This window comes from Vipera berus (assembly GCF_964194415.1).
Source record: "Vipera berus genome assembly, chromosome: 1".
NCBI lineage: Eukaryota > Metazoa > Chordata > Lepidosauria > Squamata > Viperidae > Vipera > Vipera berus.
In genome coordinates, this window is record NC_138202.1 from 297,680,459 (window position 1) to 297,741,406 (window position 60,948).

The following is a 60,948-nucleotide window of genomic DNA, read 5'->3' on the forward strand; positions in this document are numbered from 1 at the left end:
ATTCTTCCACTGAATGATCTATTTTATTGCTTTAAAAACAGCTATGGCTATGTTCTCATTTGCACTTGTCTTAGAAGTACAGATGTACAGATAGCAGAATACTTTTTTCCATTTATCTTTGTAGCTGAAATGTGAATGAATGAACGAACCTTTATTGTCCAAGTACAACCATGTATACATTGAGATTGCCTTTCAAACTAATTTTTTAAACTGTGTTTTACATACCGTAGGTTTTTCCTCTTAGACTGCAGTATAACCGACTTACAGGAAGGCTGCAGGAGCTAGATGGCGTCCTCTTGGAATCCCCCAGGCATTTGGCAGACAAACCAAGTTCTTCATGCTATGGAGCAACCGATGCAGAGAGAGAAAGGGCCCTAAGCTGGTTAGCTCAGGAGCGCTTTCTCCCATTTCAAAGGTTAAGTACTAGATCTTTATGCATGTCTTAGCCTGTTGGGTCAGAGTCTCTGTTACTGACTTTCCATTGAGTTCTTAAGTCCCAGAGTATTTGTGGATGAGCTGAAGTATCCTTTGTGTAAGTCTTTGCATACAACAAAAATGGAGTGAATAAGAAACCTTAAATACTACCTGATAGGTAGGTAATCTACTTATTTTACTGATCAGTTGCTTCCCAGGGAAACAACAATAGCATCTATTTATTCAGCCATGGCTTATTCAGAGCTTGAACAATAAAAATGACTGTAGTGTTGAAACTGAACTCTCACTTAGTGGGCAGCATTATTGGCTTCAGAAAAGTATTGGACATCGCAACTCAAATCTTCGTTATAATAATTGTTTATGCTATCTGAACATAAGTAATCACAACTTCCTCTGAAGCATCTGGGATGGAAAGGCAGGGACTGCAGCTGAAAATGAATAGATTTTCTCAGGACTACCTAAAATGCAGTTTGAATTTTGTAAAAGAAGACTTAGAAGGATGCCTTAGGACCCAGAGTCTTTGCTTTGAATTGCTCTCTGTTTGAAACTTTCTTTACTGCCTATCTCTTATTAGGACTGTCTATTACTTGGAATACAAATTAGCAAAACTGCTAGTATGTCCGCTGGATGAGAACTATCCAGTGGATCGCTATGCCATTCGTGGTTACAGTCGTCAGTCTGATAGTACTGCTGTTTCCAGCATCCCCAGTTTTCCATCAACAAATCGGGAATCACCTGGTGTGCGCAGGGATGTTTTGCTCAGACGTCCCAGTCAAACACGTAGCACCCCAGCCTATCTAGGTAAGTCAGCCTGTAAACTAATCCTACAACATCTAAAGAAGATCGCGCCAACCTATCTAAATTACTTCCTAATTTCTTGCAAAGCACTATGGATAGTCTTTAGCTAAAGAAGCCTGATTACCACACTCAGGACTTAAGTGTTTTCAGGCATATAAAATCAAATTAAAGTTTAGCCTTTTATTCATTTTCTGACTCTCTAAAAGCCACTCTCTCTCATATTTATCTAACCATACCTATTTTCCTAACTGGAAGTCTAGATGACCATGCTGTCTTTGAATTCCAAAAGAAAGGTGGGGAAATGATCCTACCTTGGTCCTTTTTTTGCTGGTCTGACCTTGGTACTTTTTAGTCCTTCAGTGTTATTGCTTCATTCATTTCATATGGGAAGATCAATTCTTTGGGGAACTATAACCTGTGACTTTGAATTCTTCATAGTGTTACTTTTCCACATGCTGCATACACAGAGGTCTTCCTGAGCAAGCACTTTTGACCTGACTTGAGAGAATTCAGCTCTCTCATACTCCATCTTTCATACATGTCCATTCACAGACACAGGGATGATTATGGCATTAGGTACTAATTTAAAAGTATACTATATACACACATACACAGACACACCCCAAGGTGCACAGAATGCTGTTATCTTCCCACCGAAGTGGTACCTATTTATCTACTTGTATTTGCATGCTTTTGAACTGGTAGGCAGGCAGAAGCTGGGGCAAGTAACGGGAGCTCACCCTGTCATGTGATACTTGGGTCTTGAACTGCCAACCTTCTCTCGACAAGTCCAGCATCTTAACTGCTAGGTCACTGTGCTGCAAATGAAAATATATTGTTCTTAATATACTGATACCTGGCTCATTAATAAATGTTAACTTATTCTAATATGAATACAGCCATGGTTTTGAATCCAATGAGATTACATTCTTACCTCTGATATTACAGATCTCTACAGGTGACAGCACCCAGCTGATCTTGAAAGAGATAAGATGGGTCAGTCCTAGTTAGTACTTGAATAGGAGAGCATCAAGAAATTCCACTCTTGTAATCTAGACTGGGAAACTGAAAGAAAACCTTGAAGAAGACATGGATTATACGTTGCCATATGTTGTTGAGGAAATAAAATGGATGTGTCATTGTAGTCACCAGCACTCAAGCTGACTTAAAGGGAACTTTACTCATGTACTGCAGTGTATATGATGGGTCTTGTTATTATTGACCATAAAGAATCCATACTCAATTCTCTTTTGGAACAGATATGATAAGCAGCTGCAAGACAAGAAGCAGCCATGGGACCAGAAGTGTAACTTTTGTTATATTGTGCACAGGCAACACTTTATGCTTATAATTTCCATTGCACTGCAGATTGCTTTGAGGATTAGTCTCTGTCTGCATCTTTTTTACATGGTCTGTTATTTTTCATTGCATATAATTTTAAGCTTAGAGAAGACAAGGAAGGCCTTTTTCGGAGCAGGAATAAATATGTCATGTGTCAGAATACTAAGTTAACTGATATTCTTTCCTCTAGGAAGCCAATGGGGTGATAATGTGATTTCAACTTTATTATTGTTTGTAGTAGATTGGCTCAAATCCTGAAAAAAACTGGAAAATGGAGAAAATGATGCAGTAGAGCCTGGGGTCCATTTAGTTTATTGTTGATTGTCCATGCTAGTTGAAGAGTTGCAAATTAGAAATGGATTGTTTCTAATTAAAAGCTAAAAACTAAACGTTACATTTCAGCTAGTTCAAGATATTTTGCTAAAACATAATGGGACTCTATTAAGTAAACAAAGTTTACTACTACTTCCAATGCAAAATACGATCTAAGTGATTGTAGGACACTTCAAAACAGATTTTGGGAGGACATGGAAAGCTGCAAGGTCTAACCTTTCTACCATCTCATTAAGTTATTACATTCCTTTCTGATTTATACAGGTTATCCAATAGTTTACTCTTAAAACATTTTGGGGGACTCTGTTCCTTTATGCTTTTCTGCAGGCCGTTTTGCAAAATCATCTGGCCAAATGTCCCTTGATGTTTTCCTGGAGCTCTCTGATATTTTGAGCTTTGGCCAATCCCAATTTGAAGAATATCCAAGCAGACTCCAGCTCTCAAGGCTCAGACCAGATACTGGTATGGAAAAGAGAAATGGTGAGAATGCTATAGCAACTTTGAAAATATTGGAGGCTCTTCTTAAAACAGAGACCATGTTGCTATGGAAAGTGGGCAGCCAGATGCTATGGTATTCACAGCCAGTGTATGGGCTTCCCATTTAGAGAAAAGGATACAGATCCAGCAAGTTTCTTCTCATTTTATTAAAGTCCTGAATTAAATGTTCCCAGAATACAGTAATGGTAAGTTGTAAGGAGAATAGGATTTATATTATGAGGTAGTGCTGATACCTCAATGCCTTTTCCTTAGAAACACTGAGGTATCAGCAGTGTTTCAAACAATTGTACAGTACAGTAGTAAGTGATCATGTGAAAGAAATATATTAAGAAGGTTTGGTCAAATATAATGAATTAGGATCAAATACCAAAATAAATCCAGGAAGGAAGATAATGAGTTTAAAGAAAGAAGATCAAGAATGTCCTGGTTGGATGGAGTTGATTAAATCCTCCAAAAGAGAGAGGTGAGATTTAAAGAACAAAAGACAATGTACGATTTGGACTTAATAGAATAAAGGAAGAGCTTGGAAGTATAGAAAGGTAGGGAGAGATTTAGTGAATTGTGTTGCAGTAAATTAGTTTTTGCTTTGTTTTTCTAATCCCATGCCTTTAATTTGTTTGTCTTACTATTTCTTATTGCTGTGGTGTTCATTGCAGTCTCATCCTTACATAATAAAGGGCATTATATGTACACATGCTTCCAAATACATAAGCATAGCTTTTTTGGGACGGCCAGTGTATCACTTGACAACAAAACTCCCCTAGTCTGCAAAGTCATTTTCAATTTTATAGACCTCAGGCTGATCTTCTACCTCTTTGTAAAGAACTGGAGTATCTTTTTCCTTTTATATAGATCAGATGTTTGATCTTGGTTCTAATATACGTCTGTATTGTAGGAAGTAGTTGGACAAATGCTAGTGAAAAAGTGATATCTTCAGTTCATCTGAGCAGAACTGAATCTAATCAAGAGGTCATTGAGTTTCATAACAATAGGTGAGTCTGATTGTTAAGAATGCCATGATAAGATACTTATATTTTCTTATCTCATGATTGGTACTTAAAATTTTAATATGTGTGAGGTGGCCATGATAAATGGTGCTACAACTCATCTTTCTTAAGACTGCTAAATGATTTTAAGAGTGTTGATTTTGCTATGTAACTAGAAATAACAGACTGCTGCTTTTTGGTTTATGTTTATATTTGGCTTACATTTATCTGACTTCACTAATATGCTCTCACCATCTATGTAATTGGTGACTTTACTTTCATGGGAGATAATATTCAGCCTTTTTCAGCATCAGTTACATAGTTCTAGATAATATTCCATTGAGAATATAGTGTAAAATATTCTCAGGCTAAATACACAATCTGAAAAAAAGCATCAATTTTCTGTTTTATGGGAAATTATCTCTGTCTTATCTGTCTATCGTCAATCAATCAATCATCTATTTTTCATATTTATTAACTACCCATCTCTCTTGGAAAACATATAGCCACCCATCTTTGAGACAACATTGGAAGGCTCCCAATAAATTCATTTTAAAAAACCATAAAACACAATTAAAACACTAAAAAACAATAACGAAAACCTGGCACCAATCCATGCAAACATATCATTATCTAATCCACCAACTTTTGGGGGAAGAGCTAAGGTTAAAAGAGTGGGGGAGTGCTGAACTTCAGGGGGCAAGATGTTCCATAGGGCAGGGGCTGCCATGGAAAAGGCACACTTCCTAGCTCTCCTTAGATGAAAATATTTGGAAGAGGGAAGCGGGAGTGTGCCCACCCTATCTGCCCTGATAGGACAGGTGCATAGGGAAATTTGGTCCCACAAGTGGCCTGGCTCTGAGCCATATAGGGCTTTCTAAAATGATGACCAGCACCATGAACTATCCCTGGAAAGAAACTGGAAGCCTGTGCAGCTCATGCAACAGAGGTATTACATGAGTTGTCCCCATTACTGTCTGCACTGCCACATTCTGGAACAGTTAAAAGTTTCCAGGTAGTCTTCAAGGGCAGCCCCAGGTAGAGCATGTTGCAGTAATCCAACCGGGAGATGACCCAGGTTTGAGTGACTGGACTCCCAATCCAGAAAAGGGCACAACTGGTGCACCAGATGAATCTGAGCAAAGGACCCCCTAGCCACAGCTGCTACCTACTCCTGGAGCAGGAGCTGTGATTCCAGGAGCACACCCAAATTGTGCACCAGCTCAGTGCAGGGAAGTGCCACCTTTTCCAGAGTCAAAGATAAAAAAAAATCATCTGGTCCGGGGCAGGGGAGGGGAAACCATAGTCACTCCATCATGTCAGGGTTGAATCATGACATCATGCTGCTGGTCCATAGAAAGAGTGATATGTCATAAGTTATAATCTGCAAAAAAAGTTATCCCCGTCAGTTATGTATTTTTGACTTTCTGATTCATATTTTCCTCCAGTAATTATGAGAAGCCATTCTCAGGACGCCGGCAGGTTTTGCAATTTGACCTGGCAGAAACAAATATTTCAAAGGAAGAGCAACAGGGCAAGTGTTTTCCTTCTGGTTCTGGAAGTGCTGCTTTGCAGCAACTAAAAGAAGACATCCTAGGAACTGTGGGTATCATTGCATCCTGCTGAAACAGTTAACTAAACAGAGATTTACTTTAAATGGCTTCTGTGCTTTGGGGAACTCTTTGCCTTTCAAGGACCAGATATACTGTACACAATGCTTTATTGTGGCACACATCTTTCCCAATAACAGGCAATTGCTCCAGGTGAACTCCAGTCTCCTAGACCTTTTTGTTGCCTTGAGTTATTTATAGAAATAATAAAGGATAAAAATAAATAAAAAATTAAAAATAAATTAAAAATAAAGGTACCATAAGAGGTTTTTAAAAACATGTTTAAGTTATTCTGCCTATCTTCAGATATGTACAATAGCTGTGGCTGAGATTTCCTTCTTTGGGTGCCTCCAATCACATGGTTCTTTTCCTTCCTCTTTTTTACATTGCAGAGAGCTGGTATGGAGGACTTTATGGAATTCCTCCATAACACGTTAGGAAGTCACCTGTTAAGCTTCTGGATTGATTGTGAAGATGTCATGGATTTCACCAGGCACTTGGAGGCCACAGTTTCACCACAGGAAACACATCTGTTCTTTTCCAGTGCCTTTCGGTGAGAATGCCATTCTAGTATATTTCTCAAACTAATAGTGATGGGTAATGTTAATTATGGACATAAGGAATTCTGGGAGTTGAAGTCCACAAGTCTTAAAGTTGCCAAGGTTGAGCACCCCTAGTGTAGAGCAAGAGTGAAGGTGCGATGGACCATACCTGTAGTTTTTCAGCTCAGCTAATTAAAGCGTGTGGAGTTATAATAATAATATAATTATAACTATAGTTTATATATAATATGTATTAATAACATTTTAAAAATGTTCATTGTAATTGTAATATTTTAAAGCATAATAAAATGAAATAAACAGCTTAGCAGAAAGCAAATTGCCTTCATGGCAACATTTCATGGTAGGAGGGCAAACTTTTTAGGTAGGCACACCAATGAGTTTTCTTAAATAAAAGCCAATTCTTGCAAATAAAAGCCAATTCTTCTTGTGAGGTCTTGCAGGATTTTAATCTAAATAAAAATTGAGCAAGTCTAAGAAGATTGCTGTTTTTAAATTTTATCATTTAAATTCTAACCTGAGTTTTGCAAACACCATGTACGGTCAAGACTGGGCTTGTAGTCACTTTTTGCCAACCAATGGTATAGACCAGGGGTAGGCAACCTTGGCTCTTTTATGACTCATGGACTTCAACTCCCAGCATAGCTGACTCAGGAATTCTGGGAGTTGAAGTCCATGAGTCATAAAAGAGCTGAGGTTGCCTACCCCTGGTATAGACCTAAAAGCAAAACTACATTCCATTAAAATTTGAGGGGAAAAAACACTGCTTGCATAATTTTTTCTGTCTTTCTTAATTATGAGAAGTAAATAGCAGACCATTTGGAAGCCCAGCAATGTGATCTTGAATATCTTTCAGTCTTCAGGGATTACTTTTATCATGATTTAAACTAATTGACTAAAACCAAGAAACATGGGTTTTTATAAACTCTAGTTTCTCCACAGAGACCAGCATTGTGAGTTGGTATTAATGAGTATCTATTAATGCCTCCTCTATTACTCCATTCTGGCCTTGCTGCAGCTCCTGGTTGTTACTGCTTATTTGTCTGCTTTCTCCATGTGAAACAGTGAGAAGGCACAAAGAGGAGAAATATTATTCCTTATCTCCGTTTCTGTTGGTTTGAGCTTGTAAGAAGAGGATAGCCACAATCTGGGCTCACATTTTTTTTTATATACCAGGGTGATGTATTGCAGCTGGGTTTTGCTCTGGAATACAAAACATCCAGCTTGTTCTTTTATTTCTTGGGCTATTTGAGAAGCCTGAAATATAGGAACAAATAAATTTGGAGGAAATGGTGGCGGGTGAGGCGCACTAAATGATCTTCACAAACTGCAGATCTTGTGGGATGTGAGGTTGTGGCAGATTCTTACCTTTTTTAAGAGTAGAGGGAATAATCTTATAAACTATGCTATGTGATCAGAATGTAATGTGCAGTGCTGGTATCGTGTATGAAATACTGCTTGTCCTCTTTTTAAAAAAAATAAAATATATATTCTTATACAGTAGCAAGCAGAGAAATATTCCAACGCAAGTGTAGTTTATACTGCTGCTCTTCTTTTGGCAGGGATATTCAAGCCAAGTATAGGCTGGCCATCCCTCCTGCTTTTCAAGTGAGTAATACAGCTGGAATGCAAATCTCTTTGTCCAGGTTATAGCTTAAGTAATCAGAAACCTAGCTAAGCCAGCTAAGAAAGCAGCGTTCAGGGGTTTGTTCTTTGCCTCCTGTAGCCTTTTTGTGCAGAAATGCTTTTCATAACTGAATTGTAGGTTCTGTCCTGGGAAAGTTTCTTCATGAATCAGAATAATCCTGGAATCCTTCTATTTCTTGGGAATGTCTTCCACCTTTACTATATGGCTATCAGGGGACTTGTTTTTATTTTATTTTATTTATTTATTTGTTTGTTTTTATATACCGCCCTTCTCACGAGGGACTCGGGGCGGTGTACAGAGCAAGGTAGGTATACAGTTAAACAATAGTTAAATAAATGAAACCCCAAGCGCTATCAGGCCAGGCCGGACTGCTGGAACAGGTAGGTTTTTAAGTCGCGCCGGAAGGTGCGAAGGTCGGGGGCCATCCGGATTTCGGTAGGCAAGCAGTTCCAGAGGGTTGGTGCACCCACTGAGAATGCCCTCCCCTGGGGGCCACCAGCCGGCATTCTCTGACCGGTGGCACCCTGAGGAGGCCCTCTCTGTGGGAGCGCACAGGACGGAGGGGTGTTGATGCTGGCAGTAGGTGCTCCCGCAGGTAGTCCGGACCCATGCCATGTAGGGCTTTGTATGTCATCACTAGCACCTTGAATTTCACTCGGAAGACGACTGGAAGCCAGTGCAGCTCACGGAGGAGAGGTGTGATATGGGAGTATCGGGAGGCCCCCAAAAGTGTGCGTGCAGCTGCACTCTGCACCAGCTGAAGCTTCCGAGTGGCTCTCAAGGGCAGCCCCATGTAGAGAGCATTGCAGTAGTCAAGGCGAGAGGTCACAAGTGCATGGGTGACTGTACGTAAGGCATCCAGGTCCAGATAAGGTCGTAGTTGGCGCACCAGTCGAACCCGAGTGAAGGCCCCCCTGGTCACAGCTCCTATGTGATCTTCCAGGGATAGCTGTGAGTCTAGGAGGACACCCAGGTTGTGGGCCCTATCAACAGGGGGTAATAACTCACCCCCGATGTTAAGGGATGGAATGCTCTGAGTATCCTGGCATGCCGGTATGTACAGCCATTCAGTCTTGTCCGGGTTGAGTTGAAGCCTGTTCCTCCCCATCCATTCCCGAACCGCTTCCAGGCAACGGGACATCACGTCGAGGGCATCACTGATGCTGTTTGGAGTTGAGATGAAAAGCTGGGTGTCATCAGCATACTGATGGTACCCTACTCCAAAACCACGAATGATTTCACCTAGCGGTTTCATGTAGATGTTGAACAGGAGAGGCGAGAGGACTGACCCCTGAGGGACTCCACAAACGAGAGGCCTCGGAGTCGACCTCAGTCCCCCTGCCAACACCGACTGCGAGCGTCCCAGGAGAAAGGAGGAGAACCACCGCAGAACCGTGCCTCCCACTCCCAATCCCCTGAGGCGCCGCAGTAAGATACCATGGTCGATGGTATCGAAAGCCGCCGAAAGGTCTAATAAGACTAGGACAGAGGAATGGGCCCTGTCCCGGGCCCTCCAGAGATAATTCATCAGAGTGACCAATGCTGTCTCCATGCTGTAGCCCGGCCTAAAGCCCGATTGGCACGGGTCTAGATAATCCGCTTCATCCAGGATTTGAGGAAGCTGATGCGCCACCACACTCTCAACAACCTTCGCAAGGAAGCGAAGGTTGGAGACCGGACGAAAGTTATTTAATGAAGCTGGTGTTCTGAACCAGCCCTCTTCTAGCAAACCCCTATTCAAAAGAAGAGACTGGAAAGCGTCCAAGGCTAAAAGGCTTCTGCCAAGATTTAATTACGCAGATAACAAAAACACTAGAGCTTGTCTTCTCAAGCGGAAAAGTTGCTTTCAGCAACCAGCCCCTCCCCAAACACTCCTTTTATAGAGAGCTCAGGGCGTGGTCTCCCTGTGCCTCCTCCCGAGGAGTCCCACATTCTTTCTTTGTTTGTTCCTGCTCGACTGCCTCCTGCGTCGGGCGTCCTTGAACAGGGCCAGCTGTGGGTCATCATCTTCCGCACTATCGGGCTCACGCAGCTGAGAAGAGGGCCCCGGCTGGGAACTCTGCCAAGCCTCCACGCCATCATCAACCGGTTCGTCTCCCACACGGTCCTCCTCCCCCTCATCTGAGTCATCCGACACGTCTGAGCCGGCTGCCGAAACCACAGGCTGGCCCTGAGTCACAACACTATCCCGCACCGCAGGGCCCTTCCCCCGGGTCTGCCGATCCGGATGCGGTCGGGATGGGAACTGTTCGTGAAACGCAGTCACCAACGCAGGGGCATGAACGGCGGTCGCGTCTTCCCATGTGAAGTCCTCCGGCCCGTACACTTTCCACTCGATCAGGTACTGGAAGCGACCTTTCAGCCAGCGGGAATCCCTGATGCTGGCGACCTCGTACTCGGGGGTGCTGCCTCCATCACGAGTTCCTGATGGGGGAGGTTCCGCTTGGCGAAGTGGACAGGCCGGTTGTTCGGGGACCAACAAGGACCGATGGAAGACGGGGTGCACGCGCAGGGAACGTGGCAGAGTTAAACGATAGGCGACCGGATTGATGACGGCCTCGACTGGGAACGGTCCAAGGTAACGGTGGTCCAGCTTCCTCGCCGGCCGAGTGGATGGTAGGTTCCTGGTGGACAGCCAGACCCGATCCCCCACCGATAGTGGAGGCGTATCCCTTCTCGACCGATCGGCGAACCTCTTGTAGTCGGCCTTGGCCTTCTCCAGCTGCCGTCGCACCAACCGATGGATCGCCTGTAACTCCGCCATAAATTCGTTCGCTGCCGGCTCCGATGAGTCCACGGGAGAAAGGGGGAAAAACCGGGGGTGATAACCCACGTTGGCCAAGAACGGTGTCATCTGCGTGGAGGTGTGCTGCGAGTTGTTAAAGGCAAACTCGGCTATGGCCAAATAGTCCACCCAATTGTCCTGCTGCAGGTTAACGTAGCAGCGCAGATACTGCTCTAAGATGCCGATGACCTTCTCGGTACCCCCGTCGGTCTGAGGATGATGCGCGGACGAGAGGCAAACCTTAATGTCCAACGCCCGCATCAACTCCTGCCAAAAGCGGGCTGTAAACTGGGCCCCCCTATCGGAGACGACTCTATCGGGAAGGCCATGCAGCCGGAACACCTGTTGGATGAACATGCGACTAGTGGCGCGAGCTGACGGTAAGCCGCGACAGGGGATGAAGTGCGCCATCTTGGTCAACATGTCCACCACCACAAACACTGTCGTGAAGCCGGAGGATGGGGGTAGATCCGTCAGAAAGTCCATGGACACAGCCCCCCAGGGTCTCTTGGGTGTTGGCAAGGGCTGCAGTAAACCAGGCGGGGCCCCTGTCGCTGACTTGGCCTGCCTGCAAGGAATGCAGGAGGTGACATAAGACTGGACATCGTGTCGGACTCGGGGCCACCAGAAGGTACGGGAGACCAGGTTCAGAGTCTTGAACAGGCCAAAATGCCCCGCAGCCGGGTTATCATGACACTGGCTGAGGACGAGTCCCCTGAGTGGCCCTCCTGGAACATAGAGCCGGTCACGATAATACAGGAGTCCATCCGCGACCGACCAAGGCGAATCTGGCCCCACCTCTTCCTTCCGCTGAGCCACCCACGCCTCCTGCTGCTGCGCCTCCCGGATCCGAGCCCGTATATCCACCGGCTCCCGCACCGCAGCAAAAGACTCGACGGGGATCACTGTCCTGGGCGGAAGCTTGTCTTCCGCTCGGGTGTATTCGGGCTTTCTGGACAGAGCATCCGCTCTCTGGTTGTGCCCGCTTGGTATGTACCGCACCCGGAAGTCAAACCTCGCAAAGAAGAGGGACCACCGGATCTGGCGTTGATTCAAATTCCGAGCGGTCTGCAGGCTTTCCAGATTCTTGTGGTCCGTCCGGACCTCGATCTGATGCCGCGCCCCCTCCAGATGATGCCTCCAAGCCTCGAACGCCGCCTTGATGGCCAGCAGCTCCTTCTCCCAGATGGTATAGTTGCGCTCCGAGGGGTTCAATTTCCGAGAGTGATACGCGCAAGGGAAAAGGGTACCGCTGGGCGTCGTTGCCTGGAGTAACACGGCCCCAATGGCAATGTCGGAGGCGTCCGCCTCCACGACAAACGGCCGTTGCGGGTCGGGATGTTTCAAGATGGGCTCCTTCATGAAGGCGTCCTTCAAAGCCTGGAACGCCTGTTGTTCGGGGGCGTTCCACTGGAACCGAGTCTTCTTCTGCAGGAGCCGGGTGAGGGGGGCTGTCAAGGCAGCAAAGCCAGGGATGAATGTCCGATAGTAGTTGGCAAATCCAAGGAGTCGCTGAACGTCCTTCACGCGACGCGGGGGTTGCCAACTCTGCAACGACTCGACTTTACTCGGCTCCATGGCGATGCCCTCAGGAGAAATGCGGTGACCCAGGAAATCGATGGTCACCTGGTAGAACTGGCACTTCTCCAACTTGGCAAACAGCCGATGTTCCCGGAGGCGCTGCAGGACCTGACGGAGATGCTGATGATGCGCTTCATGCGACGGGGAGTAAATCAGGATGTCGTCCAGGTAAATCACGACAAACTGGTCCAACAGATCCCGAAAGATATCGTTCATAAAATGCTGAAACACAGCGGGGGCGTTGGTCAGGCCAAACGGCATCACCATGTACTCGAAATGTCCATAGCGAGTACCAAACGCCGTCTTCCACTCATCACCCGGCCGAACCCTGACGAGGTTGTAAGCTCCACGCAGGTCCAGTTTCGTGAAGATCTTAGCCTCCCGGAGTCGGTCCAAGAGCTCGGGGATGAGGGGCAGCGGGTAGCGGTTACGCACCGTGATGGCGTTGAGTTTCCGGTAGTCACAGCAAAGCCGTAACTCGCCCGACTTCTTTTTGACGAAGAGCACGGGCGCAGACACTGGCGAGGACGAGGGCCGGATGAAACCATGAGCCAAATTCTTTGTCAGGAAGTCCCGCAATGCAGCCAACTCGGGCTCCGACATGGAGTACAAACGCCCCACTGGGAGAGGCGCATCAGGGACTAGATCAATGGAACAGTCATAGGGCCTGTGCGGGGGTAATTGGTCCGCCTCTGACTCGCTGAACACATCAGCAAAGTCGGACAGTTCGGGAGGCAAGGAAACCCCTGAGGAACCCTCCACCTGGCCGGCACAGATATGGCGGGTGTGGTCCACGCACTGCAAACTTGGGAAGGTGACCAAGTTCTGAGACCAATAGATCTGTGGATCATGCGCCCGGAGCCACGCCAGTCCCAAGACCACGGGGAAGTGCAGATCCGAAGTGACGTAAAACTGAATGGCCTCCACATGGGTACTGATGGCCATACACACGGGTTGCGTGGCGGCCGTAATAGGCCCGGACAGGAGCACTCGACCATCGATGGTCTCCACAAGCATGGGCGGATCCACTGGACACTGGGGAACAGCCCATTTGGCCACAAAGGCCGAATCCATAAAGTTAGTGGTAGCCCCAGAGTCAATTAAGGCATGGACCGGAATCCCCTCTGGCTTGCCAGGAAGGATCAGTCGTGCCTCCAGAATCAAATGCCGTGGAGGTTCACAGGCACCGTCGGAACGGCGTCGCTCGGCGTGGTCGTTGTGGGTCGCCCGATCTTTCACACCGTCTAGATCGGGCTCGGGCCGTTTCCCGATAGCAAAGCAGGGGACTTTCTCGGGGCAGGCTTGGTCACTGACGCCCGCTGACGCTTCTTCGGGCAAGAAGCAGCCAAATGTCCAGGGTCTCCACAGTAAAAACACAACCCCTCCGATCGTCGTCTGTCCATTTCCGTCACCGATAGACGGGACCTGGCGGCACCCAGCTCCATTGGCTCCTCCCTCTGGACTGGGGGCTCACGCACAACAGGGGCGGCAGGGGTCTGTGGGGTGACACGGCGACTCTTACGCTGCTGCAGCCGGGCATCGATCCGCAGACAAAGATGGATCAGCCCATTCAGGTCTGAGGGAATGTCCACGCGGGCCAGCTCATCCAACATCTCCTCTGACAAGCCATCCTGAAAGGCATCCACGAGCGCAGCCTCATTCCAGGCGGAATCCTGGCTAAGCAGCCGGAAATCGCTGATATAGGCCTGTAGAGGGCGCTGACCCTGCCTCAAAGCTTTCAGGCGTCGGGTGGCAGTCTGCGCCTTAATCGGGTCCTCGTACATGAGGCGCATATGGTCACAAAACCCCCCAAAGTTATCCAACAAAGGGCTAGGCTGTGCCAACAGAGGCGTGCCCCAACGAGCTGCATCTCCCGACAGAAGGCTCAACACGAATCCCACCTTATCTCGGTCAGTGGGGAAATCAGCTGCTCTCACGCTGATATAAAGCTGGCATTGTCCCAGGAAGGCAGGAAACAGTTCTGGTTTACCAGCAAATTTATCCGGCATAGCTATCTGACATTTCCTCCTGGGTGGGGGTGCAGCATGTACCTGAGCTTGCAGTTGTGCCACCTGAGCTGCCAGCAAAGTGAGTTGCTGGGTGAGCTGGGCATTCTCGGCAAGAAGCTGCTCCATCGTAGTAATAAGGGGTGGGTGGCTGAAAGCAAACTGTTCTGAACCAGCCCTCTTCTAGCAAACCCCTATTCAAAAGAAGAGACTGGAAAGCGTCCAAGGCTAAAAGGCTTCTGCCAAGATTTAATTACGCAGATAACAAAAACACTAGAGCTTGTCTTCTCAAGCGGAAAAGTTGCTTTCAGCAACCAGCCCCTCCCCAAACACTCCTTTTATAGAGAGCTCAGGGCGTGGTCTCCCTGTGCCTCCTCCCGAGGAGTCCCACATTCTTTCTTTGTTTGTTCCTGCTCGACTGCCTCCTGCGTCGGGCGTCCTTGAACAGGGCCAGCTGTGGGTCATCATCTTCCGCACTATCGGGCTCACGCAGCTGAGAAGAGGGCCCCGGCTGGGAACTCTGCCAAGCCTCCACGCCATCATCAACCGGTTCGTCTCCCACACGGTCCTCCTCCCCCTCATCTGAGTCATCCGACACGTCTGAGCCGGCTGCCGAAACCACAGGCTGGCCCTGAGTCACAACAGCTGGGTCCAAGGTGGGCTTCTTGAGGAGAGGTCTCACCACTGCCTCCTTCAAGGCGGCGGGGAAGTGACCCTCACTCAGAGAAGCAGAGATGACCGCCTGAAACCAGCCTCGTGTCCCCTCTCGAGCTGCATAAGCCAGCCAGGAGGGGCACGGGTCCAGTAAGCATGTGGAGGAGCTTAACCTCCTCATAATCCTGTCCACTTCCTTTGGAGTCACAGGATCAAACTCCTCCCAGATGACGTCGACAAGACTGCCCATGTCCTGTTCCTCAGACTCTGCCCAGTTGGAGTCCAGGCCGGTTCGAATCCGAGCGATTTTATCCAACAGATATTGACCGAATTCTTCGGCTCGACCCTGTAAGGGTTCCTCCCTCACCTCTTTTCACTTTATAGTAGGGACTTTTGACATTTATGTAAAGGATTACTAATAGACAGTGGGAATCAATTTAATACAGTGTTTAGAGGATCGTTAAAATTTGTAGATATTATCATTTTTATATAAAGATTATATGAAATATAATATTAATCCCATGATATAATAGCGTAGTAGATTAGCCTTTTTAAATAGCTGAGGGTCCACCCAGGCTGATTCTTCTTCTACAAAGTCATATGTGCAGAATACTTTACTTACTCGAGTAATTTCAGAAGTGGCAGCAATCACGACCATCAATACATACATACATATATATATATATATATATAGAGAGAGAGAGAGAGATAGATAGATAGATAGATAGATAGATAGATAGATAGATAGATAGATATAGAGATAGAGATAGAGAGATATAGATATATATAGATATATAGATATAGATAGATATAGATATAGATATAAATATAGATATAGATATTCCCACAAAACATATTTCTATTGTATGCATACTATATGTTTTCTCTATCTCTAGGAACAGCTCGAGGAAAATATAGGGGAAGAGGAGACGGCTTTTGCTTCCTTGAGCAGGAAACAATACGATGCCTTAAGACGATTGCGTTCTTACTGGGTTCCCCGATTTCTAATTCACTATCAGAGAATCAGGCAGTTCAGGTTTGTGCTCGGAGGGATCCCTGTGCTTTTGAGCTGGACAGTAGGGATAGATAAAAAATATTCTTATGTTCTAAATAGAACATTTTTAAAATGGCCTTAAAGCATTGACTATATAATACACAATTACACCCATGTTTTGTTCTTGATTACTCTGCGGTGGAGTTCCGTAAAGACCCACCACCTCACTCAATTTTCTTCATTCAACCAAAACTATAAATATTGATTTAATCTAAAATACCTTGTCAGTTTAATTTAATACTTTTATAGGTCTGAACCCAGTTCAGAGGTGCCTATTGAAGAAGAGCTTTTCTGGAGTAGTGGCTTCCCATTTCCTTTGCCTACGGGCACAGTGCTTCCTTCTATGGGTGATCAAAAGGACATGGTGAACTCTATGAAAAGAAACAAAGACTGGAGAACGATGTGAGTACCGGTCCATAAAACAGAAGTGCTAGTCTGTTTTATTTTTGATATTGACGTTTATTTTACTGTAATCCTAAATCCTTATGGCTTTCTTCCCCTTGAAGCTTAATCAACTAATGTATTTATGATTAAAATAAATAATCAACTAATTGCCCTTAATTACTCAGGATCTCTAATACCTACATTTGTGTGTTTATTAAAATGATTTTGTGTGGGTGTGTACACATTACAAAGCCTTTGTTGTAATATGATGCAGTTTTATCCTTAAGCATCCTTCCCTGAGGAAGTTCACTGGCTAATTTTGTGCTGACCATTATTTCTTATTGAAGTCTGCTTCACAAGGTTGATGCTGTGCAAAAGAACAATCCCAAAACCCAGGGGGAGGAAGTGCTACTTATGCTGCTTGGTAGAAATTTGGAAAGTAAATGGAATGAATAAATAATAATAATATTCAATGCAAATGAAAATACTATCACAATGGTCAAATTCTTGGCAGAAAAACCTCAGCATTCAGTAACTGACAAATGAAAAGCTTGCTGCCCTCTCCAATTGTTAATAGAAATGCAGAGAGGAAGCTATATAAACACTGTTTAATTTTTTTTTTACAATACTGTGGCAGCTGTCAAGAAAATTTATGTTTCCCTAAACTTTGACAGTGGCATGATGGTTTCACCTATAGCTGTTTTATTGTTAACCATTTCTCCAGGAGGAAAATCAGTATAGAAACAACCCAAGAAAGAAATGATACTCTTTTGGAATTCAACTCCTGTGCTGGCTGGGGAATTCTGGGACTTGAAGTCCACAAGTCTTAAAAGTTGCCAAGGGTGGACACACCTGCTCTAAAGGATCAAGGTTGCTTCTTTTGCGGAATGACAACAAACTTTTTGGTTTTAATGAAACCAAGACTGATAATTCTACTTTACTCGTAAACAGGTCTCAGAGTGGTTTAGGAAAATATGAATGCAGTTCTGATCTCGTGTCCTCTATAGCAGAAAGATCCTGAAAATTCAGTTTTGTTTTCATTATTCAGGAAAAACAGAAAAGGAACTGGGTCAAACAGACTGTTGGGCTCCCTTAAAGACTCCTTTGAAACACTGACAACCATTCGATTTCTCGAGGCATTGATGTGTGACCTGGGAGATGGGGATGGTTTCCTTCACTACTTGACTCGGTGAGTTTCTCAGCTGCTTTCAGAGTCCCATATTTCATTATTGTGCTTTATTTACAACCCACAGGTGGATATTTGATTGTGAGAATCTGAAAAAAATCATGATGCTTATGCTGATCAGCTGGCTTTTACATTCCTTTTTTTATTTGGCAGAAGTCCTACAGTTCACCTTATGCTGAAGTATCTTTCATGTTACACCCCTCCCAGGTTTGAGGATCGACAAAAGATTAATCATCTGTTGCTGTGGAAAAAGCTAAAATGTTATGAAAATGCACAGGAGAACCAAGCAAGCCCATCTGAAATACAGAATATAGCCTGGCAGATTTTTCATATGTTTCTGGCCACTTATACAGAATGCAATTCAGGTGAGCTATATTGGAAGGGCAAATATGAAGGAATCTGATGTAATCATTCCAGTCCATCATTGCAAAAGCCTATCAAATTGAAAAGAATCACTATCCAGAATGTAGGTGCTTGAATATGGGGGCAGATGTCTTTAGAACATGGAATCTATGTTCTTAATGCCATATCATCTTGCATTTTTGAAGTTGAGACAGAAAGAGAAACAGTTAGATGGGCAATGTTGACTTAATATGTGGCTCCTATAATAGACTGGAATAAAATTGAATATCATTGATAATATGGGTGTTTTATGATTGAAGAAAGTAAGAGATGTATTTCATTGTTGGGAGGACCTTTCTGTAGATTGGTTACAGGATACCTTGGCTGTAGAGACTGGTAATATTTCTACAGTAATCCATTGTTATTCTTGGTAACCTTAATTCTGTCCCACTGGTATCCTGATTAAACAGATTGCTTTGTTGTTGTTAGTTGCGAAGTCGTGTCTGACCCATCGCGACCCCATGGACAACGTTCCTCCAGGCCTTCCTGTCCTCTACCATCTTCTGGAGTCCATTTAGGCTCACGCCTACTGCTTCAGTGACTCCATCCAGCCACCTCATTCTCCATCCAGCCACCTCATTCTCTGTCGTCCCCTTCTTCTCTTGCCTAGTGTTTGCTTAGTGTTTGGAAACACCATTAAAGCCTACTTGTATACTGCTATGGTGTGAACCATAGACATTGATATCCTATTTCATAACTACATTTTGCTCACTTTTTATTTTCAGCTTTTATCAGATTTTCCAATGGATTCACTTACTAATTATTTGGGGGCACTTGGCCTATGAACAAACTCTTTGAAGGTGGGGTCTTCAGCCAACCTTGTGTTCTGATTCTCCTTTCTCTGCAGAGCTTAGTTCCAGTATGCTAGAATACATCCAGCACCTTGAGAGAATACTTTCTACTGGCAGTGGAGACCTGACATTTTCTGCTTTTGAACCCATAATTCAATATGTGCTGCCTATTTTGGGTGGGCTGTGGCTGCATTATGTTCGCCATGAAGTCACAACTTTCCTTGAGTGAGTCCCAAGATGTCCTATTCTGAATTTTCTGAGAATAAAATGCATGCATTTTCTGACGATAAGATATTTCAAAGATTATGCACCTGCAACACCATTAATTGAGTCTTTATGTAATATTGTGCAGACAATGCCCAAATCTAAATGTTGTTTTTGCTGTGTTAATGGAGATTTTAAGAGTTCATGAATCTAACCAATTACATGAGACATCCATTATCCCTTTGGCCAAAAGAAAACTTATTGCAAATAATTTGTAAACCATCCCATCATAACTTAAAATATATTCTTAGCTAACTTTTCTTTCTTACAGATACTGTGTACCAATATCTCATTTGGATGTCCAAAATTCTGAAAGCAAAGATCATAAAAGCAATCAGGACAGAAGTGGGAGGTATTCAAAACCTTTGTGGAAACGAAAGGTCACTTTGGTAGCCTGGGTGCCCCTATGGTGTCATATCTCCAAATTATATCAATATTTTAAAATAGATTTTTTAAATATTGTGGTTTATTGTATAGACTTACTTGAAAGTGTAATTTAACTCAGGAGGATTTCTATGGAGATGGTTGTAAGATTGTACTGTTGCCTCGAAAGTAAATCAGTAGTTGGAGTTAATTTCTAAAAGTATGAATAAGTTGTTGAAGGAAGTGGACATTGAGATAATGCAGCGGAGAAAAATACAGCAATTAGACCAAGATTTGGAAGTTCAAAGGTTTGTTCTTTGCAATAACTCAATTATTAGTACAAAGTGGAAACTAAAGTACAACAAACAATTAGCACAATCCAGAATTTAATTGTTCCAGTTTTGACATATGTTTTACGGTAATTTGTAGCCCACATGGTTGTAGAGGAAAGGAATCTGCAAATGAAATTGGTTTTGACCTTGGCTTCTAGGGTTGAAATAGGGCTTACATACATCCCAGCTTCTGCCTCTCTGCCCAGACTTTCTTAGCCTTGTTCTTCTTTGCCTTCAGCTGCTGTCTCACCCTTTGCCAAATAATATGTGAAATTTACAAGCTTTGAAGCCAGAATTCATTTTGCAGATTAATTTATTGCATTTGGGACATTTGTGCTATTTATTCTTAAACATAAATGTTTTCTTTCTACATCAATAATGTTTCATTCAGTGGTAATATTTTAACTGAACGTTTGTATTCTTTCTGTAAGAGGAAATTCTGTGAGAAGTGCTGTACTAGCCTTTATTTATATGCCATTCTGCCTACAGGATAAAGAAGCAGAAACCAAACTCCTATATTCATGGCTCAAAAGAAAGAGGGTTACACAGGAAAAGGGGTAAAAAGAAGGTGGTTTCCAAATCTCCTACAGGGGTGGTTTCCAAATCTTCCAGCATAAGCAGTACAGACCAGGGAAGTAGGGAAAAATCACCAGTTCTTCAGGACTCACCCACCCCTCAAAATGTGCCAGATTTTCTTAGCAACCCTGTTCTCTTAAATGTGTACAAAAAGGCAGCTTGTAAAATGCAGAATATAGAGCTTCAGATGGTTTTAGGACTGCTACAGGAAGTGGAGGCCTGCTTGGATGTCCCAGCACATGAAAAACAGCTAAGTTGTGCAGTCAGATTTCTAGATATGTGGAACAAGCTGGGGGTTTTGAGATCCAATATCCCCTTCCCCAAAGAACTGAAGAAAAGAATAAAGGAAGAAGTGGCCCGGGGAGAAATTACTGACATCACCTGGAATGAAATCCAGCTTTTATTACGTTCCCTGGTTGTTCCTACTTTTGAGCAATTTTGGGATGAGATGAGTGAAGGGTTGAAGAAATATGGACTGGTGCCTTCTCAGATTCCAGACGAACGCTGGTGCAAGCTGGAACCATTCCTAAATGTGATAGCTGGAAAAGTAGCTCTTAGGCATTTAAGGAACAAGGAGGCACAAGATGCATCAGCAGCCACAGCAAAAGCGACAAGGGAAGACAAAGACTCTTTCTGGCAGTCTCTAAAAGAGGCTGCAGAAGGCTGGCCCACTGTGGAGATGCTCCATTTCATTAAACACCTCCAGGTATATGGCACACCTGTGCTGGAGAGTGGCTTGCATTTTCTACTGGAAGTGCAGAAATTTAGAAATGCTCATCATGACTGGCCTGACATGGCTCTTCTGAAGAAAAAGGTTCTTGTGATACGTGACTGTTTCCTTGCTTCTCAGATTGAGCCTCGGCTACAGGTAAGAGTTCACAATATCAATGGTATTTTTATTCCCCAGGTGGAATGGCCTATTTAATAGGTTGGCTGGTAAGAATTGATTAGTAAAAATACAGGGAAACAAATGTAAAATAGTTTCCCTGTATTTTTGCTAATCATTTCTTACCAATTAACCTGATGTATGTATATGATTATCTCACTTCCATGTAAGAGTGCTCATACTATCTTATGGTCAGGGACAATCGTCTTGATTGTTACATTGTGTTACAGAGAAATAATCATCCAGTTTTGGTCACCAGATGTAAAAAGGATGCTGAGACTCTATAAAGAGTACAGAGAAGAGCAACAAAGATGATTAGGGGCCTGGAGGCTAAAACATATAAGGAACGGTTGCTGGAATTGGGTATGTCTAGTTTAATGAAGGACGAGGGGTGACATGATAGCAGTGTTCGAATATCTCAGGGGCTGCCACAAAGAGGAGGGAGCCAAGCTATTCTCCAAAGCGCCCAAAGGCAGGACAAGAAGCAAAGGATGGAAACTAATTAAAGAGAGAAGCAACCTAGAACTAAGGAGAAATTTCCTGACAGTTAGAACAATTAACCAGTGGAACAGCCTGCCTCCAGAAGCTGTGAATGCTCCAACACTGGAAGTTTTTAAGAAGAGACTGGACAGCCATTGGTCTGAAATGGTATAGGGTTTCCTGCCTGAGCAGGGGATTGGACTAGAAGACCTCCAAGGTCCCTTCCAACTTTATTATTATTATTATTATTATTATTATTATTATTATTATTATTATTATTATTATTATTATTATTATTAATTATTACCATGGATGGACATTATGATCTTTAAAATGCTCCGCAAAATTTGTTGGCAGAGAATATTTTCTTGAAAAATTTCCAAAAGAAAAGTGAAATTCTCCAACATCTCAAGAGCAGAGAATAGTACATATAGAAAATGCTCAATTGAAAAATAGGTTTCATCATATCTTCCTTGGGATTTAACTGAAACCCGGGAAGCCATCCTACAGTTTAGGGTTGGCCTCAAAACAGATTTATTAGACATTTTATCTAATGTGTGATATATTGTGATATTTAACTGTTGCTTGCAGACTGCCCTGAGCAGTTAAAGGAATGGAGGTAATATACATTTTTTCTTTTCTTTTCTTTTACAAATAAATGGTAGTCACATAAGCATCTGTGAAAGAAACTATCATCACTGATACGATAACTTGCCCAGGAGTTTGTACAAAGTCAAAAGAGACAAGGAGTCAAAACAATAGCATTAAGAATTTCAGAAAAAATATACTAGGAAGCCCTGAGAAGCCTAACAATCTAGTAGTCAGTATTCCCTCCCAAAGAAGCAATTCCAAAATGATAAAATGCCATCATCTACCTCCCATTAGAGAATGTCCTGGCTGATCATTTACTGCTGCTTTAGTGCCGCAATTCTAACAGTGAAACCAGATTCCATCCCAACAGAGATCAAAATTGCCGGAAAATAACGAAAGATCATATAGTTGACCTCCAGATAATTATGTCTGGGTCTTATTGTGCGACTGGAGAAGAAAAGGTAGAAGGAGCTATAGTTCCAGGGATCATCTTGTCGTGCAGAATGCTAAATGTCTTTGGCTTGCCTCGCAGGTGGCAGTGGATAATAAGAGGCTGGGCAGAGCTATCCGGGCAGCTGAGCAGGCCCTCCAGAAGGAGATTCCACCTCTGAGTTTATTTGACAGTCTGAAGGATTCAGTCTCCAGCATACTAATGCCATACTGGGCTGCCTTTCAAAAACACTGGCTCAAGAGATCTGTGGCAAGTGCACAAAGAGCTCCAGGTAGGTCTGTTGGCATTTGAAAATCTGAGAAAAGACATAAACGCATAGCAATTGTTCTGTCCCCTTTCTGAATAAACCATACTACAGTATGTTTAATTTAGAATTTTTCTCTCCATTTTCCTGCCACAACTAAAGCATCACATTAACCTTAAAATCCACAGTCCTTCTTGAATTGTAGAAGCTAACATTCACTGCAGATCAGTTTGATACTTAGCCTTACCTGCAAATAAAGAGTACATATATATTTACATCCCCAGCCAACATAACATCTATTTTCACCACAAGTATTCCTTGCAAACATATCCATAAATATACTGAACAACCAAGGAGACAGTGCTGAACAATTCATTAGGGATTGCATTTAGTCTCACATATTATTTCCATAATATACTGCTCTATCCAGCAGTAGCACCGACCTACATAAACATGCCAAGTATTGCATAATTCAGGCCACTTCAATTTTCCTTATACTTTCTCTAAATCAAGAAATCTCAGTAAACTTGTTTATGTTTACATTTCTCAATAACCTAACCAAAGAGCAAAAAATCTAGCTTCCACATCCCTGTACAGGAAATAAAGCCTTATTGTACTTTCCAACTTTTATCCATTATCACTTCCTTTTAGCGTTTCCATCAACATTCTGATGGTATTGTCAGACTCTCATTTGTTATATGATTTCTCTTTTTACTTTCTGGTCTGCCAGTCTGTTGGGAGGGGGGAAGAGGATGTTCTGCTATTCTGCTGGGAGGGGGAAGGTTGGTATGTGCAATGTGCCCTGGGTCATCTGTCTTATCTCCGCACCAAGGGAAGGAGATCAAGAGGCCCAGAGGAAAACGAAACTCTGAGAATGGTACATGGGAACTGCACTTATCAATTTGGGTCCCATAACAACTTTGCATCTGAGGAATGGATGAAATCAAACTGGACATTTGGCTGTTGGGGTGGGATCTGCAAGGGACGCTTTGATGTATTGTTTCACGTGGGAAAATACTAGATCTTGCCTTGCTTTCCTGCTATCACTACCTTTCAATAAAAGTTCCTTTTGAGATAATGGCTGTTTCAAGAGTTCTGCTTTCTTGGGAGGATTAGTTGAGGGAGAACTTACAGGTATATTTCAAGTCTCCTCAATGAAACTTTGTTTAACATACTGGTAGGTAAAATGTTTTCCATGTAGGTTTAAAAAAAAGCTTTATAACTGATATTTTTGTTTTGTCTAGTGCTGAGAAATCAGCTGTTGCTGCAGAAGAGACAGGCCAGGCTCAATGAATCGCCACGCCCTCTTCAGCTGCCACCACTCCAGCAGCCTAAAGAAGGCAATGGAAGCAGGTCGCAGGATGGTTTTATATATTCTTTCTCCATCAGCGAAGGCCTTATAGTACAGGTGTGTATGTGGCCTTGTACTCTTTGCTCCTACGCAAAATTAAATAATTTAGAATCAGTGGTGGTGGTGGCAGAGCTTTAAAACAGGTTTGTTTATTTAAAATATAGCCACCCATTTTATATCAATTTCTGGCTGATATAAGATTATGGAAAGTATATCCTCTGAAGTTGTTGAAGTCCAACTCCCATAAAATACTAGGTCAGAGAGGATGAAAATAGTAGTGTTATCACATCTAAAGGAACAGGGTTTTTTCATTACTCAAGTGATTTGAGCATTGCATTTTCTCTATTTGGCAAGAAATGATGTTCCTGGGTAGTGAGGACAGCGTTCAAAGTACTGCTTGTCTAAAACAAAACTATTAATTGCATCACTAGAAAAAATTACACGCAAATGGCTAGGTATTATGGATAAGGGCCAGCAAACTGAAGAACAATTAACACATGCTCCTCTACTGATAATTACACTAAGTTTTTATTTTTTCTTGTAGGCAGCTTAAGGCCTGTTGCAAAAACATTTGTTGCTAATAGACCAATTATACTGTACAAACACTATTATTTACTCACAAAGTTATTAATATTAGATTTGATGAAAGTCTTTAAAAAGTGTGAAATAATATACTTTAAAAATGATATAAAGGATTTGTAATGCTAATACTGTAGAAATTTCTTGAAATTCTGAGTCATAGTTTAATTGAGAAATCAGAAGAACACCACTGACATGCTGTTTAGCTGGAACATAAATAGAGAATGTGGCTAAACTAGCATTTTGGCTTACAACTGTGCATTTAAAGTGGTGCGCATGAGTCATTTCGTTACAAGATGGACAGCAAATAAATTCAATAAATAAATAGGGACATGATAGACATAGCTTTTATGTGAAATTTGTTTTCTTTTTGAAGAGTATCATATTGATGACACTGATGGAAGATTACACTAATGCAAACATTTTTTTTTGCTTCTCAGAATCCAAACAAAGACATTCTGAACATTAGCTCTGCTGTGTTCAGAAGCATGAACAAACCAAATGGATTTGAGTTTCCTTCACTTCCAATGTACCAGTGCTGATTGAAGCAAGGAATATAGTTCCCAAGATATTCTGTATGTTTGCTAGTTAACCATGTATTAGGACAGTGCTTGATTGTAATTAAGAACACGTGTAATTAAGAACACGTGTATGTATTTTCCTTCTCTGTTGTTGACAGGGGTGATTTAACAGGAACTTTAGTTAAGAAAACTCAAAATCCTCTGATTGCCAAAATATCATCAGGAACACTTTTAGGAAGATTGGAATCTAAAAATAAGAGGTTGTGCTTTTTCCAGGAAAGATTCATTATGTCCTACTATGAATTTCCAGTAACAGTCTTTTTTTTAAAATAAAAAAAAACACTTCATGGCTAGACCCTGAGTCTATGGGAAAGTCTCAGCTGATACTTTCCATCAAATGACAAGAGAATAGTTCTGCAATTAAGGTTTAAAAGGGTCTCCTACTATGAGACTTTATGAAGGGCCAGCCCAAATTTGTTATTTTTGTCCATCAATTGGTTTGCTACAATTGTTTTTCTGAAAACCACCAGTTTACCACCCTCTGTTCCCAAAAAATTATTGTAAGGTTATAGTCTTGATTTCACAGCACTATAAAAAGGATAAGGGTAGGATAAAAAATTGATTTGAAAAAAAGTGGTAAACGTGATCCATTTAAAATTAATCCAGGCATGATTAGCAGAGAATTACAAGTAGATGATAAATCTGGCTATAACAAGTTCAGAGTGGTTTGCAACAGAATTATTATTTGCAGTGCTTTTTTTGTAAAAGAAAAAGGTGCCGGAACTCACACATGTCATACAACCCACCTTGCCTACCCTACAATGTTCCATTCAAAAAAGGTGCTGGAACTCCGTTCTGAGTGTTCTATGACAAAAAAAGCCCTGATTATTTGTATTTAGCACTTTAAACAGCAAAAGCTCCCTTAGAAGTATTTCTTATTTGCAAAATTTGTACAACCAGCCAGAGAAAAGACTAGAGAGCATACTTCCCTGGAAATAATTTGTTCCATTGCATAGTCGGGGAAAATGGTTCCAATGAGACAGCATACTTTTTGTTTTACTAAATAAAAAAACATCATCTTGCATCCAACAACCTTATATCTTTTATTATCAAAGAAATATAGTTATTTCTTTCTTAGCGGCTATTCTGAGAGGTTGATTATATTTACCGGCATGGTTGGCTTGCCTTGTGCTTGTGTGCCTGGTCAAAGGATAATCTTTGTTGTTCTTCTTAACATCATACGCAAATTGTATTTCACGAAAGAAGTTATTTTATACACATCGGCTAGCCAAAGCAGCTCATTCTACCAATCCAATAATCCAGAAGAATCCGCTGGGTTGCAGGACCATAATGTACAAAGTTGATACGGATTCACAACCATTCAAGTGAACATCCAGATTCCTCACAATCAAGCATCAAAATACATTCTTTGCATATTCCTGGGCTGCTGCCAGTACCATCTGTACATCGCCAGTCTTCGCCATGCCTTTAGCTACAACTCCAGAACCTTCTGCTTTGCCTCCCATTTGAGTACAGACAGCGAGAGCCCAGTCAGCTGCCGAAGCCTTTGATAATGAACTCTAAGAAGGGGAACAAATTAATAAAACATAGATGAACTGCTGAGAATGACAATCGAATTTTTGCTCTACAGCAGGCAACTGAGAAATGCATTCATGTGAAAAAAGAAGTGCACTATGCATTAACTGGTTTAGAGAAAGTGTATGATAATATGAATAGTCCTGAATTATGGACTACATGTACTTTTGTACGTAGATGATATTTTATTGTTAGTTGAGACCCTACATTATTTCTCATGAATATTAGGTTGTATGAAGCAACAAGGAATAGAGTTCTGAAAATTAAGGTAATAAAAACCAAAATAGAGCTGTTAGTCAGGAATATGGAAAAATTGAGTGAATAATTGCAAATTATATCTACAAGGTAAAAAAAGTAAAGGAAGGAGATGTGTGTGTGACTGGAACACTAAGTACTTGGGCAGGTTACTCTCTCTCAGCCTTAGGCAAGATATATATATTAGGCAGGAGATATACTCTGTCTCTGTCTGTGTCTCTCTGTGTGTGATACACAAACACACACACACACACGCACAGTATATACATACATATACATATATAAATACACAATGGCAAACCACTTCTGAAATGTGTGTGTGTGTGTGTGTGTGTGAAGTGGTTTGCCACTGTCTCCTTCCTAAGGTTGAGAGAGAGTAACTGGCCCAAGAGCTTAGTCTCCTAATTTCCAGCTTGGGGCCTTAGCCACTACACCAATCTGGCTCTCTGAATTTGTATACTTTAGTAGAATGTTTATTAAGATGAATAATGGAAGGAGAAATTTTAAGATACTGGTGGAAAGGCTATTGGTCATATGTGGTCTGTGGCAAGAAAAGATTGTTGAATTAAATGGAGACTGTGCATAAGAAGCCACTTTTGTCCATTTTGTTATATGGAAGTGAGAACAATTTGACAATTTGCAATCTTTGTTAGACATTAAGGAAAATCAAAAGTGAGCTGATTTAAGGTAGACCTCAGCTTACATCCACATTTAGCACCGGAATTTCTGTTGCTAAGTGATGAGGTCATTAATTCACACTTGATTTTATTATTATTTTTGCCATGGTTATTAAGTGGATCGTGAGTCATTAAGCAATTTCGACTTTTCCCATTGAATTTGTTGGAAGCCCCCTTGGAAGGCCACAAATGATGCTCATGTGACCCCGGAATGCTGCAGTCTTCGTAAATATATGCTAATTGCCAAATGAATGGATGTGATCATGTGACTGCAGGAATGCTCTGTCATAAGTTGCTTTTTTCAGCACTGTCGTACCGTCAAACTGTTGTGGTAGTAAGTAGTAAGTCAATGACTACTGGTATATTAAAGCAATTTAATTAGTCACCAAGAGAAAAACCTGATATAAATCATCTAACACTGATATTTTTTCACATATTAGTGTGCTCAAAGATCAGATTTCAGATATTTCTGAAAGTAGTACAAATTGATAACTAAAATATTGTAAATTAATGTGCTTATTTAGAAGAAAGCTCATCAACCTTTCTTGGTTGGTGGACCGGAGGGAAAGGGAGGGGGAAGCATTTTACGTGTGCATGCGTGGGGCCACAAGCATGCCTATGATGCAAACAGGGCAGGGCTAGCACTTGCACAATAGTCGCTAGCCCTACTCCGTTCTTGCGTGGCACATCGCTGTCCATTTTTACACCCGCAGCGCAGCGGCGGCCCATTTTTGCATCCTGCGGTGCAGTGGTATCCTGTTTTTGCGCTGTGCGGTGCAGTGGTGTCATTTTTGTTCCATGACATGGCATCCCATTTTTGTGCCCCGCGGCGCAGCGGTGTCATTTTCGCACCCTGCGTGACGGTGTACCGTTTTCATGCCCTGCGGTGCGACGGTGACCCGTTTTCACACGGCATGGCTGCGGCGCTACCTCAAGTGGGGCGTGTGTATGTGCACACACACACGCACTGGCCAGCTTGTCCAGTGGCCAGCAGGCCACAGCCCACAGGTTGGGGACCCCTGGTTTAGAACATTGAAGAGGACATTCTTTGGATAATATATTTTATATGAGCAACGGGCAAGCTATTTAAGAAATAATAATTTCATTTCCTATAGTTTCAGTGACAGCATATTGAGAGTGCCTACCATTCCTTTAATATCTGTCATTTCTTCTGATCAACTTTTCTTATGTTAGCCCTGCCTTAATTAGCATCTCTGACTTGTTTGGCTAAATTCCATCACCATATAAGTGCATAACAACAATCATCTCCAACATGTGATTTCCCGCATGTAACTAAAAGTGGAAGACTGAAATTTTGGGCTGAGATCATTTTCGTGGAATGAAAAACTGAAATGTTTGTCTGGCTTATAACCTGAATGCTACAGATGCACTAATTCATTTTTATAAAATTGCTTATGCACAATGGTGATGAAATTTTACTGTAAGGATGTTAGGGTTAGGGTTGACTCCTGGCAACTGCTTGGATAGGTCTCTGCAGTTTTCTTGGTACAATTTTGGAAGTAGTTTGCCATTGCCTCCTTCCTAGGGCTGAGAGAGGGGATGGCCCAAGTCATTCAGCTGGCTTTGTGCCTTGGGCAGGACTAGAACACACAGCCTCATGGTTTCTAGCCTGATGTGTTAACCTCGACACCAAACAAAAATTCTAGTACTTTACTGGGCCATTTCAAAAAATGAAAATCATAATTTTCTCTTAATGTCATGGTTTTTATTGATCTTAATGATGAGTAAAAACCATGACATTAAGAGAAAATTTTGAAAACTTTTCTAAATGAAAAGACACATTTCAAAATTTGTTCTCATTCAAAGAACATGAAGATTTTGCCTCTATCCTTTCAGAATATTGGAAACTTCAGAATCCCAGGGAATCCCACCTACCTTGGATACCTGGCAAGCACAAAACACCTGGCCTGGTACTTGTGAGCTAAGCAACATCACAGAAGCCCCTGGTACTTTGTTACACAGTTGATTGACTGCTTTCATCAAGATCTAGGATAAAAACAAAAGATAAAAATAAAAGTCCACCTTCAAAAAATTACTTGTTTTCATCAAGGGATTTAAGAAACAGAACTCTTCAATATTTTAAATTGTATCATGTTATAAAGCAGTGCAATATACCCTGGACTGAGACAGAGAAATGAGAATTGGTGAATAGGAAGGTTTTCAGTATACATAACACAAGAATTGTAAAAGGAGGAGGAAACTAATCATTAAAGGGTTCAGAACCAACCAGCCCTCTCACACTATTTGAGCAGTTCAGACGTAATCCTTCCTCTGCTCTAAGCTGCTTAACACTTGAGGAAGCCAGTTTAATCTGCTGACTGCCAAAACAACTTCACCATGGCCAAGGGCTGGTATGCTGCTTTCTAAGAGAAATCCACAATTGTTTAAAACTCACATAGGGTGTCTCAGCAGGAATAGTGTCAATAATGACTGGCTCATTGGAATACTTTGTCAGCAAGTCCTGCACCTTCTCTGCAGCCTTGGGAAAGAATGTAAAAAATGCATCAATAATGGTTGGGTAACTGACATAAAATGTACAGAAGAGAGGTGATACTGTCAATGAAATATCAGTGGCGTCTGCATTAATGACTGCTGTAAAAATAGCAAATATAAAGCAAACAGGAAATCCCACTGCAAGAGCATAAGTCCTTGGACTATGTATGTATAAAATAAAATGGTACATATAAAATTAACGGTAGGAAGTTCCATATTACACCAGAACAGATTAGTGTAGTTCAGCAGTGATCTATTTCCTCACTAATATTCTTTTAAGTCAGATAATCATGGAAAGCTCATTGGTTTTTGCTTTACAAACAAATCATGAGATTTAAGTATAAAAAGAGGACTCCTCATCTCTAAAGTTGAGGATGCTTTATTCAAAAAAGACTTGTTAACCTGTTCTTAAACTGTCTCACAAAACTCTCATAAGCTGAACATCCTGATAACCAGGCTCAGAATTTGTTCTATTAGATTACTCACAACAAGTATCTCACCAACATTTTTTTCCTTCTGTTTCTATGTAGCTATGAAATTCTGTCATGCCTGCCAAAATGAAGAACTGCTGGATCCTTACCAGTCTGGTTTCCATTTTCCTATGTGCATTATTGGCTGCTTGCTGCAGTGTTTTGAGAGAAGCCTGCAATTTTCTTTTCTGCCACTGAGGCATCTTGGTAGTATCCACCCTCTGTAAAACAGATCAGTTTTCCATTATGCCTTTCCATTTCACAGATTCTTTTTCAGATGGAAGAAAGGATTTTCCAGCAATGCAGCTGAAGGCAGAATAATTTTTTTATTATTCATTCATTCATTCATTTATTATTCAATAATTTTTTTATTATTCATTCACTCGTTTGAGTGAATGAACCTTAATTTTACTCTCAAACATTTCAGCATGATGTGCAGTACGTTGATATAAAAAAATGTCATTCTTTAGTGGGTCCTGTTTGTGCCAGAGATCCCCCATGTTGATCCATGCATGTTACTGGCCAGTCATTTTACTGAAATCAGTGATGATGGTCAGTCAGAGAGAAAAATGGAAGCCCTTGAAGCAGGTTCGCAATAGCAATAACATTTACACTTTTATACTGCCCCATAGCGCTCTACAGCACTCATTGGACAAATTGCAATCTAAGCATTATTTGCATATTTTCCCCAACAGTCTGGGTCCTCATTTTACTGACGTCGGAAAAATGGAAGGCTGAGTCAACCTTGAGCCCCATCAGGATTGAACTCGTCTGTGGGCAGAATTTTTCTGCAGTGCTGCACTTTAACCACCAGGGCTCCTCCAGGTTAATTACAAATATATCTATGCTGAGTATATTGACCTCATATAGGGGTAGGGTAAAGGGCAATCTTCAATAAACATTTAAATTATCAAAGGATCCAGATCTAAAATCAGATATCCTACCCTCAAATAATATACTATAATATAATATTTCCATTCATTCAACAAGTATCAGATAATATAAGCTTAGCTGACAACTAGGAGCTTAATGTGAGAATAAGGTCATGTGGCAGCATTAAAAAAACCCTCCCATGAATTCTTTTGAATTCTTGAGTAGGCGGGCACTACTCACATCAGTCAGATGACCAACTTCCTTGGAGATTCGGCGTGCTTCACTGACTGAGGCTCCTCCCACTTTCACTCGGGTAGCAAGTGAATCCACCTCTGTGGCCAAGAACTGGCCAATATCCTGAGCCTATAAAAACAGAGATATCACTTTATTTACCTTGTTTGCTGGATCCCTGAAAAAAGAGCTGCTATTCATGACAGCCTACGGTGGGTTGCTTGTTGGTGATGAGAAAAAAGCCAGAAAACACATAACACTTAAAATGCATTCTAAGGAGGGGGTGAAATTAATGAGATGAGGAAAGGAGATTGCTCTTAGAGGTATGTATGTTGGTGGGAGAGTTACAGTGAAACTAAAATAAGAACTTCCACAGGCTAAAAGCCTCAGGAATTTGGGATAAAGCTGAATGGGAGAGATGACAACTGAAGAAAAGAGATAGTCTTTATTATTAAAAACCTATTGTCTTGCCCTATTTTTACCACCCCTTATGTAAAAACCTATTGACATGGACAAAATGGGCAGAAGCTTGTACCTTCTACAGCTCCACTTCGTGCTGTTTTATTTTTTTTTAATATATTTTATTAATTTTGTACAATAACAATCTTTAGTGCATAGTGAACAATGTGTTGTCTGGGTTCATATATTTAAAAACAATCAATAATAATTAATTTCTATAATTGATCAATATGTTAGTTGTTATTTCCTTGGTCCTCTCTTCTTCCAGTAATATTCTCCTTTTGTCTGCATTAAACAAATATAATTCTTAATACTTTCAATATATACAGAGTTGGGTATAAACATTTTTCTAGTATTTGTACATATAACATCAACATATAACATTTTTTCTAATCAGTTTATGTTTCAATTGTATTTATAGAAGTCATCGTAAATCATTATATGACCTGTTTTCAAGACTTATTTAAGCTTAATTTCCTGTTAGTATCTTAATTTCCTGTTAGTATCTTTTTCTCAAAATTCATTACTTTTGAATATCCAAACTTTTCATTCAAATACACTGTCTCAATATTTTTACATTTCATATATTATAAAAGTATTACCGTATACTACTTATATTTCTTATCCCTCTTACTATAGGGCCCCTTTATGTCCGAGCTTTGTCTATTCTTTTAACCATGTTCAAACAAATATTTAATCACATAGTACACCATCTAGCAATCTTACTATAGGGCCTCTTTATATCCAAACTTTATATTTTTTAACCGTATTCAAACAAGTGTTTAGTCATATAGTATTCCATCTGGCAAGTTGAATCATATCTCTTAAATCTAATTCTAATCTTTTTTTGCCAGGTCACTTTCCAAATCAGTAGGTTTAGCTTGCCAGGTTGTATTTTTGTAGATATTGTTGGAGATAAAAAGACAAATAAAGTAGTTTCTAAATATGTATAATTTCACTCTGTAGTAGATAGCCCAGTGCTTTGTTCCCAGCTGCTTTTTGCTATTTCTGGGCGTCTTGCCAAATTCTGAGTCAATGCAGCTATAGTTTTCTCTAATCCTCCACTAGGTGTCAGTAGCTGTTCATTTTCCAGCCTTTAAAGCAAAGAGTTGTTGTTGTTATTATTTCATCAATACTTTTTCAGGTATGGAATTATAACAGTTTTCTTAGTTTTCAAATTTATCCAAACTGTAGTATTTTTAACCTCATTTGAATATATTTTTGTTTCCCATAAGTTTAATTTGCCGCTTCCATCTATGGGAGCATGGGGATGTAGTCCCCTCTCTTCTCACTTTGGGAGGAATCTTTTCTTGGGAATCTTTTCCAGGAAATCAGATACAAAATAGGAGAGAGAAAATCAAATTTCTCACTCAGTTTCAAGCATGTTGTTCACCATTGTTCTGGTTAGTGCCTTTGGACTTCGGTTGCAAGTAGCTTGGGCTGGTCATTAAGGTGTGGCCAGCCTTTCTCCTGTCAGGTTAGAGGGCTTCCCCCAGATTGAGCGGGGCGACCACCATCATTCCATGATCATTGGGGCGTCCCTCTTTCTTTGTCGTGACTTTAGAACCACATAGGGTCCCCTGGCAGGACGAAACTAGCCGTGAGGTGCAGAGCTCCGGAATCCATCAGCCGTGTGCTATGGTGCAAAACCGGAAGTCCCACTTCATGCTATTTTATCTTTACCCTCCTCAAGTATGGAGAAAGCTGACTTTGTAAAAATGCCGCTTGGGGCCCCCCGAAAGCCCTAATAAGCAGGCATATACATAGAATGAAGGCTATTGCTAAGCACATTGAGTTGTGCTTTAGATTGTAAGCCGCCCTGAGTCTTCAGAGAAGGGCGGGATATAAATGGGATTAAAAAAAAAAGAAAGAAAGACAAAGCTTGGACAAAGTGGAGAGGAACTGACCCTAACAATTATTCTATCTGCATAGAATGGTTATGATGATATTAGTATCATGTCAGAAATCTTATTCCATCTTGAATTTGAAACTGATCTACTTAGATATTCTCCAACACCAATTGCAGGTTACCCAACAGATTATAAGTCAGCAGAAGAGGACAAATCAAATCAGGGCTTGGAATTAGCTCAACTGCAATACTGCAAACTTGTTTAAGTGATTCTGAATTGCAGCATTTGAACAGAGGTGGAAAGAGAGGAGCACAGTGCTTGCCTCCAGCATGAGACTGGAGGCAACAGGTGAATATTGGAAAGGGCACCCATCTCCTGACAGTGCAGATCAAAGAGAGAGAGAAGGACAGCAGATCCTGGGGTCTGTTTAAACAGCACCGGCATCTCTATCTTCGTAAAGGTCTAGCAGCTATTTCACCGAGGTCTTACTTGTCTGGCTTGCTCTCCTGTCACTGCAACAATATGGCTGATTCCTTTAACCATCTGCCGCTCTGAGATGATGGTGAAATCTTGTACATCTCCTGTTTGCAGAAGGTGTCTGGAGGAGAGAGAAGGAGCAGCAAATAGACTTTTGTGTTTTGAAAGGAGTCAAAAATCTAAAGCCCACTTCAGAACATATGAAGACCTTTGGAATAAGCCTATTAAAGAAACAGTAAATGGCAGTGACAAGACAGCCTCCAATCTCCCCTTGTGTGAGCCATGGCTAAAAGAGGGTATCTCCCACCTTCTAGTGCCAAACCACCTACCAGCTTAGGTCAGTAAATAGTTCATCTGTGCTGAACAGTGCATGCAATCATAAATAACCAAGGAGCAAGAAGAAAAATAAGAACAAAAATCTGTATGTGGACAGTATTTTTAAACTATCCTTCAGTGTATCATTTTATATTGCTAATGTAAGGTAACAGCCTCATTAGAAATACAGTGTGCATGAGGGAGCTGCCATCCGAGACCCTTGGCAGTTATATTGCAGGAGAGAGTGCTGTGGCAGACTGCAGACATTATGCAGACGTTCTTCCTACTGAAACTGGGAAGCAGATTAGAATTTTCTACGCACAATTTCAAGGCATGTGCAAAACAACCCAATTTAAAAGAAACAGGACAGAGATGCTTACACTCCACAGCACAGTTCCACAGAGGTATTCACTGCATGCCTGGAACCCTCAGCCAAGACTTTTTCAACTGGGACACCTACTGACACTATACGAACCAGATCGGGATACACCTGAAAGATTTCAGAAAAGACCACATGGCGTGGCAATTATTGGCTGTACAGTTGGTGAGCTACAACTATTACATGGACATAATTATGTGCAAGATGGCAGCACCCTTGAGAAGGTGCTGAAGACCAATCTGTGGGAAGATCTGAACACACTATCTCCACTCATTTGTCCATATTTCTTAAAGGCGGCATTACAGCAGCACAATCCACGCCCTGCCACCTTTGTTTGTGTCAGCATCACATACACAAAAGGACAGGGCTTAGATCATGTACTATGAACGCTAACGCTCCTGAACAATTGCTGCTGGATGAGAAAGATATTACTAACAGAAACAAGTGGAAATTGGTTGAACCTGACATATTTCCAATAATAGTCAGCCAAATGCTTGGCTACCAGTTTCTGAGATTCTCAAATTCCATAAATTTCAAAGGTTCCTTTTTCCAGAATGCTCAGAATTTTGTGGCTGGGAATTAAAACAAAGAGGGAAGGAACAAGTATTGGATGGAGATGGGATTCAGAAGCAGGAGCCAGGTAGCGTAACTATAGAGAAAGCATACAGAATTATACACAATACTGGCTATTTCAGATGTTTTTAAATCCAATTTACTTTGAAATTTAACCAATTACTGTATATTTTGCAGCACTTATGTCCATTTGAGAGTTATATACTAACAGACATAGAGAGGGGTCACACATGCTTTCCCCAACTTTGTATACTGAATATGAAAGAAGACAATGAATGTGTTTAGCTGAAAAAAGTTACAGGCAAGGCATAATTGAGAATTTTGCATAACTGCAAGTCCTGATCATGCAGGAAATATAACTGTTCAGATGAAATATGATTATATTCTCTGTTACAAACCTAGTTTAATCATGGAAGAGCACGATATAAAGCTCTAAAATGTATTCAATGTTTTTCTAGGGTTTTTAATAACATTTTCTTTCAAATGTACCAAAAAATTAATCACCAACACTCACAGACACATCCTTTGATCTATCTATCTATCCTGAGGTTAAAAAAGCCCCATTAAATTAGAGATATAAAAACCATCTAACAGTTCTTTATAGATCAGAATTTTAATTTCAAAGGACCGTATAATTCACAGTAGAATTTAGTAAAAAGTTCTTGGAGAAATTATATGCATCAAATTGCAAAACAAATGGAGAGAAGAAGCATGTAGTAATTTTGGAGTCACCTTTAAAATGCGTAATATTTGTAATTGTTAGACATTTCAATTAAAAATACATTCAAGAACGTAAATATTTACCCAGAAATGACTCCAAATGTCTCCAGAACAAAATGCCTATCCTGGCTGAGGTCGCTATAGATGTGATTTTCAGCTATTTCAGATTTTTTTCTTTTAGTCACTGCCATCCCCCAAATTACCGTATCCAGTTTCCGGAGTCCTAGAACATCACTGGTCTGATTAAGGGGAGCTTTTCCTGTAAAGACAGTTTCATTCCTTTTGACCATCTCTTGGACCACACTTTCTACCTCTTGCAGATTCTCTGTTTTTATGGGATCCTGATGAAGAAAAATATACTTCGTCAGAAAGATGCAGCATTACACAACGTGAAGTTTAGCGTATTGTAGATTCCAAAGGAGTGGATGATTAGTTTCCAAGATTCAGTTTCAGGAGTTAACACTGGCTAGATTTTTAAGCTTCGCTGTTCTCATCTAAAAACTGGAATCAATAGTCCTTGAACCAAACTACGTAAGATTTGTTTGCCAACATATACAAATTCGGTGTAAGAGAATGCTATCAAAACTTACATTATTAGGCTTTTAGTGTGAAAACACCAAGTCACAATAGCAATCAGGATTACATGGCAACTGATGAGTTGTCTTGTGCATTGTTACACATTAAAATATAAATCTATAGTTAAATGTTCCAAAACTAAATTGCTTACACCATTCCACCTCCATTTATACATTGAATTTGGATCTGCCTAACATACAATTCCCTCCATCTGTTATTTTAGGGCTTTTCTTCAATGCTGGGATGCTCTCCATCCTTGAACTGACAAAAATCTGTATTGCAAGACATTCACTCTTCCCACTGCCAATTCTGTCTCTCCTTTATTACCTATATGGAATTGCTCATTAACCAAATTTCCCCCCATAGTAAAGAATGACCAAATCCAACAGAATCTATATGTCCTGTGGCAGTCCTTGGTCAGTGTTGGAGGATTAAGGAGAATACTTGTGACAAGATGGCCAGCAAACAAATTTAATAAATAAAAATAAAAATACCGTTTCAATACCAGGACTGCTAACAGCGACTGAAATCTAAAGGCTGTCTCATTCATATGTTAGGGGACAAGATAGTAGGTGTTGAACTAACTTTTGCAGCTCAAGTCTAGGTGTGTTCCAGGTTTTCTTAATTCTCCCTGCTCTAAATGTGGAGTGGTTTGGGGATACCAGGCACCTTGGTGTTGACAAAAAATCGCAGATGTTCAGCAGTCACACTGGATCCCTGCTGTTCTGTGCAGTCTCCCAAGACATGGCGGAGTGCAAAGTTTAACAAGTGGGTAGCTGTGTGGTTCCTCATGGAGGCTAGCCTCTGAGCCTGAAAGCAAAGGCAATGCACTGGATAAGGGTCTGCTGTTGTTGTAAAACATTATAAACAAGATGAACATATCAGCAATAAAAATGAGTTTTGAATGCATAATGAAATCATTTTGAACACATGACTGTATATACAAAGCTATACTGATTCTTAATTCACCTACCAAAGCACCAATTATACTGTGTAGGAAAGTTCTCAGTAGAGTTTTTTCTTTTTCAGCCTTATTATCCAAGACTCTTTTTTCCTCTGCAGATACCACAGATTAAAACAAATTAAGTGTGTCTTTATAATGTCCACGTTTGTAACTTCTATAGCCCTTCCTTCGCTAATATTCTTGAATTAACTAGTCAAGAACTACTGGCCCTACAGATGTTGCTGAACAAGCCCTAGCAGCTCCAATTAAAAGGGCAATGAAGGATGCCGTGACCAGTAGTTCAGTGATATCTGAGGTAGGTCAGGTCAAGAAATAGACACTGAAAGGATTCCACGAACGCTACTCTATATTATAGGAGATAATGACAGAATCTTGAAATCTTGGTTTGTCTGTTTGTTCTAAACCAAACAGAATCAAAGCATGGTTATTTTTAGTTTCTTTCTTATGCCTTTCACCTTTTTAGGAATGAATTGCCATTTCTTCTCCCTTTAAAGGCTCATCCATTCCTTCTTCAAGATAATCTCTACATTCCTTTACATTGTGTTTAGTGAATACCAACTACATAGCTCTCTTCTCATCCAAAACAAACTGTACATTATTCCTCTACAAATCTTTCGTGTATCTGAAAGTCACCATACTTGATTTCTAAGATATTCAGTGCAGCATAGTGCTAAAACTCGATACTCCAAATACTGCTTCTTATAATTAAACAATTATTAAATAATTAAATTAAAAGAGAAATAGAAAAAACAATCTTGTCTTAAATCATTCTATGTGATGAATGTCCTGATGTGAGTTACTAGCACACACAATTTATACTATCAAAAAGTTCCTCCTAAGGGTACAATGGCTTAATTAGAACTATGCATTATCATTAAAAACTGAGCATCTCTCACGTTGGCTCACCAGCCCATTTTGAAGCATTAGCTGCTTATGATTGGTATAATGCTTGAGTATTAATTTGCTTGAAATAAACTTTGCCAAGGTCTCTCAAAATAACTTTGTTAAAGGTAAAGGTTCCCCCGCACATGCGTGATAGTCATTTCCAACTCTAGGGGCCGGTGCTCATCTCCGTTTCAAAGCCGAAGAGCCAGCACTTGTCTGAGGACGTCTCCGTGGTCATGTGGCCGGCATGACTAGACGCCAAAGATGCACAGAACGCTGTTACCTTCCCACCGTAGTGGTCCCTATTTTTCTACTTGCATTTTTTATGTGCTTTCGAACTGCTAGGTTGGCAGAAGCTGGGACGAGTAACAGGCGCTCACTCTGTTACGCGGCACTCGGGATTCGACCCACCAAACTGCCGACCTTCTGATCAACAAGCTCAGTGTCCTAACCCACTGAGCCACCACGTCCCTAAGCAGCCAAAATGATGGAATTTGCCTTACCATAACAAAGTTACTCTGCTAAAAAAATCTCTATTTGCAAATGTTACCCTCCACTTATTTCAATGAGTCATGTAGTTGAGAATCGTTAGGGAATCTGCAGGCTTTTTTCTCTCTGAATCCTGAATGTAAGAGACTGTCTTGTGCTAAGCTGCAACATGTATATTTGTTAATCTTTGTGAGTTGGTTGAAAGGAAAATAGCGTTAGGGAAAAATCAACAAAGGTACAAACTAACATAGAATATCCTACATCTTAGTCCTTTGAAATGTTTGTCATGCCCAGGGTGCAATATGTTTTCCTAACTTTCCACCCAATACAATCTGTTAGTATGGCATACTTATAAACATACTGTTGACCCAGGAATTTTATGGCACTGCCCAGCACAGATTGTTACCTCATCCACAAAGAGTTGTACTTGGTCCCCAACCTTCAGGGTTTCTGAAACGAAGACTTCATGGATTACATAGCCACCAAATACTTGAACTGATTCAACAGGGAAAAGTACATCCTCAAAAGAAGGAAAAAGGCACAACTGTTAACACAGACCCTTCATGATTTTTCTGAAGCAGGTTCTTCTATTCTTCTATAGGACATTCAATTACCTTCGTCATTAACAAATTGCTATTTATCAATCAACTATGATCTTAAATTAACATTGGGAGAAGTATAGATTAAGATCAGTAGAGGTAAACCTTCTGCATTTAGTACAAGTAGTCAGTTTTCCCCTTTCCTTTTCGCTTAGATTTGCTACAGCGACTGAAAGAAAAGCAAACAGATGTGGATAAGGAATAAACTGGTGCTATAGCTTGGAGACTGCAACCCAGATGGCTTACGCATTTCAAGGAAGCTTATCCCCAGAGTCATCAGGGAATAATTTCAGTTCCGAGTAAGAAAAAGCTTACCTGCTGTCTGCCACACAACATATAGCCTTGATCAGATGCCTGACCACCCTGTTCAGCGTAGAAACAAGTCTTGTCTAACAGGACCCCACAGTGCTGTTTTCCTGAAATTTCCTCTCGAAGCGTCTGATCTCTATATAGTGCTAAGACAGTGGCTTGGCATGGCTTTAACACTGCAGAGAGCAAGAAAAAGGTCATAGACTCCATTTCTATAAGGTGGCCTATTCAGTCGAGCCACCTGGTGAATAAGACAATCAGCCAATCATCGGACCAATGCTCACCTAAATTACTCAAAAGCCAATTTTGGATAGTCACATGGCATCAGTACTTGCAGTACCCAAGAACATAAACATATTAAAATGATATTATTATATGTGGGAGTATATAAAAAGGCCCTTCTCTTTGGGCAAACTATGGGAGACAGTGGGGTCAGGCATGCTGTGGTCCATGGGGGCTGTGAAGCGTCAAACACAGCTTAGCAACTGAACAACAGTGCCATCTCATGAGAGATCTTGCCAGTTTCTGTAAGGTACTGCTGGAGCCGTAACAAAAATTTTCAGCTTCCACCAAACAGATGAAGCTGGGTATGTGAAAATTCTAAGAAATACAAAGATTAACGACTGCGGCGATATCACTCACAGTTCCCCACATAGGTAATGACAATGATGCATTACTGGCTTTAACTGCATTAAATGAATTTAAATATGTATCCATTCAATACATGTGCTATAATAGATTTTCTTCCTTCAAGTTCAATTCCACAGTTCCAAATTCAGAAGAGCTAAACTCTCATTGCTCTACAAAAGAGGACAGAATATAGGAAACAACATTATACTAACTTGGGGGTTACTGGATTATTTAGCCTAAAAATGTCTACTTTGGCTGGCAATACTTCTTCAAGATTTCTCCTTTTATGAACGAAATAGACATCATGGAACTTGCTGCAAGTTGCTAAAAATAGGCCTCTATCCTCTGGATGAGCTGGAGTACAATTGTCCCATCCCCCCACCAGCCAACTGTCATGGCAATTGGTGAATAAGACCCAAGTGAAGATATGTTGCTGCTTAGGCAAAAGGCCAAAATGCTGCTTCTCCTCTCTTCCCTCACAGAATCCTACGTGCAAAAAACAACATGGAGAAAGGAAGCTAATATTCTCCATGGTTTCCAAGGGCAACAAATGGGATTTAGGTATATAGAGCTCATTTGGTGAGAGGAGGTGCTTCCTCTACAAGGAGTAGATAAAGCAGAGTCTCCTACTGCCTTGGCATCAATTGCCAGAAGCTAGTACCAAAATAGTCAAATACAGACTATGTGATTCTCTTAGTATGAGGATCACACAGCCTATATCCATTTGGAGGCGGGCAGGAAGCCTCAGTATGGGAGAGGGATAAGCAGTGGGAAGCCTTCTGAAGGCCTCTCACTCCTATAGTGAAGCTCACGGTCTGCTTCCAAATGGTTTCAAATTGTTCTCTCAGAGGGAGAGGTGACGGGCTGTTTTTTCACTGTGAGGCAGATTTTAGACGGAACATGGCTAGGAAGTTTTAGGGATGCAAATCATCCCCTCTTCCATCCTTAAAACCTCATAAAACCTGAAAAGAATGCCGAAATTAGCCTGAAAAACAATTATTTCATTCCATGATTTGAGGTAGATTTTAAGGGTGGAAACAGAACAATTTGTTTCCCTAAAGTCTGCTGCTGCCATTCTCCCGCTTATACTATGTCAACTGAGAAAAAATGAATATAAAAAGCAAACAAAAATATGTCAGCCTCACTGTTTTGATGAAGTCACCATGACAACTGATGATCTTCTACTGACCTTAGGAAGTTCAGGAAGCAGAGATACAGCTACCTCACCCCTCAACTAGAACTCCCCTGCCATTATCCAATATTACTTTATTTAGCTGAAGCTTGCAAGCATGCAGCATATAGATGCAATAATAAAATAAGAAATGGCTGCCTGAGTGTGTTTTTGTAAAACTCACAATTATGCTACTATTGACTTTTCAAATCAGGTAATGAGCCCAGTTATCCTATCCTAACAAAAACATTTATTCCCCTACTAGAAAATAAACTAAGTCTTGTCTTCACAAAGGATGGTTGATTCTTACCATATTTCCCATCTTGTCCACGTTTATAGTCATACTTGGGGGAATCATCAGTAATAGGCACATTCCGCTCCTGCAACTGGGCCAATGAAAGCACATCCAGCTGCTTCCCAGGACTCTGTGGTTGCTGTTGCTGTTGCAACTTAGCATTGTGCTGCACAGGTATGGAGATGGAAGGAAAGACGCAGAGAGAGAGAAAACAAAAGAATGAGCCACATCAATTTAATAAAACCTGTATAGAGAATTCTGGAGACTGTGGCATTTTCATAAGGCTATCCCAATCTAGGATTAAGTTTTAAGTTTCTGAGAATTTTCATTGCCTTTTAAATCAAGGGTTGGGGAGATGGAATTAAATGCTTATTATGAAATCTTACTCCAAGTCAGTTTGCACCTGCACACCTTTTAGGGGAAAAAATAAGGCTATTCCATTTGAAAAAAAACAAACAAATCAAAATTAAGACAATATACTTAATCTGTTATGATGGGCTATGATTTATTACAGCTAACAGAGGGACTTCTTCAGAGACGCTCAAACAATTGGAGTGAACTCTTCGTAGTCTTCCAGATGTTGCTAAACTCCCAATATTCTTCACCATTTACCATAGGGGCTGTTGGGAGCTCCCTTTTAGCTATGGCTAGAAAGCCATGGTTGCCTATTCTTGCCTTATGTACCATTTTTAAAGGCATTGGTCAGAGGAAAAAAAATAGATCAGTTAGGATGATTCATAAAGACGTATGTGACGCTTACTTCAGCATGTTCCTGAGCCAGATGATCAAAAGTAGCAATGTCTAGCTGTACTCCTTTTTCTTCAAGCATCAGTTTAATGAGATCCAGGGGGAACCCCAAATTTCTATAGAGAGACCAAGCTACCTCGCCTGCGGGCAAGAATATGAGCAACTTCAGCAACTTTCCTATGGTTAAGCATGTCATCCTATAATGCAGCATCTGCCATCTTTGCTGCTTCCTAACTAGGGGGACGTGGTGGCTCAGTGGGTTAGGACGCTGAGCTTGTCGATCAGAAGGTCGGCAGTTTGGCGGGTCGAATCCCGAGTGCCGCGTAGCAGAGTGAGCGCCTGTTACTCGTCCCAGCTTCTGCCAACCTAGCAGTTCAAAAGCACGTAAAAATGCAAGTAGAAAAATAGGGACCACTACGGTGGGAAGGTAACAGCGTTCCGTGCGCCTTTGGCGTCTAGTCATGCCGGCCACATGACCACGGAGACGTCCTTGGACAAGCGCTGGCTCTTCAGCTTTGAAACGGAGATGAGCACCGCCCCCTAGAGTTGGAAACGACTAGCATGCATGTGCGGGGGAACCTTTACCTTTTGACTAGGATCTGAAATTGTAAAAAAAAAAACAACCAACCATAGGATAACCACTGACTGTGATTATAGAGATAAGGCATTGGAAAGTTGCACATGAATTCCCATTAATCAGCCAGAATATCACTCTTTCATGCAACCATGGTCAAAAGGAAGGGACAAGGCAAAGCCAGGCTGGAGGGTTTTACAAACAAGGCATCTATCTCATTACACTGTACATTTTACTTTGGCAGATTGCAGTGGTTGGTTGTGGGGAAATGAGACCCTTGCCTGGGAAGACTTTGGAATGATTCAACTTCTGGAGGGTTCGGTTTATAACTCGGCGGCCTTGTAAGAGAGAAGAGAAGAATGCTGCCTCATTTTCATTGATGATATTCATAATCTGCAGGGAGATAAAAGAGGCAAACTGAATAGGCACAGGAAATAAGTAAACCTATTGCTTAAAAAGCAATTTATTACAAGGGTTGAATAAAAGATTAAAAGCCGAATTAAAAAGTTGAATAGCCAAACTCGTCAAGGTATCTTGCTCACTAAGCAGAAGATGTAGGAATTCTACTCTCCCTGCCATCCTATGATCCAAGTGGAGAAAAGGGCAGAGTAAGAAATATGTAAAAGAAAAAAATGGCATCTGCTCTAGAAAATAAAATCCAGATTGCACACCCTGTTGACATTTGTCACTGTGGGGGTTTTTTTGCCAGCTTTGTTCATTTCTGTCTGTACATTTTCCCCTGCTCTCTGCACCTGTGTTACTATCTTATCATGTAACCATAGTGAATGTCAGATGTTCAGCCATCTTATGGTTTTACTCTGTTTTGTCCTACTAAGTGCGCATGTCTAGAAAAAGTATTCTCACTTTTACTTTGTCTTCTGCCTGACGAGAGAATGTAGTCAGTTAGGTCTTGTTTTGTTTGCTCATTAAACGTTTTACAGTAGAATATGCCTCGGATTTCTTTCTTTGATATTCACCATGCAAATGAACCACGGTTCATCGCCCTCTGATAGGGAGTAATAATCCTCCCCTGACAACATTGATCTAGGTTTTCAGATGCATTTAGTTCACAAAAGACCACCATCAACCATAATTAACTATGGCAACATAGGTATTTGTCATGGAAACCTTTTTGGAACTGGGGCCACAAAGCTGGATGAAGATAGAATGAACATCATTACAATATAGTATGTGCTCATTTTTCTTTGCACTTGACACTTTGTTCTTAGTGTCACATTTGGTGAAATAGTTAGGGACTGAACCCCTTCCCCCAACTTTCAAATTGTCATAACAAAGGTTTCCCAATCTATTAGCTGCAGCAGCATCCCTTTAACGAGTGGTGTTATTTGCATTCATCGGCAGGATAATTTTTTAAAGTTCAGTAATATTTTTCTAATGTCTTTTCTATCAATAGTCAAACTTTGTGCAATCGAGTTATGTATCAAAAAACCCTGATTTTTTTAATGGTTTTTAAACGAAACCTTTCTCGGGAAAGGTTTTAGAAAATTAACTGGAACTTTCTTTCCCCAGACAGTATACAGTATATGTAAGTTATTGCGTGGACTATTCACTGGGTTAAAAAAAAAATACTGGAAAAGAGGAATATATCTTTCGAAACAAAAGAGGCAAAACAGAGACAGCACATTTTGCCTTAGATCTCTGGCTCTAGATGGGACGCTGGCTTATAATTTCATTCATATCAGAAGGGGAAATTTCCTGCTTGCATTTGCTCATGTGTGGCACAGAGGCAAACTGTTGGATTGACCTTTAAAGTGCATGCTGTATTAGCACAATTGCTCAGGAGACAGCAGTGAAGTCCAATCCCACCTCTGTTCTTCCACTATTCTTTTTTTTAAAAAAATCCATTTATATCCCACCCTTCTCCGAAGACTCAGGGCGGCTTACAAGCTTAGCAGTAGCCTTCATTCTATGTATATGCCTGCTTATTAGGGCTTTCACACACACACCCAAGCGGCATTATTACAAAGTCAGCTTAATTGCCCCCAACAATCTGGGTCCTCATTCAAAATGAGATGGCAAAAAAAAATACATATATTCAGAAACTGGAAGTTGGTATAGTATGCTCATTGAGAGGGAATGGCTAAGGAAGAAGTTCCACTATTTCAAGCCATGTGTAACAATTAGAGATCAAACACATGAGTGCAGCAGGAGTAGCTGCTTACCTTGTCTGGATCCCTCTTTAGTTCTGGATAAGCATCTCCCTGTAAAGGAAAAATCAACTCATTACAGGTCATTACTAGTGCAACTCTCATTTCTCCCCATCCTTAATTTACATTATGTGGAAGTCTTCTGAAATCAGGAAAAAAAACTGGGTTTTGTTAAGTCTCATATCAGGAATTATGTAATATAGCAGATTATCCTCCCGCCCCCATCCCCAATTCTATGCAAAAATAAAATATCTGAATAGAATTAATGTGACAAACAGCATCAGATGTGTTGACTTAACACAAATATCACAAAAGGCCTGTCAGGCTCTTCATATTATTGGCCAGAAACACTTCCATGAGAGCTGTCTTTCAGTCACGAAACATGCAATTCTGCAAACGTAACTCTTTCCTGATTCCAAGGGTGTTTTTTTTGATAATTCTGTTACTAGACTATATTCTGCATATTTTCCATTTAGCAGATGTGATGTGATGTATCACATTGGAATAGTAGAAGAACTGCTGGGTCACTTACTATTTCTTCTAATATTGAGACCATGTGTAGGATAACTAGGTAGCTTTAACACCTGCATTAAAAAATCTGCTGTTTCATTCTGCTGTGTATCTCCCATATTTCTAGCAGCTCAGGGTTTCATCATCTGATGCCACAAGGTAGTGCCATTTGATAAGGCAACCAGTAGAGCATTGGAAAAGGAAGCTATCTTCCCTACGAAATCAAATTCCAAGTTACCAGAATTTCTACTACAACAGGAACCAAACTCGCCAAGAACCCGGGTGGAGCATGGAGAACCTCAGAAGAAAATCGCACAGCCCTGCGTAAGATATGACGCAGAACAAGCCTGCAGGGAAGAAATGTTTAAAAAAGAAATTAGCATTCTGAGTGAGTAGGCAATTTTACTTTTTCAGAAAAAGACTGAATACTTGTTAAAATTCCCACCGAGATTCTCCTAGTGTTTATCTTGTTGGTTTTACAACTATACCCTTGGTATGCTTCATCTATTGTATACTTTATGCATGCATTTTGTGCCTGCTGCAGTCGTCTTTCCTCCACTAATCTTTTGAAATCATTCACAATTGTGGCTTCCATTTGCCCCATCCTGCTTCCTCTCTCCGTGTAACTTTCTCTCTCAAAACATCAACCCGAATATTCTCTAATCACCCATTCCCAACCTTTCTTCCCCTCATTATTGGACTTTTTCCTTACTCGGCACCAGCCATGCCTGGGAAAATCCCATCCGCAATGCATACAGATAAAGCACGCACGTGATCTGCCACTACTCTGTATGCCATGTTCATTCCCCCTGGGTCAGTCTCGCCAACCAAGCCTTGGTAACCAGGTCCACCGCAGCCCTGAAAGATAATAGAAGACACTGGAAAAAGTCACACAAGAACACTGCATTCTTGTGGAAGTGTAGAAGAGGGTTGGGGAAGGTGTGTGAAAGGTTTGAGGACAGAGTGTGAGGGGGGTGCACAAGAGATGCAGTATGGGTGTGCAAGAAGCACAGTATGGGTCAGATGCGCAAGGAGCTCATCATGGCTCAGGAAGTGTGCACAAGAGGCATGGCACAGGTCAGGGAGGGTGCACAAGAGTGTGAGAGATGTGGTGCAAGTCAGGAAGAGTGCATGAGGGTGTTTGAGTGGGTGCTGCAGATCTGGGCAGGTGTATGAGGGTGTGCAAGAGATATAGCACAAGTTTCGACAGGTGCACAAGGGTGTGCGAGAGGCACAATGAGGGTCAGGAAAGGGGTATTGAGGCAGAGCAGTGAGGTCCATGAGAATGTATAGCTACATTTCAAATCAATGCAATCATAGTCCTTCATAGTTCTTAACTGGGGCCTATTAGGGAGGTACCGTATACAATTATACATACAAAACTTCAAAGTCTCAGTAGAACTACGCCAGGCTGATTGTCACCTTATGGATGGCATCCAGGATTGGGGTGAAGAGGTCAGTGTCATAATTGGAGCGTTTGTTCTGAAGAACAGTCATCAACCTTTCTAAGCCCATTCCGGTGTCCACATGATGCTGAGGCAGATGGCACAAACTCCCGTTGGCCTCTCTAGAAATGCATCAGTTACCAAACAAGGAAAAATGATAAACATTAATTAGAGGCCAAGACTTGTTCTGCTGAAGGGAGGGGAATGACAATGCTGCAAGGGATTAAACTGAAGTTGGAGAAAGGCACCAGGAAGACTGATGAGGACAGACTAGATGACCAAGATCAGTGGAAATTATACAAAGGTTCTTGTCCATCGTAAATTAGGATGGGCAATCCTTTGCTATCATTCTATAGGAATAATCTGTTGGGTGAGCAAAGGCAAAGCCAGAACCATAAATGAGTAAAGACACAATTTCTTAGATGTTCTGTTTCCAGTGCTTTACGCTATCCTTTTCTCTCTTAATTTCTTTTGCTTTCTGACACCCTCTTCTTTCTCATCCAAGAAGCTGACTGCAGGAAAGAGAGATGTTACTCTCGCTAGAGATCTGGGCTGATTTTACCGGTCTACTATAGAGAGCGTCCTCTCGTATGGTATTGTGGTTTGGTATGCTGGTCTGACAGCCGCGGATAGGAAAGTATTACAGAGGGTAGTGAGCACAGCACAAGACATTGTGGGCTGTTCCCTGATACCACTGGATGACATCGCCAGGGCTCGTTGCCTTGGAAGAGTGAGGAAGATTCTCAGGGATGACTCACACCCTGGACGGTATCTCTTTACTCTCCTACCATCCGGTAGGAGATATAGGAATATACCCAGCCGTACCAACAGGCTGAAAAATAGCTTTTATCCGTGGGCTGTTAGGCTTTTAAATGGGACATAATCTTATGCAGAATTGACTTGGGAGGCCGGTGTGTGGTGTAGTTGGTTCACATGGTGTGGTAGGATGGAGAGTTTGTTGTCACTGTGTGTTGGGGGGAGAGAGCAGGGGGGGAGGCTCAGCTAATCTCAATGTACACATGTTGTACTTTGACAATAAAGGTTTATTATTTATTATTATTTCTCATTGAAGGCTTTTGAAACCAGGACACAAGCTGTGATGTGGGGTTTGGGCTGAAGGTTGATAAGCTCTGACAATATCAGAATATTAATGCAGAAAGTACACTCACCAGAGGCAATACACAAAGTGATAAGGTGAAAAAGAAACAGGTTTTTTAAAATTATTTTGTAGATGATGGGGAGATAATGGGCAAAATGGACACTTGAAGCCTTGCAGAGATCTTGCCACGCCACATAAAATTGGTGCAGCCCTCCAGCTGATAAACTACAATATAATTGGGGGGATGACAAGGAGAATATATAATATAAATAATTGGACTGATAAAAAATACTGATTGGTATAAAGCCTGTGAACATTTATTTATTTTAAAAATTTGTATGGCTGCCATCTTAAAACCAACTATGCATATTCTATGCCATGCAAAATTTTGCTAAGAAGTTAAGTTATGGCATTTATATAAAGCTCCAACGGTAACGTTATATCATACCTGTTGTACTGTATGAAAACGAGGTTCCAGATCTCCACCACATCAGGACAGCCCTGATTCACGAGTGCTGCTGCATTTCTTCCACCCCCTATATGATCATAATGGATTTCTGTGCAGGGCCCACAGGGACCAGTGTCCCCCATCTCCCAGAAGTTATCTTTTAGGTGAAAAGGAAGAACATGGCTAGGGGGCACGCTGAAAAACAAGCAAAGAACGATCATAAAAAAGAACAAGCAAACAAGCAGAACAGCCGGTAAGTGGAAACAGTAAATCTGTATTTTCCCTTTTCTTCTCCAAATGCCTGGATCTATGAACTTCATAGGCTGGAACTCAGAAATGTCAAAATGGGAAATCTCCGTTTCCAGACTGCCCACTTTGCTGTGCGTAGGTGAAGTCTACTGGTAACTTAGACATGGTGTCAACTTCTGAAACGAACCTGGCTGAAGCCATCTTTTTCGTTCCAAGTTACCACATAAATGGGGGGAAGAGGGAGGAAGTAGTATTGCTACTACTAGACAAAACACTGAGCAGTCCCGTGGAAACCAAGGTCATTCCCGCAGGTGCAGGAAGGAGGAGCAAAGACGACTTGAGAAGCCCACCAACTGCTTTCATTGGGTAGCATGATTTATAGCATAGTAGAGGAGAGGGGAGTGTTGCTTTTAGTTACTTCAAATCTCTAGGGAAATTTCAGAGTTGGTTTCATTTTGGACTGTGCTGGTTATTATCTATCCAAAAAACATGTGTATTGAGGGAACTTTAAGCCCCAGAGTTCTGCTCTATGTGGTTTCATTAGTTGGAACCTTGACACATGGTTCATTCGTTCTGCTAAATCACACGTGCTTTATAAACCAGAGGCTGGTTTCACAAAACTTGCTTAGCCGAATAAACCATTTTGTGGCACAATATGGTACATGCAATCCATTCCTCCTCCACTTTACAATCGTGGGCTCTACTGATGAATGCTACTGAACAAGATGTTATGGTACTCAGTCCATGCTTGCTGCACACAATAGTTTTACTCTTCTTGGCATGACTAGGGATCAGGATTATGCAATGCTTGAGCAAATTGGGGGTAAAAGTCAAACAAAAGCATGTGAAACATAAAACAAAGCTATTAATTATTCCAGGCAATGCACTGACCAATGCTTCTTTCCTAGCCCACTGTCCAGTTTCCATATTATAAATGCTGCTGCAATTATTTCCATATTGCAGTGGGTTTGCAAACATGCCCCCAAGTCTTTTCATTTTATTACTCCAAAGAATTCCTGGAAATTAACTACTTGAAAATGAAGGTTCTGGTGCTTTTGAGAAAACACTTTTAAGACTCCTTCCAGATGGAACATTAATGGAAGATTCATTAAAATCTTAAAATATTGGGTATTACAGGTTAAACCTTGAAATGTTAGGTATCTGCTTTCAATCTTCTATGTTCAGAATTAACGAAACATGAGAGCTGAATACAAATCTCATAGTACATTTCTTTCAGTGATTATGTATGTAATCTCTAATGCTCATAATTCTGTTCCAGTGGCAATCAAACTTTTTAAGGCCAAAGTTTTGAGCCAGTTGTTATACAGTGCCCAGTTGCACACGCACATGCACACACACACAGATAGACAGATATAGATAGATAGATACATAGATAGATAGATATTTTATTTTTTTATTATTGGGACTTATATGCCGCCCTATCTCCTGAAGGACTCAGGGCAGCTAACAACAATAAAATACAATAATACAAAAGTTAAAAAGAAATTAAATTAATAGCCCCAGTAGAATAAATTAAAATTAAAATTAAGTTAAAAATTAAAAACATAATTAAAATCCATCAGTCCAGGCCAGCCTGATGGAGGCTGGCGAAAGGACCGGAGATCCGGGGCCATCCGAAGCTCAAGGGGGAGTTGGTTCCATAGGGCTGGCGCTCCCACAGAGAAGGCCCTCCCCCTGGAGGTCGCCAGCCGACATTGTCTAGCCGACGGCACCCTGAGGAGGCCCTCTCTGTGTGAGCGCACTGGTTTTACCTTGTTTATGCAAACAAAATTCTTGAAATCCTTATTTTTTGTCAAATATGATCCCCAAATATTTGTATAATGTGCATGCCTCACATAAAAGACTTCGTAGTGGTGCAAATTGATGTTACCCATTAGGATAACAATGAGTATATATTCCGCCCTCCATTTGAATGCCATACATTTTATTCGGAAACTGAATCTTATTTGTGCTACTTTACTATCAACTGCATACACATTGTTGTATAGAATTAATAGCCTCCATCATGACACTCTTTAGCTGCTTGCACCACTTAATGATTCATCTGTTAATACTTCTAAGACATTGGCAAAATATCTGTCATAGAAATAGCTTCTAGAAGCCACCTTGTTCTCACTTAACGTAAATTATTGTTTAGGTTATTTATATGATTTATATAATTTGAACATGTATATTGTTGTTTGCTTTTGGACCATAGTAAAAAAACTTCAAAGTTTCTATCATTTATTTACATTCATTTCTTTTCTTAAAAATTACTTACCCAAGTGTAAGCCATATATCCCTACACTCTTCATCAGCAGTTAGACCAAGTGAAACATCACCTTCAAAGTAAGTGACATAAAGCTGGTCCTTTGGAATTTCATAGACCTGTGTCAGGAGCTCCCATGCCATCTTACATGCTTCCTCCTAAAATAATGAAGCAATGAAAAATCATAGTTAAATGTTTGGTAAGAAAATAACTGCAGATGCTCCAGAGGGAACAGATTATAAAGAATGATATTAGCTGCTTGTAGCACAAATCAAGGACAACCTGGTGAGGAAATAAAATGAAAATATGGGACTAAAGTGATCTGGTGAGGTCTTTTCCCAACTGGATAACCTTGGATAGATTACTCTCTTTTCTAAGTGTTGTAAAGGATACCATAAATTTCTTGAAGATGCAATAGACAGATAAACAATTATTGTCATTAATGGCAGACTAAAATTCGATAAGGCCCTTTTGGCTGTTTATTTTCATACAGTTGTTTAAATAATGTATTCCCAGACTAGTGTCCCCAGGTTGTCGTGGAATACAACCCTTACCATGTCTAATCAGCAAAGCCATGCTATCTAAAAATGATGGATGTTACAGTCCGACACATTGCAATTCACAGGTTGGAGACAACTGGTTTAAATTATTTAGATCAGAAGTGGGAGCACAGAAGACTCATCAAGTCAATATGAATGCAAGCAACCACAAAACCTATTCACTTTGCAATTAGACAGTTTCCTTGACTTGACTTATGCCTCATGTTTGCATAAAGTGCCTTATATGCACAAATCACAATAGAATGCTCAACTAAGTTCATTCTCAAAAATATTATTTCCACACGCAGAAAATCCTTTGTACTGAGAAACCATAAACATTATAACAATTGCTTTACTGTTCCAATTTATGGTGCAGTTTAGAAACAAATATGTCACAAAGAAAAAAGATAATTCTGGATCACTTTTGGATCACATTTAGTTACAAATTAATTTAATTACAAATAGGCCATTTTTAAAGCATGTGTAGCAATGCCTTACTTTGAAATAATCACCAAAGGACCAGTTCCCAAGCATTTCAAAGAAAGTATGATGACAAACATCTCGACCCACATCCTCTAAATCATTGTGCTTTCCACCTGCCCGCACACACTTCTGGGTGTTCACAATTCGGCGGTAACGTTTAAGCTCACTTTGAGGATCTGCTGTGCCCAGGAAGATGGGTTTGAACTGGAAATTCAAAGACGAAAAGAAACTAAATTTCACACAGGAGATATTTGGCTCATAGTAAGAGAAGGATTGCTATAATGAGATGGCACATCCTCTTATCACTCAGTAAACCAAGCTCCCATAACCATGGTCAGCTAGCAAACATTTCCCAGTGAGTACAGCAAACCCAGCCAGTCACATTTTGAAAGTTCTACTATTCTAGATACTTTTTCTTTTATGGTATCAGTGAGTTCCTGGAATCAATTTAAACAATGTCTTCAGTGATCAAATAATCATTCGATGCACAGGATATAAGAAGATCACTCTTTTCCCAATTCCTTTCTTTTCAAAATAATGTTCCTACAAACCAATGGATGTAGAAAAACAAATTGAAAGATGCTGCTCTGTGTTTATTCCCCCACTCTACCTTTTTTAGAGCAGAAATGGCTCCATATTTATAAATCCATCGATAGTTCAGATTTGGATACACACTGGGCCATTTGGTAAAGTTCTCAAATGTATTTCAGCCTCTAGTGTATGTCTGAATGACAATGCAAGCCAAACTACAACATGAGTTAACATGTCATGCAAATATGTTGTCTGTCAGTCTCACATATGCACACAATGTGCTCAGAATATTGGAGTACAGGACATTATTTTAGCTTAACAGTGATAATATCAAGTGGGAACTTAAACCAGCAACTCTCTGGATCCAATCCATTAACTTAGATATTCATTAAGTTGGTACCAATGATGCTCTTGAAATGCAGAACTTATATTAAGCAATGTTAAATAATGTTAATAACAGTGTAATGCATAATGGCATATTAAGCTATTTTTATCTAAAATATTTAATTGAATCAAGTTCTCAACAAAAAACGTGCTAGAGAAAAAAACCAGTGTTTTGAAATATCCCAACTGCAGTTCTCAGTTGCATTGTGATGCTTCTTATTCTGACTGCATATTTTCCTTCAGCTGAACATTTTTTCTCCGTTTTACATTTCCAGAAAAATATTCTAGAAGTCTAAAATGTTGTAAAATGCAATGCAGCTTTACGAGCAAATGAGCATTTCCTTTTAGCAGCGAGAAAGATGTAAAACGACGGCACCGTAGCAGCGGCATTTACATCAGGAAAAAAAAGTCCAAAAAAAAAAGAGGGAACGAGATAACATCCGATTACAGCCGTCAAGGGCAACGGCGGAACCATTCCGCGATGCCTCTTCCTTCCGCGCCCTATTTTGGGAACGTACCTGGTTCATTCCCGCATTCACGAACAGCAGCCCGGGATCGTTTCGCGGCCTCACAGAAGCCGAGGGAACGACTTGATGCTTGTGCCGCTCCTGGAAGAACTGGAGGAACATCTGGCGCACGTGCGCGGAGGACAAGGAGGCAGTCGAACGAGATTGGAAAGAGCTGTAATGCCAGTTGTAGGGCAACCGGAGAAAGCATCTCACGCAGCCCTTGACTCTCGCCGCCATCTTAGCTGAGGGCAGAACTGTGGGAATCGGAGGAAGAGGAGGAGGAGGAGGAGGCAAAGCTTGGGAAGTGACACCGTCGCTCTGTGTATGAATGCATAAGAGATCGAGCTCAATGTTGCGGAGAGTGTGGAATTGCTTTCACATTTTTTTGAAACTACAGTGATCTCTTTGTAAAGCAGGGTTTCTTACATTGCCGTCCTTGGGGAGGTGCAGACAGAGTCCACATTCAACCTTTTAATTACATATACAAAGAATCTACTTCTCCCAAAGTTCCGTTTGCGTTGTTCATTTGTGTTCATTTTGGCGTTTGGATTTTTAGGGCAGGTGCGTACATTAAGGTTACACTAAAGGGAAGTGTGATGGCAAGAAAATTATGAACCCCTGTTTTAAAGGGATTATAAGTATATTCAAACAGATCCCTCCAATGCAAGGTTGTGGCTCATTTTGTTACCTGTCTGGGGGAGGCTGGTCCTCAGGGCATGCACTGTCATAAAAAAGGTGCGATTCCTGAGTTCCACAAGATGACATTGTTTAATAGAAGGATCCCGGAGCACGTCCTCTCTTCTAGATCTTGTCAGCGGGAGGAGGGGGGAGGTGGTGAGCAAAAACAGTGGAAGAGCAGCTGTTTGGGATCCTGCAAATATTGATCAACAAACATGCACAAATAAAAGTTTTCTGCAGAGTTGCATCAGTTCCCATCCTCTAGTTGTGTTTTTTAAAAGTCCTTTGCTTTGGCTAAAAAGTTAAAGCACCCTTGATTCTTCGTCTTGGTAGAATGACAAACACTATTATTTTAGCCTTGAAATCCAATAGACAGAGGTTTAGAGGATAGAAAAAAAACTTCTAATAATGTTGAGGATATTAAAAACTACAGACAGCACTCCCCAGACTTGAATTATTAAGAACTAGTATTTTAATTATATTCCGACTAAACAAAAAAACCCTTCATTTTCCTGCAAAAGAAATGCTGTAGGCTACAACATACTTTCTCTTTAAAAGTTACAAAAGATGACTAATTGAGGAGTATAGAAACAAAAGGTAAAGACTGAGATGATGTAAAAGTTGGAGAGTCATTAATTTTATTTTTAAAGTATGGTTCCTTTGTATACCATTTGAATTTTTATGCTTTTTTGGATTTTAATAAGTATATTGCCAAATGTGCTTTAGTCAAATTGAGGCATCAAAGGCCAGAGAGCACCTGTGGAAACTGAACCATTAAAAAAAAGTTGCATCCTTTTTATTGCATGGATGCAATTTAAATACAGAGTAGAAATGCAAAGAAACCACTAGGTTGCGCTGCTTCAAAGGTCTATATTGATTCAAAAGATTGAACTGATTGAACAAAGACTTTTCTGGAAGAATGTAAATGCTGAGCTGGAAATTCTACTTTTTGAATGTGTGTTTCAGGCTATTGTCATTCTGATTTTAAAGCTGTCTCAGATTTTTTGGAGGCATATTAAAATGTTGTTTCTTCAAATTGAGCAGATTAAAAAGCCAGGCAGCACCCACAGTGACTTGAACTGCTAGGAACTACGGTAACAGTTGAAGCACAAATTAACTTAATTGTGAAGGGACCGCTGGGCTAAGCTGGCTCAAGTGGCACTTCCTGTTCAGAAGGTGTAAGAAATGACTCAGCAAGCATTATGCAGACAATAGGGTAAAGATGTAAAGATTCACAAATGACTTAAAAGCTGGACCAGAAAAAATATTTTAGTGTATGCTCCAGCTCTTTTACATTCTAATTTTTATTCTCTTTAGTTTTAGGAGGCATTTTAAAAAATGTGTTGGAATCAAAAAGCCAGACAGCGCCCGCGGGACTCAAACTGCTATAAACTAGCAGTTGAATGACAACTACTCAGTTTGTGAAGGAACCGCTAGGCTAAGCTGGCTCAAGAGCTAATTCCTCTTCAGAAGATATAAGAGATGACTCAACAAGATCGTAAACTACCGTAATAGAGTGAAGAGGTGGAGACTCACAAAGGACGAAAAAGCTGGATCAGAAAAAATATTTTAGTGTATGCTCCAGCTCTTTTACATTCTAATTTTTATTCTCTTTAGTTTTAGGAGGCATTTTAAAAAATGTGTTGGAATCAAAAAGCCAGGCAGCGCCCGCGGGACTCGAACTGCTATAAACTAGCAGTTGAATGACAAATACTCGGTTTGCGAAGGAACCGCTAGGCTAAGCTGGCTCAAGAGCTAATTCCTCTTCAGAAGATATAAGAGACGACTCAACAAGATTGTAAACTACCGTAATAGAGTAAAGAGGTGGAGATTCACAAAGGACGAAAAAGCTGGACTGGAAACATGATTTTGAAAGTATGTTCCAGCCATTTTTCTGATTTGTAAACTCTTTCTGGTTTAAGAAGGCATTTTGAAAAATGTGTTATAATAAAAAAAAAAACCAGATAGCACCCTCAGGATTTGAATTGCTAAGAATTAACAAATGATAAATATTTATCCACATTGTGAAGGAACTGCTAGGCTAGGCTGGCTCAGGTGAATATTTCAAAAGATATAAGAGATGATTCAACAAGTATTGTACAGACTGTGGGATAAATATTCTCAGGTGATGTAAGAGCTTGATCAGAATTTTTTTTTTGCAGTATTTTTTCCTACCATTGTTTTTTTCTCTTGGTTTTAGTTTTCAGGAGATAATTTCAAAAATAGAGATAATTTCAAAAATATATTTTGATTAAGATGAGGAGACCAAAAAGCCAGACAACGCCCGTGGGACTCGAACTGCAAAGAACTAGCAGTTGAAAAACGTTGTACAGGTTGTGAAGGAACCACTAGGCTAAGCTGGCTCGAGTAGTAATTTCTGTTCAGAAGATATGAGACAACTAAATAAGATTGTGAAAGCAGTGGCATACAGATTTTGAAATGTAAGAGATTGAGTGGAAATGTGTTTTTTAAAGAATGTATATTCCAGTCTTTTTTTCATGTTTTTCACCTCCATCTTAAGTTTCAGAGATACTTTCAAAAATATTTTCTAATTGAGCTGATGGAAAATATATGTCGAAGCTTTCTTTCAACATATAAATAACAAGAAAAAGGTCAAGGAAACAGTTGGTTCACTAAAGAGAGAAGATGGCAAGGAAGTAACAGGCAGTAGAGAGAAAGCAGAGCTGCTTAACTCATTCTTTGCATCAGTCTTCATGCAAAAAGAAACTATAACCCAACCTACCAAAAACATAACTGTAAAAGACAGACTAGAATTAAAATTTAAAATAAGGAAATGGTAAGAGAACACCTATCTGATCTTGATGAATATAAATCACCGGGATTTGGATTACATCCCAGAGTTCTGAAGAAGCTGGCAGATGTTATCTCAGAACCATTGTACCATATCTTTAAAAAATCCTGGAGACCGGGAAACTGCCAGAGGATTGGAAAAGAGCTGATGTGGTTCCCATCTTCAAAAAAAAAAAAAAAAAAACAGCCCCAGGAAACTATAGACCAATCAGCCTAACATTAATACCTGGGAAGATACTGGAAAAGATAATCAAAAACAGGTCTGAGAACATCTAGAAACAAAGTTATAACTAGTATCCAGCACAGGTTTGTTAAAAACAGATCATGCCAAATCAATCTTATTTCATTCTTTGACAAAGTGACTAAATTAGTAGACCAGCGAAATGCTATGGACATAGTATACTTAGATTTCAGCAAGGCATTCGACAAAGGAGACCACAACCTACTTCTTAGTAAACTAGAAGAATGTGGAATAGACACCATCACCACCAGATGGATTTGTAATTGGCTGACAAACCGTACTCACTGAGTACTTAATGGTACTACATCTATATGGAGGGAAGTAAGCATTGGAGTACCACAAGGCCCAGTACTCTTCAATATCTTCATAAATGACTTAGATGAGGGAACAGAAGGGGAACTCATCACATTTGCAGATGACACCAAGGTGGCAGGGATTGCCAACACCCCAGAACACAAGCTCAGGATCCAAGATCTTGACAGACTTGGAACAATGAGCCCAATCCAACAACATGAAATTTAATGTGAAAAAGCAAGGTTTTACACCTAGGCAGGAAAAACCAAAGGTACTAGTACAGATTAGGTGAAACCTGTCTATTCTCCAAAGCACCTGAAGGCAGGAGAAGAAGCAACGGATGGAAACTAACCAAAGAGAGAAGCAACCTAGAACTAAGGAGAAACTTCCTGACAGTGAGATTAACCAGTGAAATAACCTGCCTCCAGAAGCGGTGAATGCTCCAACACCGTAGGTTTTTAAGAAGAGACTGGACAACCATTTGCCTAAAATGGTATAGTGTTTCCTGCCTGAGCAGGGGGTTGGACTAGAAGACCTTCAAGGTCCCTTCCAACATTATTATTATTATTATTATTATTATTATTATTATTATTATTATTATTATTATTATTGTTGTTGTTGTTGTTGTTGTTGTTGTTGTTGTTGTTGCTATATCACCCCTCATCCTTCTCTTCATTAAACTAGACGTATCCAATTCCAGCAACTGTTCCTTATATGTTTTAGCCTCCAGTTCCCTGATTATCTTTGTTGCTCTTCTCTATACTCTTTCTAAAGTCTCAACATCTTTTTTACATCATGGCAACAAAAATTGGATGCACTATTCCAAGTGTGGTCTTACCAAGGTGTTATAAAGTGGTATTAACATTTCACGTGATCTTAATTTTATATCTCTGTTAATGCAAATGACGTTGCATGCCAAAACAACTAGACAGTTTTTTCCCCTTGTGCCATCACTTTGCTGAACATCTAATTACCACAGTACTGTCTTACGTCTAAAGATATTTACCCATGTAGTAGTGTTGTATTACTATTATCCTTCTCATCTTTTCTACTACTTTCGATTGGTATCTTATGATTATGTTGTTTGTACATACACTGAGCATTTATGTACCAGAGACAAATTCCTTTTGTGTCCAATCACACATTGCCAATAAAATATTTTATTCTGTTCTATTCCAGTACCTCTCAACCTTTTCTTCACCATGAGCTCCCTTTAAATACCTTTTGTGACCGTGGACCATGGCCATGGATTCCAAGACTTAACTCAAGATTTAAATCATAACATTTCTTCAAGCCTTCGTGGACCTCCTGTGATGACATCATGCCCCCCAGAAGCCCATGGACCACAGATTGAGAATTCTCTTCTCTTTGTCCTATTCTGTGTTCGTGCAGTGGTTGGAATGCAGTATTGCAGGCTAATTCTGCTGATTGCCAGCAGTTCAGCAGTTTGAGTCTCACCACCTTAACTTGACTCAGCCTTCCATCCTTCCGAGGTCAGTAAAATGAGGACCTAGATTATTGGGGGTGATGTACTGAATCTTTAAACCAGAATTCCCCAACTTTTCCAGCTTTGCGGACCAGCTGGGGTAGCGGGGAAGGAGATGGTTTCATGTGAGTGATTGACAAGTTCAGGCACAGGCACGCGCAGTTCCATTTGTGCAAGTGTTGTGCATGCATGCCCACTGCTCACAGAAATGGAGGGCATGTGCACATGCTCACCTGCTGCTCACGCAAGTGGGTATGCACGTGGGCATGCACACCCACCATTTCTGCAGCGTGGTTGCAAATGGCTCACTAGTGGGCCATGGCCGAGGTTGGGGACCCCTGTTGTAAACCACTTAGGCGTAAAGCACTGTGAAGCAGTATATAAGTCTCAGTGCTATTCTATTCTATTCTATTCTATTCTATTCTATTCTATTCTATTCTATTCTATTCTATTCTATTCTATTCTATTCTATTCTATTCTATTCTA

General features: G+C 40.9%; 1 protein-coding gene across 1 annotated transcript; it reads right to left on the reverse strand.

The window, feature by feature from the left end:
• Positions 1-25,194: 25,194 nt before the first annotated feature.
• Positions 25,195-55,681, reverse strand: AARS2 (alanyl-tRNA synthetase 2, mitochondrial). The gene is given in 24 exon segments (XM_081313089.1): positions 25,195-27,270; positions 30,115-30,225; positions 30,635-30,718; positions 31,313-31,423; positions 32,316-32,438; positions 35,105-35,213; positions 35,788-35,897; positions 37,283-37,420; positions 38,325-38,465; positions 40,400-40,513; positions 40,908-41,077; positions 43,013-43,163; positions 43,758-43,885; positions 44,600-44,711; positions 46,502-46,540; positions 47,235-47,343; positions 47,709-47,854; positions 48,419-48,563; positions 49,989-50,183; positions 52,519-52,664; positions 53,544-53,732; positions 54,962-55,320; positions 55,323-55,374; positions 55,378-55,681. Coding segments are annotated over 24 exon segments (3,258 nt in total). The 5' UTR covers positions 55,489-55,681; the 3' UTR covers positions 25,195-27,105.
• Between the last annotated feature and the right edge of the window lie 5,267 nt (positions 55,682-60,948).